Source organism: Phalacrocorax aristotelis, chromosome 7, assembly GCF_949628215.1.
Source record: "Phalacrocorax aristotelis chromosome 7, bGulAri2.1, whole genome shotgun sequence".
In the NCBI taxonomy this organism is placed as follows: Eukaryota; Metazoa; Chordata; class Aves; order Suliformes; family Phalacrocoracidae; genus Phalacrocorax; species Phalacrocorax aristotelis.
In genome coordinates this window covers 608,447-680,535 of record NC_134282.1, presented here as the reverse complement: position 1 = coordinate 680,535, position 72,089 = coordinate 608,447, and the positions used below count along the sequence as shown (strand labels likewise).

The window sequence follows — 72,089 nt, the reverse complement described above, 5'->3', positions numbered from 1 at the left end:
GCAGGCCGGTATAAAAGAATGAAACCTCCATACATAAATCAGTATGAAGGAACAAGAGCAGCCTGAACGCGCAGCTAGGGCCACAGTCTGGGTCCACTGAGAAAGCAGGTATACTGGCACCCAAAGTTCTGACTGTAGCTAATCAAAAGGGTTAAATAACAAGATTTTTCTCTCAAATTGAACTTTTCCAAAGTCAGGGAATGTCTGAAAGCAGGATTTTCACTCAAAGGGTCATCAGAAATGCTATATCGTACACCATGGTATGATTACAGTGAACAAGAATTAGGAGATCCTAAAACACGCTGACAGCCCCTAACATGCCTTATTGTGCTCCAGCGCTCCAGCTCATATGGTACGGTCAGGAGGACCACCCACAGCTCATAACAGCCATAATGGAAAATTGTACGGGCCGGTCTAGCTAGGCATAATTGGATGGGCAAGAAATTGAGTTTTCCAGCTTTCAGAGCTGTTTACTTGACCTGTTTTAATTTTAGTTGAGATGGAATAATAAGTTTCTCAAGGACATATTCAGGTGTTGTCACTTTTTAGACTAATAAATCTCATTTTCAGAAGTGTCTCTAAGACATTCACATTTCTAATAGCAAAGAATACAAACTCTTTTGACGTTATATATTAAATTCACGGTAGTTGTACAGCTAACAGCACTTACACTGAACCAATTGAACTGCTTGAAACTTTCATAGGAACCAACGTGGGTTTTTTTCACCGCATCATTTGACCTGCTCTCTTCCACTCTAACGGCCTGCAGTTTACTTCTTCTGAAATATCCTTAATGCAGGTCCTGGTGTGCTAGTGTCACCTTGAATTATGTTAATTTTTAAAGCTTGTGGACATCCCTGTTGGCCCCCCCCAGGGAAAAGCACTTTTGGACTGACTGCTGAGGACTGTTATTGGTGTGTATTTACTTTGCTCCAAGACCAGCAGCTCTTTGGGCTGAAACTTGAGAAGAGGCTACTGTGCAACTTCCTAGGCAACGTACCAGAGGCTGCAGAGCTCAGTGCTGCTCTGCTCGTTCAGGCAAGTATCCATTTATGGGACAGTGTAACGATAAGGATGGTTTGCCCCAGCACAGTTTGTTTTGGATAGGTTATTGTCCACGCTGCCATTGGGTTCTGACAGCACTTTAACGCTGCAGTTCGCCTGCATATTTCAGCTGAAATCTTATGCCGTACCGATTTTGGAGTGACTGAAAGAGCCATAAAAAGGTGTGAAACTCAATATCCTGACATACAGGCCGTGGCCCATGAGAAGCAGGTGTCCCCAGAGTGCACCAATGCTTTGGGTGTTCCTCATTGCCAGAATGAGCCTTGGACATCCTAGGTAGCATGGCACAGATTAAATCAGCCTTAGACTGTTCTCAGGTACACCTCGGTCATAATTCACTTATCCAGTCCCCAAAACAGGGTATTCTTTGGCCTTTCTAGTCCTGTGACAATCTGGCTTGAGGTTCTTTAAAGCCAAGCACCACTTTCCTAGCAGCACTCTTACAGTAAGGAAGTTGGAGCTGTTAAGTCTTTCAAACCATTCTTTTTGCAATGGCCAGTGTAGCAATAGTTTCATTTATCAAAACTTGGGACTGCAGTATAAAAGAAAGATCTCAGTAACTCACACAGTTGTCATAAACCAGGAAAATAATCCACTTTAAGGTAAATTGAAAACACTTCTAGAAATTGAGTCAGCACCAGAATCTCCTCTCCACTCCAGTCCCCTCTGCCTAGAGCCACACTTGTCTATTTGGACCTGAGGTGTGTTACCAGGACACTCTGGAAGAAAATCATCTGATCCTCCACACTGACAGGAGTTTCTCTGACTCAGTGGGAAATTTGCCTGTCTTCATGGCAACTGGATCAAACTTTCTGCAGCTAAATAAAGGATCCCATTTTTCGAGGCTTTTGCACAGTGCCTTTCAGCACTGCAAAACCTGTTCAGGTTATTAAAAATAATAAGTCATCAAACTTACTTTTATTCCTTTATATTCTGGCTTGAAAAATCAAACTGAGAAAAAAGCATAAACTCATTAAGCCTTAATCTAAAACAAAAGTTTGGAGCCAAACATCCATGTTCAGTCTTTTCGTTCCGTAAACACCACTGTCCTATTAGACAGAGGTAACACATAAGGGGCACAGATGACAAACAACACGTTCATAGGATCCGTATTCACTCTGAACAGAAGGGAAAAAGAAGTGTGTATTTACCGGTAATTAACATTTTAACTAGTGTTTGGTGAAATCCATAATGTGATTTAAAAAATAAAAATTCCTGGATTACAGGGAAGAGCAATTACCTAAATAAAAGCTACTGAAAAGTTATCCAGGGTAAATGATAATAATTAATAATAATAATAATAAAAGATCCCCCTCCCCAGTGGGAAATGATTACACCGTAATCCATGCCACTTAGTCAAATATCAGAAAAGGACCCCATAGACCCATAATTAGCAATGTAACAAGCAGAGCCTTGAGAAAACAAGCTGGTCCTCAAGACAATAATCTACATTGCTAGCACCCATCCAACAGGCTTCATCTCAAGGAGTGAATGAGGCAGGCAAGATAATAAAGGGACCTACAGAGCCAGCAGGAGAGTTCCCCATGTGCTACTTTGAGTGGCCTTCAAGGGGGTAAAAGGAGGAGAGGTAGGAGAGGGCAGAGAGGTGCTTCCCCCCCTCCCCGCCCAAAAAAAAGAATGAAAAAGAAAGGAAAAGAATCCAACTTGCTTCTGCAGAAGCTGCCTAGCGACACACAACCAATTACTATGACCGGTCCCCTGTTTGCAGATCTTGTTATCAGTAAAAATAATAATAAAATGAGCCCTAGCAGTCTGGATATCTGCAATTACAGTGTGAATTGCATGAGAGGATTATATGAAGTGCTCTTGGCGTGGAGGGTGGGGGACCAAGGCGCTTCAACTTGAGAGCAGTAAGCAGCTGCTTTGGGGCTTTGCACCTGCTGCTCACCAGGCTGTTTTCACCTCTAGACGAAAACAGGCTTCTCTCTCTCTCTTCCTCTGCCTTGCTTCTTGCCGTACAGCGCACCAACGTAAAAACAGAGAAGGATTTTTATTTTTAAAAAAATTTAAAAGAGAGAAAATGAAATCACGATCTTAAAGAAGTTTCTCTGAAGCAGCGTGAGAGGCGCCTTACGGCAACGAAGGGGAATCTGAAGCTGGAGCGTGGGGCCAAAGAATCGGGCAAGCCGGCTCCATTTTAATGCAGAGGCAGCAGACAGAGTGCGATCTAAGATTGGCAAAGTTTCAATGTAAATCCAGGGGGGCAAGGGGGATGGGGCTGGGATGAGAAGAAAGGACTCTTTTACTGTTTCATGCTTCTAAGTCCTGCCGATCAGCATAAGCTCAGCTCGACATTCTGGGAATAGCAATGAGGCACACACAACAATCAAAACACCCTAAATCTGTTTGATGATTCAGACACTTCGTGCATCTGCACCGACAAAATGGGACTTCAATTAAATAACTTGCAGATTTCCACAGAGGGGGGAAAAAGTCGGGGGAACATGAGGATTTTTAATTAGTAACTCCGAATACAAGCTGTTTTTTTAATTAGGTGTTTGCACTACCACTTTATTCTTAAAGGGAGATTTGTAAGCGCGTGGGATTGTTGTGAAAGAAGATCCCGGACAGTTTGTTCCTAACATTTTGTTGCAACCTGCATTTGCTCCTAAACAGCTTTTCTTTAGCAAATGAAACTCAGCTACAACTCCACGGAAGTTGTTCAAATTAAGGCTGAGATTTTTTTTAAAGCTGTAAGGGCATACACACATTCATAAATACATACACACGTATGTGTAGGCGCCAGGCCACGTTTTAAGGCCTTGTGAGAGTTTTCCTGCATTGCTATGGCTCAGATTATTCTTTGTGGCTAACCTAGTTATATATATATAACTGTACCGTACACGGGGTGCAAACAGAGATGGTAGAAGTTTGTTACAAAGTTGAATGCAATTCCCATATGACTTTACTGCACTGCAGCCTCCACTTTTAGCCAGCGCAAACCACTAATGATTGCAAGCTTCAGAGTCTGAAAAATGATGGGTGAAATCCCAGACCCTTTGAAGTCATTGAGTCCTTTTCATTGACTACTGGGGTCAGGATTCATGCTCAAAAATCTCCCGAGTGTGCTCTGGCATGGCACAGTGATGTACATGTCTCTCACACACACACATGCACTGTGAACCTGCAAAATCTCCCTGCGAAAAGGCCTCCTCCCTGTGGCAGGCCATGATTCTGGAGCCTTAGAAAACAGATCTGGTCTTTTTAGTAGCCTAACCACCTAGTGACTCTCGAATGAGGATGCTTCTGTGTTAACTTTAAAAATATGACCGCAGCGGAGCCTGTGGCATTAACATTTTTGCATCTTTATCTCTTGTTTCTTGGACAGTTTTTGCTTTGACAGAACATTTACAGTGATGTAGGAGGGAGATTAAAAATCAGATTTCTTTCCTCCTCCTCCTTTTCCTAACAGGGGTACAGCAAGGAGATCATATAAAGAGGGACCGTGATCATTTATCCAAATGCAAACAAACCTAAGCATGAGGATTTACCACAGACTGACTTTCTTTTTTTAAAATTTATTTCATGTGTTAATACAAAGACTATTTAGCAAAAGTAGAATGCCAGGATTTGCATATGAATAGGAACCTAAAGATCAACGAGATCAACTCATTAGGGCCTGAACATCTAAACATAGAAAGTCAAAGAGGCCAGAGCTCAAGAGCCCTGGCGGATGAGATTCCCAGTGACTAATCCAAGCTAAGCTGATAGTTTTAAACTTATTACTATTTTTCCTTCCTTAACAACAACAACAAAAAAAAATCCTTTACCTGAAATCAGAGCTCAGTCCAAGGAGAAAATAGCCTAGTGATTGTGTCTGGGACTCAATTTCTTCCTTTGCCACAGCCTTTCCCCACGGCACTGGGCAAGTAATTTATGAGGGGATGCATCTCACCTAGCAGTAGCTGTCTGGAAAGGAGGGATTTTAACTACCTTGTCATCCGGGCTCCCTTGGCAGTCAGCGTAAACAGGCACTTTCCAAAGGGCCGGTAGTTCTGACTGCAGTATCCCCTCCCAAGACAGTGTCTAAATCTCTGGCTGCAGGTGCTTATCTCATCCTCTTGCCTATGCCAAGAGTGTCTCAGAGTAGCTCAGACTGAAATGAGTATGGAGTCTGATGTGCCTCAGTTCATCATCTGTAAAATGGGATTAAGTGATTAATGCTACCTCTGTATCTCATGGGTGAGTTAGGAAGTAGAATATGTTATAAAGCATGAGATGTTCAGATATTAAAGTAGTGGGAGTGATATGGATGCTATAAAAAGATAAGGTCCTGATCCAGTATCTGTGGCAACCAAGGGAATCTCTCCTCTGGCCCTTTGTGGGTATTAGATCAATCAATCCCCAGTGACATTATCCATTCACTGCAGAGTAAGTGAAGGTATGGCCAGAATTTTTCCACCGGCAGAGAAGGGAGAGGGTATGGGAAAGCCCTGACCTTACTCTATGCTTGAATAGTAGGAAGAGGGAAAGCACAAACAGGCTTTCAAAGCTGCCTACAGGATTTGGACACATCAGCTTATTAATGTTAGCGGAAATTGGGCATCCACATCTCTGGAAATTTCAGCCTCTGCATTTACAACACAAAAAGAGTCCAACCACAGAGGAGATATTTCCCTAATCTTGGCACCACTGCAGATTTTTGTTTGAGCTTCCTTGGATTAGACCTTTAGCAAACGGCACCGCTTGGATTTTATGGGAAGGACACATTTACTCCTCACCCACCCCGAGGTGTAGCAGTCCAGTGTCAGGGCAGCATATTCTCATGGCAAGATCCTGAGCCTGCCATTAAATCCGTCTTTTGACCTTGGGCAAGTCACTTAACCTCAGTTTCCTCTGACTGTAAAATGTAGATAAAATATTCCCTGCCTCACGGCGGTGTTGGGAAGATTAACAGTTAGACATTGTTCTGAGAGCCCTGAATAAGAGCTGTGAGTGCATGCAGAGTACTGTTTCTATTGGATACTGCTTTCTCTTTCTACATACAGAAGGGCTGACTTTTAAACTGGCAAGAAGCCCAGGCCCGTGACTAGTGGTGTGCCCCATTTGAATGCACAATAACTACAGTTGCATGCACAAATTGGGTATCCGTGCATGGAAACTGGACACACAGTTGTTTACCGAACAGAAGAGTTTCTCTCTTGTGCTCACTTGGAAGACTAAAGGACTCCATTTATTAAGTAGAAAAAGCAATGTCACTGCCCGTGCAATATCAAACAGTTTCCAGGCAGCATTTTAAACAGGCTAATAAGGTATAATATCATTCCCTCCAGAGACTGTAAGGTGGGCATTTTATGTTGACCTGAGTTAAAATTTCATGCTCATTTTGCAGCTCTTGCAAGCTGTCTTGGCTTAAATGTGCCAGATTAGATCCTTTTGGAGAAGCTGAGAAGGGAAAAGAGCTGCAGGTATTTTGCTTGATGTTTGTAAATTGGGACTGAAATGAATGGCATAAGTGCAGTTTAACCTGAGATAAACTGGGCTTGGCTGAGGATCTGGCACTCTTTATACACAAACCCATAAACAAACCACAATCCGACAGCATACACATTGTGCGAAGCCTCGGGAGGGCTGCTTTGCCAGGGGCTGGGCTCTGCTACCCTCACTAAAGAGCCCTGGGAGGGTTGGGCAGACAGGGAGGGCATTCTGGGCTGGGCTGCGCTGGGTGGTGATGTGCTGGTGAGCGGTGGGGATCCCAGCAGCAGCAAGCTGTGGTGGGAGGAAGGGAGGCTGCATACTCCCTCTGTGCACAGCCTGATCTTCAGGCATTTTCCAGGATCATAACTCCAGGAGAAAAAAAAAAAGTCCCATTAATAATGTGGGGGTGAGAGGGGAAGGAAGAGGGAGCGAGGGCAGAGAGCCGCTGGCTAGGACTGTTATTTTTCTCACTCACACAGAACCCCTTTTGCTACAAAAGCTAAACCTTTAACCAGGAATATCTCATATCTCTGTATGCTCTGCTTTCTGCCTGGCTGCCATTGGAGGTCTCTAGAAGAGATGGCAGCAAGCTTTTCCATCTGCCTTCCTGCGCTGTACGGCTTCAGGGCCAGCCTTGCCCCAAGAGCATCCTGCTTACAGGTGCCTTCCCATGCCCCGGGCTCGATCTGTGCCATGGCCCCGTTAGCAGCAGGAGTCAGTGTTCCTCTCACACCTCAGCCCGCTGAAAGGAGGTGATATTCTGGGGTGGCATCAGGCCTTGTTGCCTTATTTATGGGGAAGAAACAGGCTGCATAGATCTCTCTTCAGGGTGGGTGAGCAGCATCAGCTTAGGATGTCCCCATCACTACAGCTTATCTGCTTTAAGCAGTAATACACTAATTTACTACTGTGGTAGAAATGATTGAAATATTTAGACATAATGGAGGAAGTTTAATAGGGTCTACTGAGAAACCCAGGTGTTTAGATCAGCTTAAAAATAATAACCTTCTCCCCTGCTGAGCACTTTCTTTTCACAATAAGCTCAGCTTTTATTCTTAACCATAAAGACTACCTCAGACAGGAAATTATTCACGTGATTGGTCTTTACAAGTAGCGGAGGGTTTAAACTCCGGGCTGGAGAGGTCATTAGTGGACAGCCATGTGATTAACCTTTGCTTGCCCGTTTCTTTTCACACTTTGTTAACAGCTCCCATTATTGCCCTTCTGTGTCTCAAGGAAGTAGTTTATTGACAGTATTAAAAATACATAGCTACAAATTCCAAAGAACCCATCCTTGTGTAAAACCTCCACTGATTTCTAGCCGGATGAAATACATGGGGCAGAGCCCCTCAATTTCTGGCAAGAGGGAATCCAGAAATAAATTCACCCATTAACACTGGATTTGAGTTAACATCTGTTTGTTTTACCCATTGCGGGACCTGTTCCCCAGCCTGCCTCAGGAAGTTTTATACCACAAAAAAAAGCTAAGGTTTAGTTAAACAGCAGTGTTAGTGCTTGTCTTAACGTACCACAGCTTAATTGGAGTCACACCAGATGCTCAGTATCTTTTTGCGTAGAGACGGGCATCCAAAGAACTTTGAAATCTTGATCAAAATTATGTAGTCTGTACTTCCAGTGCTGCCTGGTTTGATTTTGGGGTAATTCATGTGCCACTTACTTGTTTTCAGACCAGAAGATCAACCCTGCGCCTCTGCTCTGAACCGTGCCGACCGTGCCCCTGGAGCTCGCAGTGCGCTGGGTGATGTCGGCTGGAGAGCAGCGTGTGTTACCATGTCCTGCCTGCCCGTGACACGGTCCCTCCCTCCAGCTCAGGCAGACCCAGAGGGTCTCGTGCCCAGTAGGATCCCTTCCCACAGCCAGAGAAGCCAAGCCATGGAGGAAACAGCGTCAAGGCAAAAGTGAGGAGTCATGGAAGAGGAATAGGTGCTCTGTGAACATAATGCCAAGCGCAGTGTCCTGCACTTGCCTGGACTTTGCAAGTGCCTTGCCTAAAATTAATAGTGAAGATTGCAACAAAAAACCTACTGCAGCAAAGGCTCGGGGCAGGGGAGAGGGCGCCTCTTTTACTTATTTATTTTGCATTGTTGTTGCAGGGTAAGTTCAAGAGGGAGGTGAAAGGGGAGAGGTGTTCAATGGGGGCCTTTCCAAAGCAAAAGGGTCTTTTGGACAGAAAGGAGGGTGTCAAGGCATTTTGACAGAAAGTGGCTGAATGTGTCTTTTCTAGTTAACTTCTGTGAACTGTTGGGCATTTCCGCACACAAAGGGGCATTTTCTTGGCAGCTGAGGAGGGAGGGCAGAAGTCAGAGGGAGCAAAAGAGGAAGGCAAAGGGGAACATCAATTTATGAATGCAAAACTTACAGTAGAGGGTTTTTTTAAGTAGAACATGTACACACTGAAGAAAGCTCTTGGGCGGCCATAACTTCCTCAGCTGGTGTTTATTTGGCAGAAAACCCAAGCCTCAGTGAATTTACCATCCACCCACGACGTTGCTCAGCCTGAGCTCAGCCCAGCAGAGTGCGAAGCCCCTTCAATTCCTCTCGAAGTTGCTCGGTGCTGTGGTGCTCAGCACCTTGCAGGGATGAGGCCACAGCTCAGGCTGGCTACGGTCCTGGTTTGGACCTGCGCACCCCAGCGCGCGTTGTTGGACAAGGCGAAGGCGTGAAGCATGGAGATGAAATTCAGAGAAGATATGTACGTGATCATAGAGGAGCTCGGGTACCAGCCGCTCTGGTGTCTACATTGTTTGCAGCACCCAGGATAGATCATTTAATGCTGGCTCAGCTATCTCTACACTACATTACAGGTCAGATGTACCCTAAGAATTCAGCACTCCCTTTCTCCGTTAGTTACTCTATTTAGACTTCTGGCCTTTAAATAAAAAGGGGAAATTAAAGTCCTTGACAGAAGTGAAAACAAAAGATATTTTTAGGGATTATGAAAGCTTCCATAAAGATAAACAACAAGGAAAGCACCTTTTTTCTTTAGTGTTACCTACATCTGACTTTTTCTTAATCTCTAACCCAAGCCAGACTAGGTCTTCCTTTATGATGGTTATAGATCAGAAGCAAGGCAAGATTTGGAATTTACTATGAAGGAATTAGATAAAAGCTACTCTGGGGAAGGGTGAGATCAATCAGAGAGGTTTGTGCTGGCCTCTAGAAACAGCTGAGACAGAGCAGTAAGGAATGAAAAAGCTGTGCAAAAGCAGCAATAGCAGGAACATTTGCAATGAGAACCTCAGCAGCAGCTTCTAATTGCAGAGTACATAATTTCAGTTATTCATAGGGGGAAGCTCAAGGTAAGGCCCCAAGGCAGAGGCAGCTTACAGTCTAGTTGGATCCACAGACCCTCCCAGCATCGGCCATGTATGCGTAAACTGGTCAAGAGGTAGTTTTGTAGGAGAGTCACAGCCATATTTTTTGTGTTTTGCCTTTCCCCTCAGAAGGAAGAACTACAGTTTAACCAAACTTAATTAACTCCCATTACTATTTAAGAGCAAAGGGGAATGGAGGTACAAAAGCCAGATGAAGACTCGTTAGGATGTATTTACTTTTGAACCCTGTATTAGGAAGATGTATCCATTCAGCAGCGTAAAAGCATTTTATCAGCAACATAGCAGCGGTGTTAGTGATGTTTTAACAGTGAAGAGCCTCTAACCAACACATTTTAGTAATTGACCCATACCCAGTTACAACCCTCTAATTAAAGCTGTGTCAGAGCTTCCATGTATTCTCAGCTTTCTAGAGTTTATCACTTGACTTTAAAAATTATCCGTTGGCTAAAATTTGTCATACAAAGACTTACATAGGAGCATGTTTTAAATAATAATAATAAACCACTTTGACAGCTTTATAAGTTATTACAGTGCTTCAAACAAGAAATCTGTTGCTTTAGATTTTCTTAGGACCCCCTGGAAATAGTGCTGCCTGTTAAACAGCAGTCCCTAACGTCTGGGCATTGTTTATAAGCATTGGGAGTGAAGCCAGGTACCTCAGCTGAGGCATGTTTCCAAAAGAAGTTACTGCAGGTGTATTTTATTAACTTACCTCCCAAGGAATTTCTTCTGCATTTCAGGTCAGAAACTGCAAGACCTGAGTCTCCCTGATCTGCTCACGTTGTTTGGTTCTGACTGTAGTACGAAGGTAGGGTAATATTTGTACTAGGTCTTCTTGTGCTGTTGTTTTGGTTGGGCTTTTTGTGGTGTTTTATTTTTGCTTGTTTTGGGTTTTTTACAGCATGAAAAACTGCAACTTGGCTGAACTTGAGGTTCTTGAGAGCTCTCAGCTAGAGTTCTTCTGCTGTGCACTGCTCCTCCTTGTTCTTCCACTGCAGAGGTGTCAAGGTAGGAATATAGGTTGTACTTCCTTGCTCCAATGCTGTACCAAAGCTGTAGGTTAGAGTCATCCTAAATTTGACTTACCTTGGAGCAGGACTGATTTTTGCCTGTCCCTGTTCTGGGTGCGAGTCACCCTCTGGCCATCAGTCAATAGTAGTAGCAAAGTAAGAATTCACTCTCAGCACTGTTCTCTGAGCATAGCTTTTATGTGTGGCTGAATTTGGGACTCTTGGGTAGATCTTGTAGGACTCTATTCTGTGATAATTCCCAGCGGTGCTCTTTCCTTGGATGACCCCAGAGAGCTCCCTGGGAATCGAGTGGATTTTGGGGAAGCCTTGAGCATGCTGTGAATGAATGGCTTTGTCACGAGGTGAGACAAACAAGGGTTCTTTTAGTCACACAATTGTTTCAGCCCATAACCTACTGTACTTCAAACACTCTTTACCCTGCTGCTCCATGCCCTCTCCCCATAGATGTCATCCCCTCCCTTAGCAAAGAGACATCCATGCGCTGTTAGCAACAGAGGTGGTTCGCTCACCATTCCTAGACCACAGGCTTAACTTAACTGCAACACCCTGAAGGCAGCAACACCTCTTATTCTGAACCCTGAGGCTGCTCAGTGTCTCTGGTAGGCTTGGTATTCACTTGTGTGGTTTCCTTCTGTACTTTCACAGCCAGGAATCAGCACAGGTTTCAGCTACCGACAATATTCACTTCCTGAGCATGTTTTAGTTTAGCTATATAGCCAGGGCATGTCTAAGCAGGCATGAAAGGCTGTTCTTTTTCCTCGTGTTGGCTAATATGACTTGAAAATATCCTAGTTTGAGCAGGGTTTTGCAAGTGTACAGAGGTTTTGGGGAGGGGAAGGTCTTTTCAGACTGCAATCGAGGCACACCGCAGTGTGTTAAGTACACAGAGACCTCATTTAAAACCGTAGCAGTGAGCTCACAGCTGTACAAATCTGACCAGAGCAACCACAAGAAAAGGCTACTTTTCTGACACACCCTGGTGACTAAGCTTTCCCACTGTAAGGTTGGTTTTGTTGGTTTTTATTGTTTTTAAGTTCTGGTTTCTGTTACATTTGATACACCTTGCTATGACCTGGAAGGGTCGCTCAGGCTGGGGGGGCCCAAGCTGGTGTGACAGAGGAAGCCCCTTCAGCCACCTGTGTCTCCCTTATTCTTCCCCATTTAACTGAAAGCTTTTGGAAGGATGCCTTTCTTACTGCTTTGGTGGGGTGGCTTGTTTGGTTGGACTCCAGTTCTTGCTATGATGCCATCATTAAGTAATGATAAATGAGTGAGAGAACACTTCTTCCCACCCAGTATAAGGCTTACCATATCACAGTGCTGAGTATTTTTGGTGAGACGAGATAAATAAGGCCTTACACTTCTGCAAGGGGAATGGCCACAAAGGAGGGAGGAAGGACAAGAATAATTTTTTTGGTAGTGTTTTATTTCGAAATCCCAAGATAAGTGGTTTTATACTAACTTGCTAGCAAAGGGGAGAAGAGGGGCCAGTGATGTTTTAATATCACAGTGTTAACACAGTTTTAGGGTTTTTTTCCCCTCTCTATCGGTTTCTATCCTGGAAGTCATATTAACAAGTGTGTTCTGTGGCATCACTGGCTGATGTGTACATGAGATCTTTGTGCGTTTCTACCTAATGGTGAATTTTAATTCTGTTTCTCATACATCAGAAAAAACTTTCCTGTAACTGGAATGTCAAAATACCAAATCAAGCTGGGCAGGACCTCTGTGTTTCGTCTTGGGTGGCACATGCTTTGGGTTCAATGGGGCATCTCCTCTCCGAGCGCCGTCTACGCCAGTTGGCACCGCCTGACGCTTGGCTGCCTTTTCCACAGTGCTGTCTTAGGGTGCTCGGTACTCAGGCTGTCAGGACAAAAGCTGATTCAGACCAGCTTGATGCTCAGGTATACTGAGAACTAAACCAGGAGCCGATACCATCAGAACACATTTCGCTTATGACCTTTCACGGCCAATGAATTGGAGGGATTTTCCTTTGCTGTGGATCAAATTTAAAACTACTTCCCAGGAGTGAAAGGTCATCATGTGGCGTCATGATATCCAGTTAAATACAGCTAAATAGAACTTGTTAGCATCACAATGAATGGAGTTACATATTACCTGGTCTGGAGGATGGCTGAGTGGAGCAGAAGGAGGGGGGAGAGCAAAGGAATAGATCCCTCATCACCCTTAATAAAGAACCATAATAGCAGAGGAAAAGCACAAAGAGCAGTATTTGACTAAATCTGCCCTTTAAATCTGTTTCTTCTGGCCAGCAATACGAGTGGCCAGAAAAACATGGGAAGTATCACATAAAGGACATATTCTTCTCGTGCTGTGTTTGTGTTCTTGGGAGGTACAGATCCACCAAAGTGAGAATATATTATTATCAGCTCCTTGTGGGGCTTTGATCTCCAGATACAGTCTGTGCCGAGGAAAAAGGAAATCCAGTGATCTCGTGTCTGAAATCAGATTCCCTTGGAGGGGCACACTGTATCTCTAGACACCATCTGATTGGCAGAGGAACTCACATAACGTGGATCCATGACAACTTTTATCCTTCCAAGCCATCTGCCTTCTGGGGAGTATTTCTTGCTCCCAAGACCTTCCCTAATGACTGTTATTTCAGCCTTTCTGTTTCTGGTTATACTTCAGGAAGGCTATTTTCTTCAGTGTGAAGCTGCATGGCTCTTTTCTCGGCATTGGCAGTGGGTCAGGGTGTGAAATGATTGTGGGAGGCTTTGAGGATGGGGTTGGGATCTTTGGTAAAGAGGCTAACTACAAATGGAGAGGATCTACACACAAAACTCAGCACCATTGTCCTGTGAAGTGAATAGCTCAGAGTCAATCATTTACCTTGGTGATCTGGCCCTTTTTTCTTTTTTTTTTTTTTCTCCCCCCTGCACCCCCTACTTGGCGTGGTTGGGTCTTTGTATTCTGTTTCTCTGTTTTCTGGGGGAGGGAAGGGTGGATGAGATCAAAGAGAAGGATCAGCTCCTTTATTTTAAGTGAAGCACTAGCTGAATTCTCTCAACCTTTTCTTGCAAGCAGTTCCTTTGCTTATGTTGCTTTGACTTTTCTGTACATGTTCAAGGTTTAATATTCATAACAGCCAAGCAAGTAACTGTGATTAGTCGAACAGAGCTGGGCACCTACAGAGGTTCTGCTGTTTAATTCAGAAGGGATCATTGGTATCTCTGCTCTGGCTTCCAGCATAAACTGGACTCTGGGACTGCTGCACTTGCCAAACCTACTTCAGCTAGCGCATCCCTGAGGGCACGCGTCTCCTCTTGGTGTGCAGACTGCGAGCCATGCATGAGCTGCCATTTTGCTACAGTAGATGGTATTAGGTTTCTTCTCTGGCTGGTTAGGCAGGACCCAAGCTGGGGAAAATGTTAAAGAAATAAATCAGATTTTGAGCATCTCATGGCTACAATGCCCTGTTCCAAATCTCCCCCAGCTCCTGCTTCAGGCCATGTCCTCCTGCTCCCTTTCAACAATCTGCTGCACTTCAGGAACCGGGGCAGACATTGCTCTGAACAAAAACCATGTTTTTCCAAGTCAGCTGAGTGTGTCAGTAAGTTGGCAGCAGCTTTGCTCCCTGCTGAAACTACTGGGGATGCCATGGGTGTGACGCAGCACGCGGCGGTGCCTCTGCTGGCGGTTCGGGCAGCGTGGCTGCACTTGGAGCACCAGGGCAGAACCAGGCGGTTCCCAAGCTATAAAGTTGAGAAAAGCTGAGGACCCTCGTCCACCTCCAAGGGAAACTTTTGCATTTCTTGCCCCAGGTGTGATATACCTATCATACCTGCAAGCACTATGCCTGGCAGCCAAAAGCAAGCATGTAGGACGAATGGGAAGGAGCAATACAGAAAGGGGATCAGTAACAAAATTTACATTTCTACATGATAAACCAGGGATTAGCCATGGTGAGTGTAAATTATTTTGTTAATGTACCAAATAAACCAACACTCTGGACTAGCAGTCCCTATCTAAGCCTTTATGGTGATTCACTGAAGAGATCTTAATGGAGGATGGTCCTGGGAGAAGTCTGGAATATTTATACCACCCCTTTTTTTTTTTTTTTTTTTTAAGAATAAAGCTTGTGCTTTAATGACTTCCAATAAACCTGCCATCCATGTACTGGAAATACCTCAAAATTTCCACCCCTGCCTGAGGGCAAGCTCCACTGGAGTTAGGCAGTGCTGATTTACACCAGCTGAGGTGCTTGATTTTATTTTTATTGGTTTTTTTTTTTTGGTCCTTGGTTATAAAACTTTTACTAGCTGGAGGAGATCACATTCCATTCAGGAGCTCACTTTATGTTCTTCAGATAGGAAATCATCACCTTAGTGCAGACAAGTTTCAGCATTTCAGCATTGAGAAAAAGGGGGGGAAGGGGAGCAGATTTATACTTCCTAAACGAAGCGCTTCACGTGGATGGGGAAATGTCTCCAGCAGAAGCAGGCAGAGGGAGCCTGTTCTATAAGGAACATCTGGAAATAGGGGCATACGTATTGCTTTTCTTCATCCTTCCGGAGCTCCAGGGCAGTTCTGGCCCAGAAGACCACTGCCTGCTGTGACTTTGAGCTCTCCCCATCATCTACAGCCTCCTCCTTTCCCACAGGCTTAACCTGCCAAACACGGGCATTTCCCAGGCTAAGGCTACCTGAACGCATCACACGATACAGTGATCTGTCATCTTCAACAGGGTAATTGGCCGCCTCTCTCTACCCCCATTTTTTTAATGAGAAAATTATCTTCCTCCCCTGCTTTTAATGCAGTATATTTCTTTTGGATTTATAGAAATGCTGCGTACATCTGAGCCGCTGCTGAGTGATTCTATCAGTTGGGTTTATCTTGGAATTATTCTGCACTTTTGTGGTTTCTAAGGCAACCACGCTTTTTGAATGAACTGCAGAGTAAATGAAGGTATCCAAAATATGTGACAGTTCAGCCTACACGATGTGCCTCTGATATGCTAAATGCATGCATGTAGCAGTTCGGCTCTTAAAACATTTAAGGCTAAATCGTATCTTGAGCTCTTACAGAACCTGATTTACATCAGCCTCAAGTCTGATTCTTGCTGATATAGGACGTGGTGCTTGGTATGGCCAGGCAGGTGAGGACTGTGAAAGACAAAGCAGAGCCTTAAGGATAACAAGCTGGTCCTTAGAGAGTTCAGCAAGTTCAGGCAGTTTCCACGTGCAGAGAAGTAATAGGAGAAATCCAGGGAATTTTGTCATGATCTCTGCTATAAGTGTGATTAAGGGGATGAGAGTGCTTATTTCTCTACTTCCTAAATATTTAAATTCATCAGGAAAGAAGGTACTGGATTCTGAACTTTTCTGTCTCCTTTTCTTTATTTTCTAATGGTTTCCCCTCACTACAGAAACAGGGCTTTCTGTGTGTTTTAAAGACAAATTATTTTTCCAGTGCAGATCAGTTTGTAACTGCATAAATCTTATTTATTCTGAGGATAATATCACCACTAGCAAAAGTGGAAGTGATGCAGCAGCCAGAGGATTTCCCCTATATCTGGGAACATGTGAATGTGAAATAGCAGCCTGCGAGCTTCGAGAGGTATGGCTCTTGGTGTCAAGGTGCAGCTCAAGCCACCTCACCTGGACCCAGGCTTTTCTCTTGCAGAATTTACTAAATGCTTGGAAGGCTGGATGGTTTTGGGGACTTCTGAAATTGCTGCTCAGAAACTCCTACCCGTTACCCACTGCAGTCGTATATAGCTGGGGGTATTGGGGGTATTCTTCCAGGGAGAGGGCAACTGAGGGTGGCTGACAGCTCCCAGGGTGACTGATGGGAAGTGGATGGAGTGAAATGTGACTTTTGGTCTTCCGCCTTTCCCTACCCCGCTCCCCACCCCCAGCCATCGCCTTTGGACTGTGTGGGGGCGTATTTTGACATGTCCATATTAGCACAAACCTGAACCACATGCATCAGCTTTTGGATCAAATAGTTAAAGGATATTTTTTATAATGCCAGATCTACAGTACAACAATGCAGCATAATACATACTTTCAAGTGTTGTGCACACCTCTTTGGCAAGGAAAACTGGATGCAGGCTTTCATCTTGCTTTGTTTTTATGTGGTTTAGCCCCGGTGCTTCTAGATTCCTGTCCCTCCCCCCCAGAAGAAATATTTGTTTAATAGATTTTGCATTGCTCTTCCATTTCCATTTTTAGCACATGCAGATGTGCTTGCTCTGATGGAACCTTTCATTTTGCTAAATGGGGAGAAAGATTTTTGCACACACCAACTGAGCTGCAATTAGGATTCTTACAAGAAATAAATCCAAGGAAGGTTCCTGTGTAGGCTAGGTCTGAGGTTCCTTGGCAATAGATGGGGGGCGGGATGGAAATTGAAGACATTTGCTTCATAATACTATCTCTTCCTCATACGTAATCTCTTGCTGGGCCTCTTCTTCCCCCGAACCTCCTCCACCCCCCCAGTTTCTCTTCCCAGGAAAGAGGGTAGGTGTAACTGTAGGAATCTCCCAGAGCCTTCTCTTAATGCCATAATAACAGAATGGGACTGTTCAAAGATGTGTTTGAAATATGCAGTCACCAATTCCTCTCTGAGCAATCAAGCATTATTCTGCTGTTGTTCTTGATCTCAGCTACACAAAAATCAAGGCTATGCCCACCAAAACTTCAGCATTTAAGCTGTCTTCATTCTGCCTTTGCCATGGAGAGTTAAAACATAGAAAGGCATTTCAGTTTCCAAACCCAAGCATGTGTAACATTCGCTTTCCTTAATCTGAAGAAGTGAATTCAACAGCAATTTATGAACATATGCTGTGACATCCTTGCAGTGTTTTCATGAAAAGTCAGGTAACCCTCACTGAATGAGCCAGCCTGGGAAATTGCAGCAATTTCCTGCCGTGCCAGCATGGCACACGGTCGCCGGGCTGACCACAGCTTGGTGACTTCAATTGACATAATTTTCAGGTATCCAAAATGTCAGTGTCTCTGAAATGGAAGTGCAGAGAGTGATCTGTTGAATTCTGTCAGGCAGCCGCCAGGGTGAGAGCGGGCCTGGACCTCGAGTCTAGACTAGCGTAACCTGTGCGCTGGGGAGCCTGGGAGGGCACGTCGTTGCGGCGTTTGCTCCAAGCCGCCAGGGATGCGCCTCATGCAGGCTATGAAAATAATCCTTAACGAGTGGGCAGGAAGGGATCCATTTAACTCTTAGAACTTGAGGGAAAACATTTTTTGGTGGGAGGTTTACTTTAAAAGCTTCTGACCTGTTTTTCTAAGGGAGCAATCACCAGCTTTCCTAAAATGCTTGGACAGCCCAAGGACTGAAAGGTCTGAACAGCTGCTCTCTGCTGAGCAAACTCAAGAGATGACATTTCTTTATGCAAGTTTAACAGTGGACGGTAAACATGGAAGAATGTGTCTTCCCTCACACTGCAACATGATGCATCACGTATGGCTTGTCAGGAAGTAATGCTGGTTTATGTTTGCTGCCAGGTATTACTGCAGGAGGAACACTCGACCTGGGTTGGTGTTTGGTTTTTTTTCCAGGCAGTTAGTGGGTGGGGCTATCCACACCAGTGCAAGTATTTGGGGATTAGCTGCAAATCATTCAGCAAAGTTGGGGGCATCACTTAGCAGAAACTCAGAATAGTTACTGCTGTGTGCAGTACATGCTTCTGTGGCTTTTTTTTTTAAGGCAGTCATGCAAACTACCCCAAACGTCCCCTGAACCACTCTGACTTCTCTAGAAATGAAAGTAGATCCTCACATAGACAGTTAGAAAATAGAGTTAACTCCATATCTTGTTATAAAACAGGGTAATTTCTGAATCTAAGGCTTAGGATTGCTGTTCATTGAGATAGCTGAGAGGGGGAGGAAACTGGGAGCAGCACGGCCTTCACAGCCTGTTTTTATGTTGGAACATCAATGAAATATCTCCCCACGCTGCCTATATGTGCAGGCCTAGCACTATTATAAAGAGATTTGCACCATTAAAATAATTTCCCAGACAAAATTCCCTTTAGCTGATATATGTTACTGTATTTGCATATAGTTATATATACACCTGTAACTATGGACAGACTGGATCGGTTGGGATAAATTGAAATATAATACCAAAATGAATATAAAATGAATATAAAATTACTAATAATACTACAAGACATTCGTTCCTCTACAGCACTCAGTATTTTGCAGACCTGGCCTCCTTAGCAGTTAATACAAGGCTAGATGATAAAAGTTTGGGTATGATGGTGTGGTACCTTCTTTTGACAATCTTTCTCTGCAGTGAAATAAAATAGTTCTGCCATTATGTGGAGCCCAGGTAAAACTGATAGCACTTGCCAGTGTCTGTTCTCCTCAGGTGTAATGCCCTTCCAGGAGGTGCTGGTAGCACCATCTCCCCCAGAAACCCAGTAGGCTCTGCTGCGCTTGTGTGGCAGCGGATATTGCCAAAATGAATTCTGGGAGCAGGAGTTGCCTCTTCCCTCTGAGAACCTCTTCATTCAACACTTGCAAGGACCAAGCCTCCTCCCAAAATCCTCCTCAAACACCTGAATATACTGAGCTCCTTAGATCTTCCCCCATAAGTCTAGTTCTCCAGCTCCTGTATTTTTTCTGTGGTTACCATCTCAACTCTTTCTACGGTTTCCAGAGACGCAAGTGGGCCTCCAAACTAGACATAGTTTTGCTGTCATGATCTCCATGTTGCTCCCTACTAAGGCAGGATCATTTCCCCACCTCTAACTCGATACCACTTTTTTCGTACGCTAAGAAGGCACACTTGCCCTTTTGGCTGCGGCTTTGCATTGAGAGCTCATGTTTGAAGCTGTTATCTCCACTGACTTTTTCAGTCTCACTCAGGGTCATTTTTTTCCAAGACAGAATATTCCATCTTATAGCTGTAATCTGCCCTCCAGGTTCCCAGATGTATCACCTTGCATTTGGCTCTATTAAATGCAGCCAAACTGAATCACAGTCATCTGACCAGGAAATTCAGCTCACTCTGTAATAGTAACCACTCCTCATGATGTCTGCTGAAACTTTATCAGTAAGAATTGTATATCATCACCCAGGTTGTTGGTAAAAAAATCTTTACTGCCAGACGATAGGGGCATACTTTCTCATTTTTTTCCCATGCATGTCTCTAAAGGTATCCTGCCAATGGGTATTTCTCCCCTAAAAATTGCATCTGTCACAAAGATGGTTTCAAGAGATAGTAAGTATATGCTATGTGATTCCTTTTAACAGAAATTTTAACTCAAAGTTTCACTTATGGTAGAAAAGTTCAAGACCCCTATGTTAACAAACTGCCTTCATCAGCCTGCCCCATAATCCTCCCACCCTCCCCTTCCACCCCCAAAAATATCTCCCAGATAGGTTTTCTAATTCCTGACCTGTATCAAAAATACAGTAATGCATACAGTGGTGGAATTATGACCTTGGCACTAATTATCTGTTATTAAAATACTGAACAAACTGTTCCATTATTTTTCTGGGATCACTCTTGAGCTAGCCTCTGTAGAATGCCGTGTGTAAAGTCTGATTTCCAAAGGAAATTTTATTTAGTCAGATCTGAACGTCACTCATTCCTCTCCAGTAACAACTGAAGCTATTAGCCAATTTGAACTAAATTTCCTGGCACGACTAATGTTCCAGAGCTGCTAATTATTAGCAAGTTTTGTAAAAAAGTTCCAACAAAAAGTGGAAGAAGGAGGTTCAACACAATGCCCACTGCTCAGCCAAGCCTACTGGATCCCAGAGACTTCATCTAAGAGAAGGCCTTGGTTCCGTAAGGTCAGTGTAGTGGCACTGATGGAGGAGTATCTCAGCAGGCTGCTTGCCTCCTTGTCCCCACTGTTTTCTAATGTTAGGCTAAGTTTAACCACTTCTCAACCAGTTCCTGTAGTATGTGTCAGCGCATTGTATACAGCCCTTGTTGCAAAAAATGTATACTTTCGGTAGGCACCTTACAGGGACATGTCCGCATTTCTAGTTCAATGCCAGCACCCTATTAAGAAGGTGTTTTCCTCCTGTGCCCCACACACAAAACAGATGTAGCTGCAGACAGTTCCTGCCTCTTTTACTTATCTATTCATCACTTCTCTGGCTCAGGCTAGTAATGTTCATAGGTGCAACCTATAGTGTGTGTGTTCCTCATAAACTTTTCTTAAAAGGCTTATATTCAGCTCTTTAGACCACAGATATTTCAGGAATTCTGCTGGCTTCACTGAGTAGTCAACTACATATTTTAGCTTACAGCTTCTATTTTACCTTATCTTGTTTCCATCTGTTGTATACACGCTTTATATCACTGATTATGCCTCTACTTGCAGTATGTACAGCTGCAATATTGACACTAATGAGGGCTCCAAGATAGCATCTTTATTATAATAAACCATTAATATGGCCCTAAAAATGCTGCTGCTAGTTGTTCTGCTTCAGTATGAAGCAGCTGGAAGCTGTGTCGAATGTCATTCTGAATATATTAATACACAAGAAAATGCAAAGTTATTAATATGAAGCAATACACAGGGAGCAAACCAGGCAAACGGGCCTAGAGCTGCAGCTGACCCGGGCAGTAGCTTGCACAGAGTAGCAGCTCACGTACACTTGATGAAACAAGTGTAAGAGTTTTCCATTGTGGTTTGGATGGAGATTGAGGATATTAACTTTGCCTGGAATGTACAGTTGTCTCCACCATGGCACCCTACTCACCAAATTCTGCTTTGTTATGATCTTGAAAAATCTCAGTGTCTTTTACAAAAGTCACTAAAACTGCATAAGAGTCTAAAGAATGTAACAGGAAAATATTGCCCCTGTTTTGCAAGAAGAGGTTAATGAAAAGTAGCAGTAGCCAAGCATCTTGACTTCCAGGCCCTCATTGTAATTGCTAGACAACTTCGGCATCTCCAAAATGTGCTCTTCTGAGTGTAGCATCCTGCTGCAGATACGTCTGTGCCTGAAGGCCGCGTATTCAGTACTTATAACGCGTACTGCGTTATTACGATGCTGACCTGCGGCCTTAAGGTGCTATCAGGTAGAAAGCACAGAAATTGCAGGTGTACATGGGATGTTTGTTGTCTTCTCTACAACCTGGTAGTGGTGAGAGACTATCGATAGTGTAACTCGGACACTAACTTGCAGTCCACGAACGGCAGCAGTGTATGTTTCACAGAAATGTTGATTCTTGAGAGACTCCCATCTTCCCATCTCAGCCTAACAACCACCATCCACCGGCTGATGGTTTGGAAGAAAAATGAAGGTAAGAAATCAGAGCAAGAGGAATAGAGAGGGGTAATGCTGGAGATGATACGGGAGGGGAAAGCAACCCCTCCAGAGACTGCGTTTGCCCTCGCTATCCTCGTGAATGGTGACTAAGTCGAGGTTACGCAGAGATGTTAAAAAGATGAGACACAACACAAGAGGAAGCAGTGACAGGATGAAAGGTTTGCTGAGATCAAATGAGAGAAATGAGGACTTGAAGGGTCAGTCCTCCCTCTTATGATTGCAGGTTCAGGCATTGGCTGTGCAAGGAACCACAGTTGACAAAGCAGGATCTGCTGCACCACATAGGGATGAAGGGCCTGATTCTTCACTCTCTTACACTAGCTTTGCGTGCGTGATACCCCCAGTGACTTCAGTGCATAAAGCTGGGAGCAAAGGAGCAGCGAGTCCTCTGAACGAACTGTGTAGGGGTACTTAACCCCTACTGGGTGGGTCACAAACTACCCAAGGCCTAGGAACACTTTGGGAAGACTCTAAGAGCTCAGTGTTTGACCATTTATTTAGCTGCAAGGAAAAGAAATAAAAGATTCTATCTTTGCAAACCTTTCCTGATAAAATGTGAACACTCATGAGCGAGTTTTTATTCACTGCAAGCCCCGTGGAGTTCCAAAGGTCTTTCACTATCTGTCTGGGGAAAGCGAGGCAAAGCAGTAATAGCCAGAAATGCCCCAGGAAATATGTGGAAGCTGTGCAAAACTCCCACAGCGATAAGGGATGTAACCAATACTGCAAAAAGACTGTGTGCAAAGCTGCGTAGTGATTATGTATAACCATGTGGCATTAACTCCGTATCCTCCAGGAAATTCTTCTTTCTACAGACCCTGGTCTAAAGTGATCGTGGAGGACAGATAATGACTCTCAAAAGTGTAGCCACAACTTGGACTAGGAAGATTTTGGGGTTAAATGCCATTCTGAATTTGATGTGACTATCCTGCTCAGCTCTGCGCTCCATGTACATATTAGCCACAGAGCGGGCCCATTAGCAGTAGTCCCACCATTCCAGCAGCAAGGGAAGATGAATGTGTAAATATAAGTCATATTATCACTAAGTAACTTCACTATTAGCTGGAATATTTTTTTTCCTGGCCCAATAATATTTATAGCTTTTCTGCCCACTAAATATGGAAAAACAAATTCATTATTTGCTTACCCTGTGCAGCGCAACATGGTGCGGAAACTTTAGAGGTGGTTCTAACGAAAACCAGCAGCACAGGTCAGCACAGGGATGCAATGGGACTGATTAGCCGTACCGAGAGTCCAGGCTCATTCACACAACGTAACGCTGCACCGACATGGTCACAGCTTCTGGGCTCTGAACCGGTGTCGCGGCACACTCAGAGGAAACCGGCGGACACCTAAGACAGCCCAGGTTTGCACTGTGTGGACAGATGCTTTGAAGCAGATTCTGTAGGGTCTTGCTCCCATCGGTCATGGCAGTTAAAGATGCCAGTGGTCATGAAAAGTCCTTGTGTTCAGTGGGAAGGGAAGAGGAGGAGTCTTACAAGAAAAAGATGATCTTTTGGCAAATCTCTTTTTTTTTTTTAATGTACTGATGAAAACTATTTCGTTTCATGAAAATATACGGTGTATTAAGCCAGGCTGTTCACTGTGACTTCTCACAGATCTAGAAAAGTTGGTCTGCTCTGCTAAAGAGGGTTTTTTTCATCAAAATTATTTTAATTTGAAATGAAATGCACTTAAGAATAGATTTTGAGATTAAATATTGATCCTGTTGTCCACCATGCAGAAAGTACGTGTAAACACAATCTGTAGCACAGACGATATACTGTTAAAGAAGAAACTCTCTTAATTTGTTTTCACACGGTTTTCTGTTGCAACCACGCCCCTGTGGTCCAAAAACTCTGCCTGAGAACACCTCCAAAGCAACACTTAATGTGTGTGTATGTGCATTAATGAATTTCTGTTCTCAGTGAAAGAAGACTGCACGTCTCAGCACTCTGAATAAGAACAGAGCATTCAATCCCTCTCCATAGCAAATTCAGCCTTCAACAAGTTAGTTCTTCCAGGGATGGCAGTGATGCAAAACTGCTTTGCAAATGTTTTTCTGGGTTTTGTTGCTAGGTGATGACTTGGAAAACTTCGCTATTCCTGCTGAGAGGTTTAAAAAAACCAGGCCTCACATTAAAGAGTATAAAAAATAGGCCATCTTGCTCTGTAACTCCCATTTCCTAACTCCTGGAGTCTGCACCCTGTGTGCCTTCTACACTCTCACATGCCCCTCTCTCCCCCCTGCCTCGGATCAGCTTGCCAGAAATTGGAGGCCCAAAAAACCACTTCTACTGCAGTGTGAGGAAGGGAGAGAACATAAATCTTTCTATCCCTGACCAAAATAAACAATTCTGCAAGTGTGCGTTGATTTATACTGGCCTTTCCTTTCTGCTTACATTTTACTGCTTTTTAATTTTATTAATCCAAACCTGAATGAATGGATTAATTACTGATTAAATGATTGCAATCACTTTCATGTAGCAAGAAATAAGAAAGCTTTGGGGATGATCCTACTGCCATTTAATGAATCAAGTACCTGGGCTGGATGCAAAAATCCCTTGGCTGCTGGCATGTTGGTAACTGATGAGGAAAAGATCTCGAGGTGACACTATGAAATCAGGCTGGGAGCTCAAAGAGTTATTCCTTGGGCTGTTTCCAAACCAGGCCTGTTGGTGTGGGGAAATAAGGTGTATTTATTAAATTTGTTGTTCATCTTTGTGTCTGTTGGGGCTCTTCTCATATCTTACTACTCAAGTTTCCAGAGACATAACCTTGGATTAGTATATGGCTAAACACTGTACACTCAGAAGCAATTAGCCACTGCTGCTTTCCTAGAGAGCTATTTCTAAAATCAGGGATGAAAGTCTTGTATTATAAACTGCGTATAGGAACAAACTTTCTTTTTTTTTAAATTTGGTCTGGACCAAAATATTGATAATGGTTAAAAATTACCATCATCAGAAGCTAAAGCCAGAGGAGCAAACACCTATATTCACCAGCAGGAAAATAAGGATCTCTGACCTTTATAGCCTCAATTTGCAATCTGGCTCATTTGGAGCTTAATCCTGTTTCATCAGCTTGGCCACATAAGACGACCCTAAATCTCATCTCCAGCGAAGCTCTTGGCATTTGACAACGTTCAGTCTCTTAAAATGATAGCATTTCTTGCGTGTAACTGTGCTGTACAACTCCATTGAAAGACTTAAAGCCAAGAGGTTCAAGCCCTAATCCTGTAAATCCTTGCATTTTCTTTTAAAATCTATTCACGTGAAAAGCTGCCTTAGCTTCAGAGACACCAGTTGTGTTCATGACTTTATGTGCATGAGAGTTTCTGTATGATGAGGGTCTAAAACCAGGAGAACCAGCAAGCCTCAGTGTCTGACTCAAGTCTCCACCAGCCGGTCCTGGAAGGCTTTTGGCGGCTGTGGGTTTGGCTCTGCCACGAGACTTGTTTTCTCTCCCTGTGCAGCCTCCACAACAGACGCACAAGCGCTAGAGTTGCTTTAGCACTTCATTAGTTACGGTGTGATGGCAGAAGTTATACTCTCTCACATCATTAAGCAGCAACTTGGATGAGGGGTGGGAAAGAGGCACTTGCTTGTGGGTCTCAGGATGGGCAGTCCTTTCACAGGAGCGAGCGGCACGGATGTTTCCTAAGAGATTGCTGGATTTCTGGCTGCTTTGGGGTTTTTTTCATAAACTTAAGTAAGCAAGAATGTAGTATGTGACAGGTGAATTAGCTCCTCTCCAGCCTTCATTATACAGAGTGGATGGCAACTCTACTCTCAAAGATCCAGAGATGCGTTTATTATCTAATTATATATTCATCATCATGAGAAAAATTATTCATGGCAGCGTTGCTGTTCTGTGCAGAATACTGCAAGAGAAGGGGGGGAGCGGCATACCATGTAGGGAGGGGGGCTTTGTGGTTGGTGGTGTTTAATATCTACCCTCTTGTGAGCTTTATGTGTGGTTTATAAACGTCTTCAGCTAAGGCTAATGTTCTTCAAAGGTACCAGTTCAAAATTAACTGTTTACTGTCAGAACAGCTTAGAGCAGGTTTCCTCCACCTTGTAAGTCTTCTGGTCCTTCACTCTGCTGATGTCAAGGCAGCTTCTCGCCAGCGTTTGAACTTTTGCTTTCCTCTTGTCACCTGTCTGCAAGCAAAATGTTGTGGATCAGTCAATGGTTTTGTGATAGCACCGAATTATCCTTAGAAGCTTGCTCCAGTCTACTAGGTTAATACTGATGTGTTTTGAATGTGTTTTTTAAAATACATGTCTGTTTAATGGTCTGGAATCATTTGGGAAGGGTAACGTTAATCTTTTGGGTGCAAAAATTATCCAGTAGCTTAAAAGGAAGGCCAAACCAATGAACAGCTGCTTACTCAACGTTGTTCGATCTCCGGTACAAGAGTTTAGAGGAATTGGCTGCTGTGGAAGATGACTAGCAAGAATGCAGCAAGTGAATCTGTGTCATGTAAGCGGGAAGGGAAAGGGGATTCTAGCCTGCTTTCAGGTATTTTGAAACAATGGTGAAAAATATAATTTAATTTAGTCAGATGAAAGCAATTTGCAGTAGTGCAAATCCTCGTGGGAGCAGTTCACTCTCACACCAGCACTGCGAAAGACACTGTATAAATTAGAGGTGGGACAGGGAGGACTGTCCCCTGTGTCTGCGAGCACCCCTCTCCCAGGCTGGAGGAGGGTTTCTGCCAGGGTGAGGTGGCACAGTGGGAGCTGCAGTGCTCGGCACCGTGGTCTCTGCTCATCTGTTTTCCTGTGGGACCAAAGGCTTACGAAGATGTGCTGTCTGTATTCATCTGTGTGTCCCCTGTTGATGACTTTTGAACTCATTTGCTGATTTCATCTGAACTTGGCAAGAAGATAAAGGTCTCAAAGATCAGTAAGTTCCTACAGGTTTCAAGAGATTTCCAATTAGTCTTGAGGCAGGGGCCCAAACTGTAGAAAATCTATACAGGAGAGGAAAAAAAGCCCTACATATAAATGACCAATTATGTCAAATACTTCTGCTGGAACTTCATCCTCACACACCAAAGGCAATGATGAGAGGTAAATGTGTAGGAAACCAGGCTTCATTAGCTTCATTATCTTGCAGAACTGCTTGTTCCATTTTGGGTGGTTAAACAGCCACAGGAGAAGTTTGGTGGCTGAAAGGGCAGTAGGACCTGGGAAATGCGCGGGGACGGTGGATGCTGGCTCCAGCAGAGCTGTTACTAGACCAGACACATGCAGAAGTCTACGCAATGAGGTGTCCAAACCCAAATGACCTTATTGCCCTCAAATGGAGACAGTTATGGAGGAAGGTGCAATTGTCCAAATACTTGGAAATTTGGACCCTTGCAGCAAAAAAAAAAAAAAAAAAAAGTCTGGATAGCTGAGATAGCAGATGAGCTAATGATTGGTTTGGATTTCATTATGACTCGTATCTTTATATTAAATGCCAGGAACAGTCTGTGGGAACTCCCTTTAAAGATGGGTCTTGGATCAAACAAATGATTTGCAGCCAGTTAGTTTGCTGTGAACAAATTGTCCGGGGACAGATAGTGTAACAACGGCTACATGCAGCAGTAGTTTTCCAGGAATGGCTGAAACCTGTTTAAAGATCGAGCACTTTGCTGGGGATTTCAGCTGTGCGAGTTCATGTTAGTCTGCAGCAGAAACAGGATCTGTCCATTTTCCAAATCCACATTTTTGACAGGCAGCCAGTAGCAGAGAGGAGCCCCACAGTGGCATGAGTGAACCAGAAAACACCAGTAGAGGTGGAGGAGATGGTGAGTTGCCAGGATTTCCATTGGAAAGATCTGCTGCAGAGCTGTACCCATAGCTGGGGAGTGGCAAAATCGTCTCAGGAAGCCTGCAGCTTGGCCGCGGCAGTGATTCACCCATGCTCTGCGCCAGCCAGATCCAGGCGAGGAGCTTCGTTAGCGTGGCAGTAAGCAGCAAGCCATGGTGGGGAGCAAGGTGAATTAGTTCAAGCCATGATAGTGTGGATAAGCAGCTTCTGGCTCTGCCCTGGGCACCTGGAGCAGGACCCAAAGCAAAAACAACGTCAGAGAAATCAGCCCCGTAGTAAAATGCCGCTCAGTGCTACTGGAGAAGGCAACTGTGCAAATATTATAGAATGTGTTCAAAGGGTGGTGCCTGACTGCAGAAAAGCCTCCGTTTCCTTTACAGGAATTAGAACCCTGCCGAGGAGGTGCTGCTGGAAGTGGTCCTGGAGCGGTGGCGCTCATGCACAGGGAGCGTTGTTGCTGATACTCGTATTTGCGGTCAGGGTGCACTCTGCATCTATTTTCTTCTAGTAAATAGCTTCCTCATTCAAAAAATGAGGTTTCCATCACACTGAAGGTAATCACAGGTGGAAATCAAAATTTTCAAGCCATTTTTTCAAGTAGTTTCAGCAGAGGAAGGAATTGGAGTGAGATCGCTGATGCCTTTGGTGTGGGCTCTGTCACTGAGCTGGTAATTGAAGGAAGAGCCCATTGACAAGACACTTCAAGGATTATCCTTCATCCTTTGTTTTTCTTAGAACTATGAAGACAGAATTTTATTTTTATTTCATTTCAGGGCAGCAAGGAGCCAAATCGATCATATCTCTCTACATAAAGCACAAGTGTCTTTTTCCTTTTTTATTTTTTTTTCCTTTTTCCATTTTGTCAAGAAAGGAGGAACGCACCATTTTTGTTCTGCCATTTTCTAAGCAGATTTTGGTTCAGCAGCCAGAATGGTTACTGCTTGCCCAACCCTCGCCAGGAGAGCACACGTCTCCACTGTATGGCTCTCCATACTGGTGTACAAGGGGGGGGCTCGCAGCGGGGGCTGGCGCGAGCGTGGTGCTCCCGTCCCGCGGGGCCAGGCAGGCCTGAGCGCGTGCCAGCGGTGCTGCCCTGCGCAGGCTGCTTCGCTGGGAGGCTCACTGCAAACCTGCCGCAAAGGAGTGAGCAAAGAAACAGTTGCTCAGGGGAATAGATGTGCAGAAAGGAGGTGGGGGTTTCCCATTGCCCTGGGTTGTTAGACGTGAAAGCGTGCCTGGTTTTGCTGCAGATGGATGTGCACCGAAATGGCCTCCAGAGCTCCCTAGGGATTCCCAAAGCGGAGGCCCGGATATCTTCGTAACATGTGGTTGGAAATGGTTTGGTCACAGTGCTGAAAAATGTAAGTTTAAAGGTGATGTGTGTTTAGGGGATGGGGATAAATTAAAACATGCTGAGGGCAGCTATCAATGGGGAGAAGAAGATAGTGTTCAAAGGAAAAAGAAAATTATTTGTTGCTGTGGACATAGTGAAAGGGATCCCTGCCATGTGGCTGAGGGGAGACAGGAAAGGGGGAAAAAATCTGGAGAGATTTACATGGCATTACAATCGCTTTTGCATGTGACTGGCTAGGATGTGCTGCAGATCATGGCACTGCCTTAGGCTCCACAGAGGCAATGAGTAAAGCCGGGGTGGAAGTTTTGCGAGGGGTTGATTGACCCACAGCCCCAAGTTCGTTTTCTCATGATGCCATGAGCCCAAACAGCTCCCACCCACCGGCTCATCCTGGCTGCTCCCGCGTGTCCCCTTCCTGACTGGCAGAGCAGCCATCGTGGGACCATGTAGTGAGCTGGCCACGGCATCTGATCTTCCCGGAAAATAACCTGGCACAAATGGGAAATTGTTTTTTTTTGGCTGCATCAGCTCTGTGATCCACTTCACAGTGTTGTGGCAACACATCCAAGGTGGGGGTGGAGGCCGGAACGAGCAGCAGGGCGTGGGAATATCTTAGTTTGATATTGATATCAAAGGTAGGAGCCTGCCCTTGAACGTCACTGAAATTTAGAGAAAGTGAGCACCGCTTTTCTTACCAGGTCACTGTGAGAAACAGCGTAAGCTTCTTTCAGAAATCAGGTTAAAACAATCATGGCTTCCAACTCAAACCCACCAGCACTGAAAATGGGGTATCTGCAAGACCCACGGCAAAGCTGGGCTGTGGTGGGCATCTTTTGGTGGTGGCCAGGACACTGCAGGCAGCACCGAAGCGAAGGTTTTCAAATAGGCTTCAAAAAATAGGTAATTTGTCTGATTTTTTTCCTGTTTTCTGACTCATTAGGGATCACATTTTCTGCCTAAACAAGAACACTTGTTAAAAGGTAATCAAAATTACTCTGACGGTAGGGCTTTAAGTAAAATAGAAATGTATTGAGACTGACGCTAGAAGTGTGGGAGTTGATAACTCCAACTCGTTTACTTGTAACTACTGTCAGGATTTCAAAATTCAGTTGAGCTGAGAGGTTTCATGAGGCAGCTAGTTTAGAAACATTTGAAGTTGGGCAGTTGTGCCCCGGTCCTAATTGCAACAGAAAGAAAAGCGTGTTTAAAACAACAATCTCCTTTTTTTTGTCTGTGTCCCAGTGAGCAAAAGGGAGGCTTTAAAGAAGATTTTGTTGCAGAATTTCCACTCCCAGCACTGAAGGATTATAGCCTCACTTTTTTTTTTTTCTTTCTACTATGCAAGAAGGGCAAGTTCACTGTAAGTTGAAAAGCAAACAACCAGGCTAGGAATTTCTATGTACAAAGCAGATGGGCGCACATGGCCCTCTTTGAGATACTTGGGCAGGTCTCCTTAACCACAGCTTGTTTTGCATTGCATATCACTCCACACAGGCCATTGTTGCCACGCACCTGTCTGTAATTTTGGAGGTTCATCTACCTCCAGCAAACTATATTTAAAAACTCGGTGCTGATTAGAGGGGGAAAAAAAAGTTCAGGGGAAGGGATTTCCTAGTTCACAAATAAGAATGTGCAGTGGAGCACTCACTAAGTAAACAGAAAACATGGGCAGCTGAGAGAAATCAATTTAGCTGAACAAACAATGTTCCATGTAATGAACTACTAATTATCCTTTTATGCCATGTCAGTCTGAGTGATTACAGAGCTGTGCAGTTTAATTTGACGTTTGAGCATTGCCTTGCTCCATTAGCCTCATATAAAGCTACGACATGTTGAGAGGAATTAAAAAAAAAAATGGTGGTGGGTTGGGGGGGAAGGGGTCTGTATTTATCTAGAACCAAGTAAGCACCTGTAGCAGTCACAGGGAAAAGAGCTTCTTCATTTTTCCTTCTTTCGGTTTTTCAAATTCTTGATTATGGTGAAAGGGGCAGCACTTGGGAGACACGAAGGAGCTTGTCTGATGCTCATAGAAAACTCCTTCAGCATGTTGACAATGTCCCAGATCTTTAGAGCCTGCATTAAACTATCATCACGGGCTAGAATAAATAAACTGTGTGGATCAGAGACGCTTACAGATCAAGGGGAAAGCAGGTGGTAAACAATACTGTGTGGAAGCAAGTATCTTTTCCTGGATACTTTCTTTTTACTGGCGATTTGCACACAGTAGGTAAACCAAATCCCTGGGTGCTTGGGAAATCTCGTGGTTAATCCAGAACTGAAGGACATGTTTTATAAATGCTGCTTTATTATCATACTGTTTGTCCAACTACCTGTACTGATAACAGGATTAGAGGGAATTAACATATGGAGAAAGCTAAAGACAGTTTCTTGGGGTATATATTATGGCTATTAACTCTAAGAGTACCAGTGCAATACCTATAGTTTGATATAAAGCTACATATTTTGGACTAGATTTTGTTTCACAAAAGATAAGTCAAGCCCAACATCACTGAAGTTCTAGGGGAAATTTCCATGGGAAATGGGCAGATGTAGGGAGGACCACGCCCCATGCCTAGGTAATACATCAACATGTGAAACAGTGTCATGAGGGATAAGTATGACCCAAGTGTCCAATGATAACGATTATGGGGTTGCATTCATTTAAGCACAAATTGAAAAGCAAATATTTAAAAACCATTTGGTGTAGCTAGCTGACATTTCTGATATGCACACCACTGAAGTATGTGCCATGACCCCCTCCAGGCTCGCTCTTCTCACAGCGTGAGCATAGGTGAGAACTCCCAAGTTGGGGTAATATTTAAAGAAATGCCTTTTCAAAATATCCATTTAAATTTTATTTTATTTCTCGAAGAGAATGAGGAGCAACTTGAATGGAAAAAGAAAGATGAAAAAGGAAAGTAAAAACCTTCCCAAAACCTGGGAAACTCAGAAATCCAGTCGGCTATCTTGGCTCAGAAGTACCTCATGCGAGGCCAGATCCTTGGCAGGGCAAGCTGATTTCAGTGGAGAAGCCCTCTTTTGTCAGCTAAGGATGGGGCCCGAACACGCACGTGGAGGACGCGGTGGCCCCTCTCTTGCGCTTGCTGGTGACACGCGGCCTGCCTGCTTTGGCCGTCCTCTAGGCTGTCCTCAGGGCCTCCATCCTGCCCCCCTCTCTTCAGGTTGGGTTGGGGGTTTGGGTTTGTTTTCAGTTCTGTTGAGAAATATTGCTCTGACAACCCTAAAGCGTGGGGGCTCTTTAGCCACCACAGAAGTGGAAATCTTCCAGGCGCTGCGTTGCCAAAAGGCTGCAGCCCCGATGCCGGCCAGCGCTGGCACGTGCTAGTGTCTGGGCACCTCTCTGCTGCCCATGCCCATGCCTTCAGCCCACCTGTCTGGGGGTTTTACACAGGACTCAGCACCTACCAGATTATACCGGTATTTGGTTTGGGGTTTTCTTTTTTGTGTGTGTGGGTGATTATCCCATCGGGCTGGATCGAAGCTGAGTTGAATTTCAGCTTCGCTGCGAGGCATGACCGAGCTGCAGGCTCTTACTGCAGGGCTGAACTGGCCCCTCTGTTCCTTCCTAATGCGCGTTAGGCACATTGGGGCCTTTCTCCACTGTGCATTTGTAACTCCCATTGATGCTAATGGGTGTGACATGTGTCTATCCAGTGGAGAATAGACCGCATTGACTACAGCAGCTCCCCGGCCTTGAGTGATGCTCGTCACTTGATTAAGCCAAACTAATGAGGCACGACCGGGGCCAATGGGAATGTGTGGGACTCAGGCATCACAAAAGCTGGTGGAAACCTGCAGCTTTCACTGGGGGCTGGGTTTTGTTTTGCCAGGCAAGATGCAGGATGCCGCAAGATGGGGTGCACGGCAATGGGTGCTGTCACAGAAATAAGCAGTGGGGAGAGGGTTCACCATCACTGAAGACAGCACCCTGAATTGCCCTCTTCTAGGGGTAATTGCATGTGGGAGTGTCTGGTGTGCTCGGCACAGTTTGAAGCTAGGTTTGGTCCTGGCTCTTGCTCAGTGTGTTTCGACACCAGATCCTGAAGTTGGCCCTGTGGCTCTTTCTGTGGGGCATATGTACGGGTGTATTTCTGGCTCTTTAGCAGGCAGCCCACAGGTGGCTAAGGCAGGCAGCGTCCTTTTCAGCAACATTAAACAGCATCACTTTGGGGAATGGGAAAGGTGGGGAAAAGCAGAGACCCTGCAGTGAGTGTTTCTTGCAGGTTGCCTGCTCTGCAGGAAGAGTCGTCAGAGGCAAAGTGCTTTTGCTGTGTGCTTGCCCTCCAGAGCATTGCTGGCCACCACCTGTGCCCAAATCACCCACAGGCTGGGCCAGTGCAAGAAAAGAAACTTAAGGTACGTACCTGGCATCTCAGCCTAAGTCTGAGTGTGACTGTGCTTGTGGAGAAGCAGGCCGGGAGGAAAATCAGGACTTAGGAAGAGGTTGACACCTAACAAACGGAGAGCATGGACGTGGCCTCTGAGAACAGGCACATACCCCACACGAGCACGAGATGCTGCTTGCCGAACCGAGGCCGGGAACCCTGGCCTTCCTGTGAAACACAGCATCATCCAGAACCACGCTGGTAATGCAAGGGCACCAGCTCATAGTCCAGGGCCAGACTACAAAGGCAGATGGGTCAGATGTAGGTCTCGGGGGAAACAGTGTTAAAAAAATCTAAGTTCTATTTTAAGACTTGCTGTTTTTGGAGACCCTGGCTGAGAAGTCGCCTGTACCTTCCCCTGTACTTTACCTGCTGGTACATTCAAGGTCAGAGGAGGTTTGTATTTTTGTCATATTGCAATAGTTGCCTTTATGTAAGTGCTGCTAAGAATAAAATTAGCAGTGGGAGAAAAACATCGGTTTGATGTCTAAATTTGGAAAACTTGATGAATAAATCTGTTAACTTCATTGTGGAGAAAGAAAAGAATAGCAACCCTTTGTTTAAAGAAAAGATAAAATAAATATAAGAGCTGATAGCCCCCTCTGGTTTTCTGAGGTGGGTTTTTTTGTAATGTTCTCTTGTCCCCTTCAGAGGGTAACTATTAATTGACTCTGACTTGTGGGACTGTGGCTTGAGAAGGCATGGTCAGTTGGATCTGAGGGGCTTTGCCATGATTATCAAGTGCTTTCAGCACCTGTAAAGGGAGAGAGCAAAGGGGGGAGGGGGTTCATCTGCTCGAGCAGGTGTCCCTCCAGAAAGCAGGCTCCTGCCAGGTGTTCAGCATCACCTCTGTCCTCGCTAGCACTGTCTCTGTGGGTTGTCCCCTGTCCTAGGACACTAATTAATCAGCAGGGAGGCCATGACAGAAAGCAGGACGGGGCTCTCCAAGGTTTGGCAGAGAGACTCCAAGCTTCAAACTGCCCCAAGCACCTCCAGTCTCCTCCTGACCCTGCATCGCAGGCTGCGTGGGCCAATGTGCTGCAGCCAAACCCCATGGTGATCAGCATACACATGAGCCTTCTGGCTTTGTCCAGAGCTGTAGAGGACACTGCCATCTGCACCTTGTAAGGCAGGCGCCTCCTCTGCCTGCCCCAAAGTACAAGGTAGTAAAGTCCCTGTCACAGACCGTGGCATTTTATGGCAAGCACCACCTTCTCTGCCCAGCATCTCTGGCAGTTGCACCCACCACTTTTCTTTGCATATCCAGAACAGGTCACTCTTACCTTTACTGGTAAATTATACCTTTAGTGATAAATCAGAGATCATTAAGCATTTGAGGTTGAAAACAAGAGGTTAGAGATGAAAAAATGTATGTCAGACAGTAGACTAGTATAGTCCTGGTCTATCTTAAGAAGTGGATAACTTCCTGGTCGTCTCATCTGTTTTTCTCTTGAGGTCCCTTATTTTTGTTCCAGCTGTTAGAATTGCAAGTTCAGCATTCAAGTCCTGCAGAAATGCTGCCTTCAACCTGTTCCTTCTTTCCTCTCATCCTAATAGTCCCCGCTAAATCTTTCTGGATTAAGAAGCTGGCATAGAAATGTGAATGTCCTGTTTAGTTCTTCTGCCCAAGTGGCAGCCTTGGGTGCTTAATGACCACTTCCCTCTCCTGTTTCGTACCAAATTGGCTGGGCATGGAGGAGAGGCAGTGCATAAACTAAGCAAATGCTGTTTATGTTCTTCCTGTAGCTGCCCTTTGGACACCTACGGGTCATTAATTCCTTTGTTCCCAGCCAACCTGCCAGCTGGCAGCTCTCCTGCCCAGTCTGAGCCGTTCCCTTCGTGTGGGCTGCTGATCTGTTCCCACTGAGCCACACTACAGGATGTGTTTGGGAGGGATCGGGACTCTTAGGATGTTACTAAGTCCCTGCTGAAACTAGAAGTGATACAGGTGATACAGTCATAATACAGACAACCAGGAGCTCGGTCTCTTTTCCCACTCTACCCTCCACATACTGGCAGTGTTAAATGAAAGAGCAATATTATTACTTCGGTGGGGGCATCAGGCCACGCTAGCAGGTGGATGCCACTGCTGAAGAGAGGCTAAGAGCTAAGCTGTGACTATAGATCCATCACACAAAAGCCCAAAGCTGTTACCGCAGCCTCCAAGAAACAGCCTCTGATGATGGAAAGAAAATCAGCATCATCTCATGACACCGCCGTTCCTGTAGGTTGTGTATCTAAAAGAAGGCAGGCTGAGGAACAGAGCATGGAAATCCCTGCTGATCAGGAGCAAGACTATTTTTCTCCTATGAGAACATTTGCTCAGCTTTTTGATTTCCAGTGTTTCCAGTTGCCATATCAACCAGAGAAATTTGCCTAGCAATTGACAGCGTATTTTGCAACAGAAGATTTAAAAGTTTAGTTGCATCAGCTCCAGCATCTGATTGCTTGATTTCACTTAATCTTATTTTATTTTACTCCTAGTATTTGCTTTCCAAGCCACATCAGCAGATGACCAAGGATGCCCATGCTCCCTTTGACGCGGCGCACCTTGGGTTCAGCAGCCCCTGTGTAGAAGTTAGGCGACAAGCCAGACTGCAGCAGACATCAGTAGCAAGGATAAAGCCTGCGGGACACATCCTTCTTGGGTGGTAGGCTGGGAAAGACCACAAGCATCGACAGAAACAGTCTGGCTTAAGCTGTGTGGCAATGTCAGCTTTTACATTGCTCTGAAGGGCAGGTGCAGGAGGCACAGTGATGGGCAGGGAAGTTGCTCCTGGCTTTGCTGTTGGACAGTGTGTTGGTTTTTCTGGAGCCTGCATCCACCCCTGTCTCCCTCCCAGCACCGTTGGGTGGGGAGGGAGCCTGCATCCGTTCCTGATGGTAGTCCAGGGCCTCCATGTCCCCCCATCCATCCATCCATCCATCCATCCATCCATCCAGGTCCTCTCGCCAGCCCCTCCCTGGCCATTCATGGGTCACTGGTGTAAATGGGACCTGAATCCACCCCAGTGCAGATGAATCTGTGGGGACTTAACAGTGGTGAATATATCGTTTGGTTTGTTGTGGGTTTTTTTTTTCTTTAAAAAGAATAAGAGTGGAAACCAAGAAAATCAAAAAGCCCCAAATGTTTACATTTTGAAGTGGAGACACCGCCACAGCAGGACATAATGGCTCTCTAGTGGTGGTTTGCCTGAGACCCTGGAGGTTTATGTAACAAGAAACACAATTCCTGCAAAGAACATTGTTAAATCTTTTCAAAATTTCGCTCATAAGCCATTTTATTGCTAATAATATGGCTAGATTCTCCTTTTGAAGAATCTGGGAATGTTTGACAAGAGGGGAAAATGGAGAGGACTTGAGGCACCATAATCTGTATTTTCCATTTACCTTGCTTGAAGCTTGAACAACACATGTGCCACAAATGATTTGTTTATTCCCAAGTGCCCCCAAGGAGCCCAGTCTCCATTCTCAGGCATATAATGGCTATTCAAGCGAAAGCTTTAATAGATTGTTGCAGATCTGATATCAATGCAGCAAGAGAAAGTGATATGCAAATATTCAAAACTAAAAAAACTACCTCCTGCCCTTTGCCTTTGGAGGTGCAGTGTCAAATCTGGGTGGTGTCACCAATGCAATGAGTTTGTTAGACTCAGCTCTCCAGAGAACTAGTTCCTCTTTTTCTTTTTTTTTTTTTTTCTTTTTTCTGCTTTGCCTCACAAAACTGCCTCATTGGTTGAGATAGTTTCTGTCCGTAGCACTCATGAGTAAGGAGAGCCCAACTGGGGCTGAAAGCCACGATGTGTTCTGATTTGAGGCTGAGGAACATTGGTAGGAGAAGCTCCTGCTGTGCTGGTTTGCTCCCCGTCTTCTTCAGCCAAGGCTCTTACCCTCAATGCCTTCCCCTGGGCATTTTCTTGTGTGGTAGAAACAGTTTTGGAAGAGTGACACAGCCAAAACTTGAAGAGCGTGGAGCTGTAGTTCAGTTTGGGGCTACAGTCTGAACAAAACTTGGTTCTGTCCACACCGCAAGACAAATTAGGGGCTTTGCTAGTTCTTGACACAGCCCGTCTTCCTCTTTCTCTCCGTATAATGTGTGTGGGAGCTGGGCCCAAAACCCACTTCAAAAATGTAAAAATAACATGTCATCCACCTAACCATTGAAACTGTGCCAGCAGCTACTGTGTGCATTGAACAGCAGGGAAAAATAGTAATTTTACATCAAAAACACCATAAAAGTTTTCAGTGTCTTCTAGGCCCTTGTAAAACTGCTATTATCTTGTCCAACCCCCAAGGCTTTTCACACAATTATCAATTATGCTGTGTGGATTTCAAAAAAGGCAGCGTCTGAAGCACGGACCACGTGGCAGATTGCACAAACAGCAGCGGCGGCGCGGCTGTGCCCGGTCGGCAGGAGGTCCCCGTGCACCTCAGCTCTGACGCAGGCTCCCGCCTCAGGGGCAGAAACCCTCAGAGCATCCCCTGTTGCCCTCCTACCTTCTGCGCTCTGATCACAGGAGCTTTGAAGCAAGCCTTGCCTCTTGCTCCATTGTTACTGCTGATCAGCCAAATGTTCCCAAGGAGTGTGGGAAGGTGGGTTTGCATCTCAGAGACTTGATGCTCCGCTTCGTTAACGCCAGCCAAGGCTGGGCACCTTAGGGTCTGGTGGGCTCTAATGAGGGCAGATAAGGAAGAGGGCTTCAGAAAATAAACTTTCAACTTTAATTTAGCTAGTCGCTTGTTTCAGCACTAAGGAGGGAAATGCCCAATAGCCCAAATGATAGGGAAAAGATATTCCCACACAAGCGTGACCAGTATCATACAGAAAATTTCCTCAAAGCTGTACTTTGTGAGAGTGCTTGGAGCCATAGCCAAATCCCATATCTGACTCTGGCTAGGCAGTTGGTTTCTATTTTGAATTAAAGGTGATCTCTGAAAACCACGGCCATGTTTAAACATGAACTGGGCCGTAAGCTTCTTATGGGCTGTGGTTACCAAAAAAAAAAAAAAGCTGATTCACACTGGGAAAGGATTGGGTTGGAAGGTTCCCATGCAATCCTCCCCACCTTCCCGAGGTGCCCAGCCTGTTCCTAGAGATCGGGGACACCCAGCACTCCCCTGTGCTTCTCTTGGCCCATGCCGGTCATCACTATTTCTGAAAGACCAACCTAAGGTCATCAGATGAGAGGTGTTTCTTCTGGCCTGTCAGTAGCACAAATGAGAGGAAAGAAAATGGACTTCAAAGCTTCAAATCTTTTCCAAAATGCGTGCCTAATTCAGACAGCTTCGTCCAGTTTCCTTGCAAGTGTGAGTTCCAGATCATAGTTAAGTCTGGCACAAGCTGCCCTAATACCATTGCCAACCACATCATTTCTGCATTGAGCCCTTGATAAGCAGTGTACAGAAGCAGATTTGTATAGGAATTTTCCAATTAATCATTTTTCTAATTCAGAAATATTAATTAAAACCCGATGCATCTTGTGGGAACCTCTTGGTTTTGGCATATCTCATTTTCAGTTTAAAACTTTTTTACTTGGTCAGCATTTCATAATGAAAGATCTTCTCTTTCAAACAGAAACACATGATTCTACAGGAAAAATGTATTAAGGAAAAAATAATATTTAAGCATGGAATAATGCCGAAAGGTTTCATTAAGAGTCAAGCAGCACCTAACTGGTTTTTGTTTCTTTCAGACTACCAGCTTGCAGAAATTGAGATTGCCATTTCTGGTCCTATTTTAGGCCGGGGAGAAAATGTGAAATTCTGAAATCTTTGCAACACTGGAAAACAGTTTTCCACCAAACTGTCCTCAGGTGAGATTGCAGAAATTCTTGTTTTCTCCTTCCTCCCTGGCTCTGTTACCATGCAATTCTGCTCACACTCTTCTCCAAGCCAAAACTCTGAGCTAGGCTGAGATTTGTGCTGATGGTGAGCGCCTGCCTGCCTTTTTTATTTTTTTCTGTCTTTAAATAAAACAATTTCCTAAGGCAATGAAATGGGGCTGATAAAAAGCAGCTTTTAAAATTCATTTTAGTAAATAATTTGAAACCAGACCATAAAGTCTCATAACTGTAGGTTTGTCCTTAATTGTACCTCACTGACAGCCCATTTTCCTTCTCCTCTGCAACCAGTCTCCTTTTTCTTTAAGAGCAAAACATTGTATGCTACCTTAGAAAGGTTTGTGGGATTTCGCACAAATTGAACAAGATCTGTAGGTAAACAGTGTCACCTAGTGGATAAACGGCACAAATTTTCCCAAAATGTGAAGAAGTTTGGCCGTGTGGGTTTTCCATTTTGTCCTAGAAAAAAATATTATTTCAGATTGGAAAGAGCCCTGTACTGAGAAGTGGGATTAGGTCCAAATCGCTGCAGAACTAAAGGTGTATAATGCGGTGGCCAGCACTGAGCTGGAATATATGTCATGTGCATGGGCACAGAGCCAGTCACATCAGCAGATACAAAGGGGAGAAGCGATTCTCCAGCTCAGCGCCTGAAGAGTGGAAAGTTAAAGCAGCACAACGTGAAATACTTATTTCATGGATATGTAAAGGTGTACAGGGCTCCACGTCATCTCCTGCACCATCAGCTGCCCCTCTCCAGGCGCAGAAAACGAGGATGTCAGTAGGTGCCTTTGCCGTGTGATCAGCTGAGGCTGCTGAACAGCAAAAGTAAAAAAAGTGTGAAGTACTTGGGGCGAGAGATTTGGCAGAGAGCATCTCAATGCTGGAGAAAGTGTATAAGCTTCATGGAAAAACCTCTCATCCTGAGAGGGCGGGATGATGAATTTGGGAGTGTAGTGGTAGGTCTCTATGAGAAAAGCTGCCTAGAGCGAGCAGGAGATATGATAAGGCTTGAAGAGCCTTCAGAGTTGGAAGTGACAGGTTGGAAATTCAGGGCACGATAGCCTCAGTCGGGTGAAATGCTCCAGAAGGAAGGATGTGCTCATGAAAACTAAACTGAGGCTGCATATCCTGAAGAACACTTAGAGTACGTACTTTCTGACTAACTTGCTGTCAGGATCCCCTGAAGTCAGGCTGAATTTGAATTTGAACCAAAGCACTGGAGGAAGAACTTTTAATATAAAAAGAGCTGAGCCAAGAATTATGTGGAAAACTGTTCTTCAGGCTCTTAGAAACAGGGGGGGGAGGATAATTCAAGCAACAAAGGTAAGAAGTCAGGTACCTTGGTTTCTAAACAAAAGAAATATAGGCGTTCATCTGACTTTGTGCAGGTTGGGTGGGAAAGGGGTGGTTTTGTGATCCCCTCTCCCCAGCCCCCCTTCTTCCTCCTCCTGTAAAGCCATCACTGCGGTCTCTGAGCAGATCCTGGGAGCAGGGTTGGACATAACTCTATTGTTAAAATTACATTTTTTTAAAAAAAAAAATTCCTCTAACATCCTACTCTTTTCCTCACACCTTAATGTAGCTGCTTCCCCAACAGACCCCCTTGATGGGGCAGTGAGGGCACAGCTCCTAGGGGCAGGGAAGACAGAGAGGACCCTGCCAGTGGGAGCAGGGAGCCGATCATGCCTCATGTGTTTGGGCAGGGTGGTTCTCTGCTGTTATCACCCAGTCCAGGCAGATACCGTCCCTTGGCTGCTGCTGGGTGATGGGATCATAAGGTAATTTGGGTGGGAAAGGACTTGGGGACATTTCCAGTCCAACCTCCTGCTCAAAGCAGGGTCATCTCAGGCTATGGCATGCTGTTCAGCACAAACCTTAGATGATGGAGAGAAATAGCACAACCCCTCTGGGCAACCTGTTCCAAAGCTTGGCTGTCCTCATGGTGATATAGTTTTTCCTTATATCTAGTCAGAACCACCCTTCTTCCAGTTTATATCTGTTGTCTCTTATCCATGTCCACCATGTGCATGTCTACCGTGCACCCCAGGCTGATTTCTCTTGCTGAAATCTGTGGGTTTGCTGTCTCAGTCAACTACTCTGCCTAAAATTAAAGCAAGCCCTGCCAAGAGCTCTCTCATCGGTTGCATGGGCCTGACACATGCAAAACCATGATTTCACTGGTTTCATTCATGACTTGTGTAAGAGTCTCTGAGATCAGAAGGCGGGGGGGGGGGCTGCATGTTCCCTATGGAAAATTCTCAGCGTGCTGGATCTTATTGAAAAATGCATTTGTGCAGGGATAGAGCATGGAGGCTTCAGTCACAGACCTGCTGTGGTCTGCAAAACCAAGCCCTGGCATGCACCTTGTTCAGGGGGCTGACAGGAGATCACACAGGACACAGAAAGGGGGAGAAGCAAAAGCAAAATGCTGATCGATTTTTATGGCAGGTTGCTCTGCTAAGTTTGTGTTTGGCCTCTGTTTTTTTAATTTTTGTCTTCTATCAAATGGATGGCCTGTCATTCTTCTCCAAAAGGGTGAAAGTGAGTATTGTGAAAAGCCCAGGGAGCTAAAATATCCTACAAGTTGGGACACTTTCTCACCTAAAATGCACTCTGTTTCCAGACCAGACACTGGCATAACTGTATTTACTCTGTTTGGTACAGTCTTCCTTCAAACTATTTCATTTTTCTTTTTTGTCCTAGTCGCCTTGGACCAGTTCCCACTGATCGAATCAGTGGAAGGCACCATCTTCTACTGGTCCTCACTGTGGGCATCAGCTGTCACTGGCTTGGTCACATCACTTTGATTACTCCGTGCCTCAATTTACTCCTCCATTAAGGTAAGCTCTACGCTGACTTTCCTCAGTGCTTTTATTCCTGGGAACTCAGAGCTCTTCCCTTAGCTATCCTCTCTCAGATAGTCAAATCATTACTAAATCACATGCTTTTCATTTTTCCCTTCTCAAAGAAGAGGTGATACTCATTCTTTTGCTCATTTAAGTGTCTATGGGGGGCAGAATCCTGTTTCGGTCAGTGATACTATGAGATGTAAAAGCAGTGTCTTCCTCACAAGGTGGGAGAATCTTCCCACATGAGTTACAAGTGCAAAAAAAACAGTGAGCAAAAATGCCTGAATGGATCAAGGATCCCACTCCTGGGAACAGTAGAAGGAAGTAATAGAGGTAGCACCTGGAAAAAGCTGCTCTCATCAGGAAAGGCCTCCTCCCCTGTAAATATCTGCTAATTCTAATATTAAACAAATAGAAATTCACCGATTCTGTGGAATCCTCTTTTGCTTCTTTACAGAGACACTTGTAGTAAAGCCTGGGTTGTTTCTTTTTTTAACAATAATTTTAAAAAGAAACTCTTGTTCCATCAGGAAATCATTTTTTCAGCCCAGCCATCTAGTCTGAAGTCTGAGGAGAGCTGGCATATCTCCATAACAGTGTGTAATGTCAGCCCAAACATCTTAACATTCTCAGCCTGGCTCCATCCCTGCTGTCGGTAAACCTATTGGATGCTCTGGCTCGGCCTCCTGGCTGCGTATGCTCCCGCGTCCGCGTGCTCTGACGGCACCACGCCGAGCCCAGGGTGGGCTGCCAGGACTCCAGGGACAGAGGTACTGCGTAAAGAGGGGTTTTGCCCGGCAGCCTGCCTAAAGCTGAGAGCTCTGTCGCCTGCGTGCAAAATTCCCCTCCGCGCTAGGAGCGCACACGAGTGCTCCTAACCCCCGTTTGGACCTGCTTGTACACACGTGCCAAGCGGTGGGAGACGACGACTGCGCCGGCAAAAAGGCAAACTGCATCACCCGGGTAGATGAGGAACCTCTGGCAGCCAGGAAAGGATATAAAAATATTACCACATTAACATCCATCCCTTGGGCTGTCTGCGCAAATGAAGATCGAGGGCAAGCAGCAAGCGTGTGTGTGTGTGCACAAACACCACAGCTGGTTTGGAAACTTTCCGTTCCTGTTCTTTTTTAATGTGAAATCGGGCTTCAGAGTTAATGGTCTTTTTTATTTACAACACAACATTTCTAGACAACATATTCTATACCTGAGTTGCAAAGAAAGGTTAGAAAAATCTTCACTTGCTTGTTTTTAAGCATGTCCTTGTTTTAAAAGGTTAAACTCTCCCACTTCTTTGATTTGCTGTTTTCAGTATCCATTGGCTCTCTTCAGTAGTTCCACTCTCATATTCTGAGGGAAAATAAGCCTTTTCTAACCAGCTCTATGAATGTGGTCTACAGAGGACATCTGTTGACTCCAGCTCCAGTAACGTGGCCCATGACATAGTGGGAAGGAAAAGGCACAACACAATATATCAGCTTGAAGAAGAAGGGGTGGAGGGAAAGCATGTGTGTATCCTCTGCCTGAATATGAAAAATGCAGCAGCTAGTGCTGTAATAAGGGAGGCCATCTTTTATCCATTTAAATCATCAGCACGCAAGAAAAGTGAAGCACAAGGCTTACAAGCTGTCTGTATCCTGTCCTTCAAGGTGGCCCCATCCACTAGTCACATTGCTGAGTGCTGGGGAAATTTGAGGAGCAAATAGCTTCCTCTGACTCAAAAGCAGAACAGCAAAGCAAAAACAAACCAAAAACCAGCCAGTGTGTTTCTGAAGCTCCCTGTTTAAATCTGCTCCTCGGTGTGCATAGGATTTGTTTATATTATAAGCTATTTCCCAGGGTGATTCAGCTGAGGGCATCAGGGGTGTGAGGCTTGAGGACTTCAACAACTTTGAAAGGAGAGCCTGGAGGAACTATGAAAGACTTCACGTTTCCTCAGCTTCCCTCCCAGCTGCACATTCATATTTTCCAGGACTGCTATGAAATAAGCTTTTTATCTCCATCACCAGGTCACATCCAGTCCTGGAGGAGGTTGTGCCTTCCCATAAGAAAACCTCTGGGAGCTTTGGGAGCTGGCTCTGAGCTATGGGCCGTTCAGTGGCATCTCCAAAACGTCAGCAGATCTCAGGTCATTTCCGCATGAAACAGCCATGTGAAAACCCACCCTTGTTCCTGGCTTTTCTGGTCTAAGGCTGACTGGCTGTAGACCCTGATTTGCCCTCTTGTCCCTTGGGGTGGGCCTCCAGGGTAGGACATTAACGAGCCAACGAGGAGGCAGTGATACCACTTCTGTACATGTAGGACTTCAGCCTTCGATGGTTTCATTCCAGCACCTTTCCCCCCAGTAAATGCAGAGTTGATTCTTGTTCGTGTTCTAAAAGCAGCATTAAATGGGATGTTTTAAGCTGAGAACATTTTCCCAGCTCCTGGAAAGGGTTAGACACACAGCCCTGAGGTGGGCCAAGTGTGTGATTGCCATCAAACTAAGCAGCCGCGTTCTGCTTGTCTTGGATTTCTTAATATGAGACGGGATGATTCATAAAAGGAAATGCAGAGGCCACACAGGTTGTCAAGTCTCTAGTCTAACCAGGTGTAATGACTGAGGTTTTGCAGGCGAGCTGCAGTTAAGGCAAAAAATAACAGATCATGGGTCAAATCCATCCCTGCTGCAACTCTGCCATCTTCAGTGAGTTACCGCTGTGTGAATCTGGCTCCGTGATCCTCACTCATAAAATAAAGCAAGATCCCTCCTGCAGCAGAATCGGTTGGAACAGGAGGAAGGAAAAAAATGCTTCTTTCTAACTCACATTAAAAATAATCACTTTTTCCTTGCACAATGTGGCAGACAAAACCAGTTCTGATAGACACCAGAGTACAATTTCCTCACAGGGAGGAAAAAAATTGGCGTAACCAAGAGGCCTCTTTCATCTCTGCTCAATTCTAGCCGATACAGGGAAGAGGGGACAGCACGTCTGTGTATCTGTATTAGACACATATATATGCAGAGATACAGATACATAGATACGTAGATGTGCTGCCCCCTTTCCCTGTATTTATGTCTATAAATCTGTATCTAGATATATATCTATAGATAACTATATATCTATATAGCTAGATATATTTGTGCTTCCTGGGTTGATTGTCACCAGCATGAGATCTGGAGGTATTTAGGAGGAATTTTGCGCAAACACAGAGTGAGTTAGAAAAAAATGATTATACTTCTGTTGGTTAGACCTGTTGTTTAAAATTAGTGAAGTATATGTGTTTTAAATGCCTGCTAGGGTATTCACTGCTGTGTTGTGTTTTTTGTCTCAGCTTTTTCTTCCTGTTTGGCAGGTCTGTTGTGTATGTCAGCTCTACGGGAATGCAGAAAAGCCACCTGAGAGAGAAAATTGCTAATCACTAAAAATTACTAATCATTCTTTCACACTAAACAAATCCCACTGAGAGGTTTTTAGTTACACAAAGGTGGATTTTTTTTTCTTTCCCCTTTTCCCTCTTTCCTCCAGCTAATGATACAGAGGTGCAAAATGCAGGATGTCACATCCTACCATGCATTAGCTGCAGTATTTTTGCATGATGAGATCTAGGTCTGAGTCCAAAATAAAAGCACAGTAGCCTGAAAATCTTCTAATGCACACCGCTAGCACTTCACAACCAAAACAGCAGGAAAAGCAATTCAGACAGTCGTAGAATAATCTTTCTGAAGTTATTTGTATTCCAGCAGCGGTGAGGTCCCCTTCCTGAGAGGGTGCCCCCGTGCACTTGCCACCTAAAAGAGTTTACAGCATTGGCAGATGAGGCATTTGATCTGGAATTCTTACAGCTAGGAAATGCTGAGAGTAAGTGCTCTTCTCAAGGTTGTTTGGGGCCTCTGTAGTGGAACTAGAGGCTAGACACACTTCTGAGTCCCAGAGTCCGAACCACAGGAGCCTGCTGCCCCTCAGCGCGACGCGCTTGCTCTTAGAAGGACCTTCAGTGACGCATCCCGGGAATGCGGAGCTGTTGTTCTTCCCATTATACTTCAACAAATCCATTCACACCTAAAATTTCTCCTTTGTCTTTGCTAACGATGCTCAAAACCTTTCACTGGCTGAAGTTCATCTTGCTTGGCATGAGGCACCGGGCAGCAGTGAGCACATGGCAGGCAACGAGCTCGGGTGCTGGTGTACGGCTCCTACTGCACAAGGGCGTCCCCCTCCTGCAGCCCCAAGCCGTGGCCTCCCTTGTGCGACCTGTTCCGCCGAGTGAGCTATTCAGAAACTGCAACAGCTGGCAGCAGCGATTTCTGGGGAGTTTCCAGAGAAATAGCCTTTCTGGGCTAATAACTGGGAAACGGTCTCAAACTGAGGGGCAAGGAGTTCACCGTAAAGGAAAAAAAAATCAGTGGCAGCCCAGCTTGTATTTAGTTATGCCATTAATGTATATTTTTAAAAGAGTAAAAACCAGCCTGTATATCTTTGCACTGCCTATTCCACTTCAGGCCCCAGAGCACAGCTACGCACCTTCTGCTGACAAGAACGCGGCACATTTTGTCATTCCTTCAGCCTCTTTGGAAAATGCTTCAAGCCTTGGATTTCCCAGCCCATACGGGGCAGCTGAGGTTTCCTCAGGCTCAGCCGCTACACCACAGCCCTGCAGCGTTCCTGTTTCCTGCCTGAACGGGTAGAAAACGAAGGTGACAAAATTACCTTGTTTTGAGTCCATCATCAACAATTTTGTTGTGACATGGTTACAGATGCTCCCTCACTGAAGAGGGCCTGTTTAATCTATGTTTACACATTGTCGTTTGATTCTCTGGACCAAGTTTAGGCCTGCTGTAAGTGAGCTGATCCCAGGTACATAATACTTGGAACAGACTTTTCTTTCCACCCCGTTACCCTCGGGTTTTTTCCTATATCCATGAACACAGATGATGTCATCTAAACCAAACCAAACAGAAGTGCAATATGTTTTCTACCACTGCTGTGAAGTACTCTGAAACTCACCTTTCTGTGTCAGCTGTGCCCATTCAGGTTACAAAGCACGAGACCCTCTACAGAGTGTTGTTCCTACACCCACAGAGAAATAATGGAAATCCAAGAATGGCTCCCAGGGAAAGGCTGCTGTGAGGTGTAAGCAATGTCTAGCTACAGGTCCACATCTAATCTCTTCCCTGGACAGAACAAAGGCGGACAGTGCACTTAAAATACATCTATTTTCTAACCAGCCCAGCTGCTGCTTTGCTGTGCTGATGAGCAGTGACATTTAAATGCTGTTGCTGAACGTTAGGGTTAACACCTTGTGGGAAACACCTGCAAGGAGCTGGCACGGCTCAGCTCTGCAGCTGCCCGGGGAGCGCTGCCACTCTCTGTTCCTGCGGGTTGCCATGGCTTGTGGTTTCTAAATCCCTAAGTACTTCGCCTTGAAATATTTTGTGTATAGAGAAGACACACTGGAATTCTCTGAAGTAGAACATGACATTACATAAATTTGATGTTTTGACACACTGATATTTTTTAAGCTTGCATAATTTGCTGAATTCCACCCAAATTTGCAGTTTCAATACTTCAGAAACGTAATTTGTTGGTCAATTTTAGGCTTCCTGAGAAAGACTTATTTTTTCCATTGCTCCGTTCCCCAGGGGTCCCAGCAGGCTCCAGTAGAGCCTCCATGGAGCATCCTTTGCGTGAGAGGCTGGTGATGACAACAGGCTTTCTCCAAAGTAAGTGTAAGGACTGTGCTGTAAAGCTCCTGTTTTGTGGCCAGAACGTGCCCAGCCTTTATCAACCAGCGATAGCTACTGGCATTTGTAGACCACAGTGTTGCTGTGAGGTGGGTTAGTACTAATTACAAGGTGTTTATTCAGTCTAAGTAAAATACATGGCATTTTACTCATTAGCACCCAAAATGGCACATTTATCTGGAACAATATATTAATACAAACAGGGGATTACAGCTGAGCAGGGTGCTTAACTGTCTACAGTTAATTTATAGCTAACTGAAGTGCTCGTTTACCCTGGTTAGAGTATACATCCACACAGCAACTTTGTGAGCGAAGGATTTCATCACACTTCAGAGAAGCGTACTCTCATGTTATCTGACCTTACTGGCATTAACGTGCTTGCAATAGGAAAATGTACCTTTGCCCAGGTAAGGTTAAAATGGCCTTTGTCAACACAGCTTTTCTTCAACTGACCATCTAATAACTAAAGCACAGCAAAAATTTAGTCTATTTTCTTGTGTCTTGTATTTACTAACCTTTCCTATGTCCCTAATCAGGGCTGATTCTCAACTAGTTCCTACGAGATTTATTATGAGATCATAGGCTGGTTTCATAAAACTCACACAGAAGTTTATATGGACACTTTTATGACTGATAAAGCTTAAAATGATTAAGAATGGGTCTCAGCTCAACCCAGAACAGTTATTATAATCCAAGACAAAAATGTTTTCTATGGGATTTGTGTTGATTGAAGTTCACGCGTACATTCATCTGGTGGTTCCTTGCTAGGTATTTCACCATGCTACCTGCAAATCAGATGAAGAACATCTTGAGCTGGTTGAGCCTTTTAATTGCTCCATTGAAAACAACTGAGGAAGAAGCAGACCGATGGAAAAAGAGGGTGTTGGTCTTGTTAACCCAGAGGTGAGGTAACTTTCTGCTTTTTGGCGAGGCTATAAAAGGAGGAAAAGAAGAAGGAGGTGTTTTTGTCAGGAGTAAGCATGTAGGAGTAATTTGGGACAAAAAAAGAACTTAGGTAAGAATTATTGTATGGGATGATTCAATTCACTAGGCCTGCAGTTAAAAATGTAGTTGCTATGTGAATTCTAATTTGTTCTTCCTTTTTTGACAATGTTTTTACTTCTGTTGGTTTCAGGCAAATTTCTGGGGTGAAGCCTTTCTAGAGATCTGTGGATGTTTGTTTTGCTCTTTATCAGGTAGGAGGCAATGCTCTTCTGGTGGATAACTTTGGCTGTCTACTAGATGCCCATCAAGCTGCTTTCTTGCTTTTCTTCCTTAACAGGGCAGGGGGAGAAAATGATATATAAAAGCTTATGTGTTGAGATAAAGACAGGGAGACTGATTAACGATCAGCATCACTAACAAAACAGAAAAAATTAATTTTGGGGGAAAATTACTTTAATTTAATACCAATTTAAAAATAGAGGAGGGTAATGAGAAATAAAAACACCTTCCCCACCCCTTCTTCCCAGGCTCAACTTCACTCCCTTGTTCCTGACTCTTCCACCCCCTTCCCCCACGAGTGGCACAAGAGATTTGGGGGGCTTGTGGTCAGTTTGTAACACTTTGTCCCTGCCACCCCTTCCCTGCACTTTTCACCTGCTGCAGCACAGAGTCCCTTCCACAGGACACAGTCCTTCAGAAACTGCTCCAGTGCAGGTCCTTTCCCACGGGCTGCACCTCTTCAAGAGCTGCATGTCCCGGCGTGTCCCTGGGGCATTGGCTGCTCCAGCATGGGTCCCCCTTGGGCCACAGGTCCTGCTGAAACGCCCGCTCCTGCGTGGGCTCTCCATGGGCTGTATCTTCCTTGAGGGCACATCCACCCGCTGCAGGGAGGGGTGTCTGCGCCAGTGTGGCCCTACGTGGGCTGCAGAGCAACAACCTGCTTCACCATGGTTTTGTGAAGGGGGGAGCCAGCCCTGAAACCTTGTACGTACCTGTTCAGTATTTGTGCTTGACTGTGCTTGTTGTGCACTCTCTGTAAGCGCATTTTATCGGCTGCGTTTTTCTTATTAGGTGTTCATCCTAACAGGGATTGCTACCCAGTGAAATCTTGTCAGTGTTCTGGGTTTTTTATATCACTGGTCACTCTGCCCTAACCCTAGATGTGTGCGCTGAATAACCACATTGTTCGTTTATAATGTCTTTGGCTTTTTCTATAGCCTTGTCCCTATGATATTACTTGTGGACACAGTGGGCTGGATTGAAGATGGTGAAGTTAAAAGTGGTGATGTATGCAGCTATGTAACTGTGAGAAGAAATCTATTGATCCCGCACACTTCCTTTTCTAACCTGCTGTAAGGTGTTTCATCATGCAGGATGTCACGGAGATCTTATATTTGTTACTTAACATACATTGAAAGGTCTGACTTCTGTTTCTTGCTGGCTTTCTGAATGGAGAAAGCTGTTGTTAACATATCTTGCGTGTCAGAGATCAGGCTGTCGTGATACCTTATGAAGCTTTGAATGTATGTACTAATACGAGAGGAACGGCAAACTGTTATATTAATGTAGCTGAAGCACAAAAAGTGGAACTATTGACCTTGCTAGCTCTGCATTTGGGGCAAATGTTACTGCAGTGAATAGAGTAACTTAGGCATTAAACAGAAATTGTTTTGCAGATATTTTTTGTATGTGTGTTTCGCTCTGGTATAGATAAATGAATGCCTGAGAAGGGCTGGGCAAACTGCTAGAGATAGTTGCAATTTTGCAAAGGTCAGGAATTTTTTTGGTGAAAACTTTACTTTTGATCAAAGCGGCCAATAATGAAATAGAAGCAAAAAAATATTTCTGTGGGTTTGTAAGTCACTGAAAAAGCCTCTGTTACTCAACTTCCTTATCTGACATACTGCCCTTTTAAACCAACCAAACAAAAAGCCTTTACTATTGTCCTTGCCTGGCACGGCACTGGTATTCCCTGAGCGGGACCAGCAGGTATCCAGTCTGCGATGCAGCACAGCTCGTGAGCATCCTCCGACAAAAGGCCCGATGAGCTACACCGGCTGGTTCCTGGGGTACACAAAAGACACTGCAAAACCATATGGCAAGAGATAGTAATAAGTGTGTGCTGAAAGGTTCGTAGAAGCTAGAGGGAAAAGCAGAGTGCTCAGCTGCTTTCTGTTCCCTTCACCCAAATCCAGTATCAAAATCAGCCTTGCAGGGCACGTGTGGGAAGATACAGCTTATCTGTGGGCTGTTTCCAGGCTTGGTGGTGTTATGTGCCTGCCCAAGGCCCTTATGCCATGGAAGTGATTCCTGCCTCACAGTTCATTTACGCAGCCTTGGTCTTTCGGCTGCATGTGCATCGCATTTGCTTACGCAGCTGCTGCCCCAGCGGGGGATAAAGAAGCTGGGGCAGAGGCACCAACCCACCCTGCCCAGCCAGCCGTGGGGTTGCGTGGCTTGCATCACCCAGCGCAGCCGAGAAAAACTGCCCTCTGCCCTTTCCACAAAGGAAAGCCCATACATTCGAGCCCAGCGCCTTTTCCCAGTCTCTCTTGAAGTGGCCTCCTTTCACCCCGCTGGCGCGCAGCTGCCTCGGGGCGCCGCAGCACGGGGAGCTTTCTGGGGAAGCCCGTGCTGTGGCCATTAGCGCTGCACCGACAGCAGCCTCTGTGGATAACGAGAAGCCCTTCTGCCTTGCTGCTATTAAACTGCTGCCTTTTCACGAGAGGAATCCTGAATTCTTCCTCAAACCTAAACAAAAAAGTGAGCCTTTTATTCGTTTCATCATTATCTAGGGCTGCCACATTCAAATGATTCTCCAGCAGTCCCTTCATTTCCGAGTGCACACGTCGAGAAGGGATCGGAAGCCTTTTGATTAAGAATAAGAGGTGATGACACTACAACCAGTGCAGGGTTGTCATCATTACCGTGTACCTGCACTTCCACAGAGCTCTCGCTCTGGGTTGCCTCTGATATAAAGCTGCTGTACTCTGTGCCCTAATTGAATGGAACTATTTTATAAACACGCATTCCCTGAATCCCAGAAAAGATCCTTTTAGAGGGGAAGATATGGGGAGGGTGGTGGGGAGGTGGGGAGCTAGATGGGCTCAGTTCCTGGCAGACCAATTTTGTCTGAGAGAGATTTCTTTGTTCCCTGCAAAACTGCTTGTCGTCTGTGAGCAGATATCGTGGGGTTTTTTTCCCCTGCAACTCAAATGATCTGACCACCCACTTTCAATCCTGCGATTTTCTGCTTTTGGCCTGGATTACAAGTCAACTATGTCCACCTTTAGCTCATAGCAGGCTGCAAGTTTACACAAGACACCTAAAGGAAAACGTCCTTTCTTCCCTGGCCCTGTTTGTTGACTGTTTGTGTCTGATAATTTAACTGTCTGACTTGGCTACAGTGATGACCCTTTAGCAGCAACCCAGGGAAGAAACCTGCCATCTGCCCCCCAGGATGCTCTTGTCTGTCTCATGAGATTGTGTTCATGTGTGCATCCTAAGCCCGCACCACTTACTGTGGGAGCGACACTCTGCAGATGACTTGTTAAGCAGCGTCCCTCTTTCCAAGCACGCTCTGCTCCTGCTCTGCAATCCCCACCGGTGATATACTGTTTTCCAGGTTAACTTTTAAGTGCTGATTTTGACCCATATTCCTGTCCTGGCTATTTTGCTGTTCCCATGCAATATAACTGCAGCTGTAGCAGATAGAAGTGCTGTGCCTAAGCCCTGAAGGACGCAGGATTGGTGCTGGGCCAGTGCCTTCTTGGAAACTGGTGCCCTAGTTGCAGTTCAATAGTTAAACTAATCCTCTGCTACCTGTGTGTTTAAAGGTGAAAGGCTTTTATTGTTAAACAAGCTTTCCCCGGAGCCGACATTTTAGTAAGAACACTCTAAAACTGCTATATGAAATTGTACTAATAGACAACAAAATTACAGCCAATTCCTGGTGATATTTCAATAGCTATGTATGAAATTTACTGCATAAGGGATGTTGAGTTAAAAGTGGCCAGAGGAGTTACTTTTATCTTGGCTTACATATAGCATTACATTTACACCTGAACGCAGGGTGAATTATCATCCAGAGGAGTTGAGAAGGAATCTCTTTTCTCCAGGAATGGCAATTATATTTGATTAGGTACATGGGAGCTTTTTCCTCTCCTGGCCAAGGAGCTGAGGGCAATGCTTTGAAGACACCCAGCCTCATGATCAAGGTGTAAAGCATAATGACAAATGTGAAGTTCCTGCAGGGTCAGAGTCAGCTACAATGGTTCAGGGGAGAGGGCATCGGACTGGGGCTTAAGAGGCTTGACTTGACTGCCCTGTTCCTCCACTGGGCTGCAGGACAAATCACTTCCTTTCTGTGCCACAGTTTCCTTATCTGTGAAACGGTAGTAATGAGCCTTTCTTCTTCGTTTCTCTTTGTAATCGCTCCAAGAGCTGCAGGTAAAACATGCTATACAAGCACTTGGTATTGCTGTGTTTGATTTGTGGGATTTTAATGTGTGATAGCCTAATGCAAGGAGTTGTTTCAGATTTGCACACATAAGCTCAAGGACCGTGGTGTTTGTCATCCTGCTGTTAACAGCTCTTCCCTGAAATCATTTGGATGTACAGGCAGTACTCTGGTTTTGTTTTTGTTAGGATATCTGCAGCCTGCAATCTTAGTGCAACAGGATTTGCTAGTCAAGCATAGCCCTCAAACAAAAGCACCCAGAGGATGTGCCTTTTTAGTTCCTCTCCTTTGCACAACGAACCCCCTATCCTTTTGCCTCTGGTCTCTGCTGGTCCCCTGTTGAGAGGCCTCCATGCCTGTGGTCGTCAACAGTTTGCCAACATGATGATGAGGGGGAGGAGGAAAAAAAACCCTTTGACATGTGTAGTAACCCAAGCCTCATTCCAAACGTGTTTGCTTAAGCATTGTAAAGGGTTCCCTCCTTCCCATCCCCCATCACTTCTCCCCTCAACCTGTCTTTGTCTCAGGATGGGAGGAGGCTGTTGGAGGGCTGTGGGGGTTCTGGGGGGGGTGCCTGCTGCGATCTGGGCACTCCTTGACAACGTGTGCAGAGTCCTGGTCACCGGCTCCTCTTGCTAATGAAATGCATTGGGTTGAAGAGTCCTAATTGTGAGGTGATACCCCACTGAGTGTCAGAGCAGGCGGGGTGTGCACGATGCTCTTTAGTTTGGGTCATTGGAAGTGATAGATGCGGGAGGATGGTAGATTAGGTCCTGCTGAAACATGAGAAGCTGCCTGTGTTGGTGAATGTCACCCAGTGCTCTGCAAATGCATTCAGATGAAATCGCTGCAGTCTTGGGTTTCAGGCCTAAGTGACCGCTACAGGCACCAGTAGTTCCTGCCTGGGGAATAAACATTTGCTGAACACGCTTCAGCATAATAACACTTGGTGCAGCAAGTGGTCACTCGCCACCCTCTGCTTCTTCTCGCTGTTGTGATTATCCAAATGCCACACAGACCACAACTATGTCAATCTCGCCTAGAAGCGTTTTTCCAATAGGCTGCTGAACTTCACTTCCCTTGACCAGAAGTCAGGGTGCAATATTTGCTCATTGAATATATTTGAGTTTATTGTGCTGGTTTTCCCCATCTGCTCCCTGGAGCTGGAGAGCAGGGCTCTAATGGGAGATGCCGGACACGCTGCCTTTCCACTAGTGTAATACGCAGATAGAGCTTGGTGCTATGGGTCACCTGAAATATAAAATTACTTGTCCAAGGCCATAAGCTTCCCCCCCTTCTCCAACCCTCCAGCTCATGTGCTGAACACCATTAGCATTTTGGGATAGGAGCTGTACAGTGCAGATCAGATCATTTATTCGGTGCTGTGGGATGTGAGATCTCACTAATATAATAAGGTGGATTTTTTTTAGTGGTAGATCAGTTTCCAGGAGGTCCAATGGGTGTACCTTCTCGTGACAAAACCATGACTTGCAGAGTGAGGACATGAGTCAGGTTTCTGGACTCCTGGCCCAGTATGTCATCTGCAATGGGATCTTGTTCTGGAGTTGGAGCTCCACGATGCTACTATGGATTTATACAAGAGACCTACTTGCAGTAAGAGATGAAGGGGTCTGCTTAGTAAAAATTAAACTGTACCTGGAAAACCCTTGTAACAATGTGTGAGAAATGGACAATATTATGAGTTCTAGATCATGAAGATTACAAAAATGGAGAAGTGCTTCTCTTGCGTTTCATCAGGCCTTTCTGAAGTATTTAACTCTGGAATAAAATTTCTCCTCCTGTTTTCAAAATTTATAGAGCCAACGATGAAATTAAGGATGTCAACTGGAAATAAGGAAGCATTTGACTTTGACACTAAAATTAATTAAACTGTTATTACATTGATCTCTACAGCATCTGTTCCACTTGTACGCAGAAATGCTAGTGTGCGCTACGGGGCCATTTCATACTGGTGGAATTGGATGCTGTGATCAGCCATATGCTGATAAAATTATTCTTTTGTCAGCAGGTCTGCCTGAAATTGCTCCGGGAGCTGGAAACATTCAAAGCAACAATGCTCAGTGCTGAGTGCTTAAGATTGCTGGTATGAAAAGGACTTTTGGTCTAGTTCCATACCCCACATACACTTCATACCTCACATGCAGGTTGGCAAGCATGTTCCTGTGTAAGCATCAAAAACTGGACGGTTAGAGCACTTGTGTTTTGAGACCAAACTTTGTTTCCTGAGTGCTTTATCACTTGTTTGTAAAGCTCCACCCAACTCTAGTCCGCTTGAATCCAGTAGTTCTGTTGCCACTTTGGGGGGACTGGGTCAGACCCTGGGGAAGTCAGGGTAGCAGAAAGCTGATATACAAACCCTGCTGACTGAGCGTGTCAGCTGGAAGGTATACGTAATTAGGTTGGCTTGCTAGATGGGCCTTGGTGACCCGTCTGTGTTATACTTGTGCAGCTTAGAGCTAGATCAGTCACAGGCACCAAATTCCATCAGAATCTAAAAGGGTCGTGTGGCAAATGACAGAGCCGCATTCATGCTTTGCCTTCCTCTACGGTTTGCATGCAGAATTTGCAATGAGCTCCTGTTTCATGACCCACAGAGAATGTGAGATTTGTCAGGTGCTGGGAGGGGAACTGGGAAGAAGAGAAACAAGTCGGCCATTGCAGTAGCTTGTAGAGTAATGACAGAGGAGCTGTCTCAGTCGAGTGGTTGTCTGCACTCCTCCCAGTGTGGTCATCATTTCACGTGCAGCCCTGCAGGGATCAAAAAAAAAAAAACATGACATGGGCCAAATCCATCCATGGCTAAAGATACCCTGATGATGAGCAGAGCATCATCTGATTGTCTGGGTACTGTCCGTATCTGTAATTAGACCCTAAATATGCACCTGAAACACAGCTGTTAGAAGCTTTTTTTGGGAAAAGCGGCTATTTAAAATGGGTATTGTGTCAGAGAATTTTCTTTTCAGTAGTTTCTGTTTACAGTTGAAAGCAATTCTTTTCAAGCCTTGAAAAGGATGTAATTATTTGCTTTTACAATTAAAGCCATAAAAGCTGCTAGCTGTTGTTGTATGTTCCTTGAAAACACGCTATCGCTTTTGATGACTGTGATATTATTAATCAGTTAATTATCATCACTGGATTAAAATAAAAATGCCCAAGTAAACACAAACGCCTTCTCCTTAAGGATTTCATCTGAATGCTTCTGAGTTTGCACGTGTGCTGCAGAGGCCTTGTTACGGCTGTGCCGTACCTCCGTGCACAGCCGCCACGCGCTCACAACGCGCGCAGGCACAACCCGCAGCTCTGGAAGCATGCGAGCCCCGGAAAGGTTGGTGCTTTAACAGCTCCATCAGATGTCACTGCAAGGTATCCGTCTGTCAGCAGTGGCTAGCTAAGCGATTAGCTGACACAGCCGCTCACTGTATGGGTCGCTGGCAAAACAGACAGGTTCAAAAATTCAAGACATTTGTTCCAACTCCTCCCGAATGTCTTGCCGGCTTTGTTCAGCCATCAGCTCAGTTGTCTTGTGCAGGCAAAATAACCCATGTTGGCACTTAAAACAAGCTGTTTAAAAATAGGCAGTTGACCCATAGTGGGCATAAATACTGACTTTTGTTTGTCTGGACGGGAATTTTTTTGGCCTTCCTAGGGCTCTTTGCCGCCTCTGGTAGAGTAGAAAGGAAAGGCAGCCCCATCTTCCATGCTGAGCATTGTGTGTGTTTTGCATGCACACTTTTACCTGTCCTACCTGGTAACCACATTAAGGTTCTTAACTCTGGCTTCAATTTTGTCCTGTTTTCACAGTCCTAGAAAAATCCACATCAGCCCATGAAGCTGGTTTTAAGAGACACATGTAGCTTTTCTGCCTCCAGACATGCAGGTATCTGAATCCACACTGAAGTGGGAAATCTCGTTTCATCACATTGCATTTCAGACTTGTCCCTCCCATCGCCTTTATTCAAGCAGGATTTGTGTGAGCTATAACCAAGGGAGAGTTTGGTGGCTTAAAAATTAGTGGTAATGTCCTAGCCCTGTAGATAAACGTAAATGAGTTTTATGATTGCGAGCTTTAACAAGCCACAAAAACTAATGTCCGAAGACAGTAATAAGTATCAAAGATCTATGGTGGAGATGACGGCTTAAGCAATGGACAGTCCATTCTTAAGGCACACAGAAAAAGCTTTTCTTCATTAAAGCTTCATTTAGCACTTAGTCAGGAGGTTGAAAGTTGCTTTCTGTTTAACATTTAACTTCTTTGAGAATTACCCTAATGATGTTACATCAAAGTTTTGTAAGTGCCTGCTTTCTTGAATTGCCTCCTCTGCATTCATGCATGTGATCTCTCTTGAAGTGGTAATGGCTGGTGATGAAAGCTAAGGGATGGGTGCAAGGTGATCTTGCTGGCCAAAAAAGTTGCACAGATGGAGGAAACTAAAGAGCAGTTTTCATGAAATATAAAAGAGGCAAGTGTGATTGAAAGTTGGAGGATATATTTAGATAGAGCAGGATCATGTCCTGTGTCTAGTTTCCATGGTGTCCAAATCTTAGCTAAATCCTCATATCATAAAAATAAAAGTAGACAGAAATGTACTGTTTTAAATTTCGATTATGTGTCAGAGGGGCAGTAGGATTTGAAGATCTTGTCAACAGACAAAACAGAGGAGTATTATTCTTTTGTAGGGTTCAGCACACAAAAGATACTACTATGTTGACCACAAAGACAAATGTTGAGAGATACAAGCCAAAGAACGTTTTGTACCATGTGTGTAAAGGACTTTATGTAACTTACACTGGGCTTGAAGCACCCCAAAAAAAGGCCCATGTTCTCCTAGTATTAAGGTTTTGACTTCAAGCTGAGAGAGAAAAGCTATTCAGATCCTGAAAGCAAAATGTTCTGCTATGTCAGTTGTCTGTAAAAGTCATGCAGCATCCCACTGAGAGGCACGGCAGAGGGAAATGAATCTACCATTCCTCTGTCCACCCCTCCAGCCCTCAATTTAACACACTTTTTTTCAGAAATCTTATCAAAATCAGTGGGTGTATTTCAATGTACCTTTCTTATTTCTTCGCACAAAATATGGCAAAACCATGAAACCCATTGTCCTGGTTTCAGCTGGGATAGAGTTAATTTTCTTCACGGTAGCTAGTATTGGGCTGTGTTTTGGATTTGTGCTAAAAACAGGGCTGATAATGCGGAGATGTTTTAGTTGTTGCTGAGCAGTGCTTACGCTGGTCAAGGACCTTTCAGCTCCCCGTGCTCTGCCGGCTGCACAAGAAGCTGACCCCAACTGACCCAAGGGATATTCCATAGCATGTGACGTCATGCTCAGTATATAAAGCTGGGGGAAGAAGGAGGAAGGGGGGACGTTGGGAGTGATGGCGTTTGCCTTCCCAAATCGCCGTTGGGTGTGATGGAGCCCTGCTCTCCTGGGGATGGCTGAGCACCTCCTGCCCGTGGGAAGGAGGGAATGAGTTCCTTGTTTTGCTTTGCTCATATGCGGCTTTTGCTTTCCCTGTTAAACGGTCTTTATCTCAACCCAGGAGCTTTCTCTGCTTTTCTGATTCTCTCCCCCATCCCAGCTGGGGGCGGGGGAGGCAGAGTGAGCGAGTGGCTGCGTGGTGCTTAGTTGCCAACTGGGGCTAAACCAAAATGCCCTTTTCTCCCTTCTCCTTAAAACCTGAAGAGGAGGAAATTTGTCGGAAGACACAGCACTACTTTCATGTGTTTGTGAGCACTGAAAGCAAAGATGGCCTTATTTTGATGAAGCTCCTGTATTCCCCACTGGGGTATTTTAGCAGTCCTGTCCTCAAGACTACAGAGACTCCCTGAAGTTACACAAGTCTACAGATGCCAGCAACTCGGTAAGAACAATCCATGGCTCTGCACTCAGGCTAATTACTGCTGAAGTCAAAGGGAGCCGGATTTTTTCATGCCAGAAAGTGCTTGAGCTGCCCCAGAATGAATTCTGTGTGCAGAACCATTTGCGTGAGTTTTATCATTTTCCATGCTGAATGCTAAAATTGAGGCAGAACAGAAATTAAGCAATTTGCCAGAGGCTGAACAGAGAGATGCAGACTTTAAGGGGGGAAAAAGGAGGGGCTGGTGACTCCCAAGATATATTAATCAGTTGGCAGGTTGCTCTGTCCTACCAGCATGCATTGCAAGGAAAATTAACTACCTAAATGGCGTGATTTTGAAATGATTTTGACTTCTAGCATCTCCCTCAGCTGTTTTTTTTGGTAGAGGAAAATGTGGTTGTTAGCCAAAACTATGTATTCCTGTATTGGCCAGGTATTATTCAAGCACCAGTACTAAGAGCAGGACTTGGGCCTGTATGTTTGTCCTATGCTCGTTGCTCTATGCTACTTGATGCTGGGTCAGGGATTACTCCTCACTGTTCAAAAACCAGTAGAGGTACGTTCACGTGAGAAGCCCTAAAATTCACTGAATTGATTGTTAATTAGGAAGGGGCAGAGGACAGAGCCCTGTCTCTAACTCCCTTGCTGAATTCTTGCAAGAAAAAGTCCAGCCTCAAGTACATTTAAATTTTTACTGCCGAGTTAAATCCTTGCACGAAAAAAAAATAAATCTTACAATGGAAATGCTGACAGGTCCTTAACTATAGTAGCAGTAGCAGTCTCTGCAATAAAGATATTGCATGTTATCAATAATCCTCTTTTTGCCTGAATCCCTGTCTTTCTATCGAGAAAAGGCTTACTGACTGGGCAAATCTATTTATAAATTTTGTCTTGGCACAAGAGGAACGCATGGACAATGCAGTGGAGATCTGGGGAGGCAGCCGTCTGACGGCACGCATGCAGCAAGCTGAGTGTCAAAGCAGGGCACTTAAATTTTCTCTCATTCCTCTAAAAGAGGGAATGGGGGGAATTAAGGAGGAGAAAAAGAAAAAGCTTTGCTTTGAACAAGGCAGAATCAGAGGAGTTACAAAAGATCGAGTAAACTGCCACACTTGGCTCGCTGAAGAGCTCTGAAGGGCTTTCACATACTGCTCACCATCGGACAGAGTCACCTGAATTGGGAACCGGGGTGTCTGTGTATTTATACCGTGCAGAGGCATGGGCACCACGATAGCCCCAGGTGATAAGGATAGCTCTTCCTGGGGTTTGGTGATACCTTGCTTTGAATAAAATGATGGAAGGGTAAAGCTGGAAGGAAAAGCAATAAGATCTCAAGGAGGACACTCACTCTTTTTCCCCTCCATGCCATTTTTTAAACAATGTTTTTCTTTGAATATGCTGTGGTGGATTTCACACCTGTTCACTTCTAAGCAAAGTCTTACAAGGATGATGTTGGATTTATTTCATCAGCAGTGTAAACTGGCAAAAAAGTGGAAGTCCTGTAATTTACCTTCTTTTCACATTAGTGATATTCCAGTAGAAAGTGGCCTTTTTAATTTCAAATGGTAAGAAATAGAAATGATAACATTTCTTAATCTTTCTGTGTACCTGCAGCTGAGCAGTACCAAGTAATTGTCATATTTCCCCAGGTCCTTGGTCCATTTCTAACCAGTGTGATAGAGAATAAAGCCACCTGGATATTTATAGTGACCATGTTCCTGTGAGTACCAGGGCTTGCTTCCTCCTTTCTGTAGTTACTTTTCACGAGTCATTGTATGCATAGCATCAACACTGCACACGTACAGACACTGAGCTGCTGTGTGCTACAAGTTACCACCCAACTCTGCCTGCAGGCTTTCGTTACAACTCTTCACAACCCTTCTGTACGTAGTCGTCTTCTGGAAACACCGAGCAGTTGATAAGGGAAGCATTTCACTCTTATTGATGGGGTTGACAAAATGGAGTGGTAATGGCATATGTGTGGAGCTAAAGGGTGCACTGAGATGGTGCGCAGTGGGAGCGATACAGCTCTGGTAATGGTAAGACGGGTGTTTGGACAGAGGTGAGGATGTGTGCTCCTAGCTTTGCTTCTCGTTTTCTGGCAGCTGTGTTGCTTTGCAAAGCCCACAAGTGCTTCCCAACAAAGCACTTTATGAATCAGTATACCTTGGGCAGGATTTCTTTTTTCTTTAAGAGCTCACTGTTGTGCTAGCAATGTTTGATGTCAGGCCAGGGATTTTGAAAATCCCACTCTGAAAGTATATGGCTATCCTCTATTACATGGATGTCAAATTTTCCTCCTTTTTTACCCAAAGGCTAAAGTTTACTCAAAGCAAAACAGCAAGGATCACATTGCTCTCGTCAAACTAGCTTACAATGCGCAACCAATAAGTAGGTCATTTATCTGAATGGGATACTGTATAAGTAGCATGTTTGCCACAAGAGACTTATGAGCGAGTCCCCTATGGTGTGTATACAATAGTCTGCCGGTCTGATTCAATACCCACTGATGTTTAAACCAGACCTTGGTTTAAATGGAGATGGATCAAGGGGTATGCATCATGTATGAACTATGGATGTGTCTTTTTCCACAAGGGCTTACTGAAGTAACTGGGGATGTCACAAAAGGCCAAAATTGATTGTATAGGTTCACTTTCAATCTTCACAAGCCATTTGAATGATCCAGACATATTTGTCCAGAAAATGCAGGGTATGCAGGGGAGGAGAATAATGCATGTGGCGGCATTAGCTCGGGACATAGATGAACTGTTCAAATCTTGCAGGTGACCCGACTCTGACCCTTTTAGCAACTAAAGAGATGTTTTTCTTTTACGATTCTGTTTTCATTCTCGGCTGGCTTTGGCAGAGCAGCTCAAAGTTATCAGGAAGATGATTGTCATGGTTTTAGACAGGATGGAGTTCACTTTCTTCACTGTAGCTGGAACAGTGCTGTGTTTTAGATTTAGTATGAGAATAATGTTGATGTTTTCAGTTGTTGCTGGGTAGTGCTTACACTATCAAGGACTTTTCCAGCTTCCCATGCTCTGCCAGGTGCACGAGAAACTGGGAGGGGAAGGGGCACAGCTGGGACAGTTGATCCAAACTGGCCAAAGGGATATTCCATATTATATGACATCATGCACAGTGTATTAACTGGGGGGAGCTGCTCTGGGGAAGCAGCGATCGCGGCTCAGGGACCGGCGGCGTTGGTTGGTGGGTGGTGAGCGGTTGTATCACTTCTTGTTGTTGTTTGGTTGGTTTTTTCCTCCCCCCAAGGTTTTGCCTCTTTCTCTCTCATTATTTTCCTTTTAATTATATTATTGTTGTTGTTATTACTATTACTGGTTTATTTTCATTATTAAACCATCCTTATCTCAACTGACGAGTTTTCTTACTTTTGCTCTTCCAATTCTCTCCCCATCCCACTGGGTTGGGGGGACTGAGCGAGTGGCTGCATGGCACTTGGTTGCTGACTGCGGCTAAGCCACAACAATGATAAAGACAAAATTCCCAACTAAAGCAAAGAAATACTGAAAATCTTGCTGGAGAGGCTGTAATTTGGGCAATTGTCTGCTGACTGCTTTTGCTAATGGAGCGCATCACATCCGACAGCCCTAGCTTGGGAAAGCAGTCACGATTCGGAGCCTGGGAGCTGTTAAGCTTCCCTTCCAGCACTGTGCGTTTCAGCAGCACTAGAAAAAAATCTCCCTCCCTCTGCAGTGAAATTCCATCTAGGGAAGAGCATGACCCAACATGTTTAAGTTTAAACTGTGACACGGCTTACGTGAAGGATAACCTTTGACAGCAAGGACTCAGGAAAGCGCTCACCACAGGAGTCATCCAGCTGAAATCCCAGTGCCGAGTTTGCTTCCCTCTGAGTTTTGAAGACTCTGACTATAATTAGGAGGTGCCTTTGATGGATTCCACCAACACCTCTTCTCCCAGAGGACAGAAGTCAAAGACTGTGGGTAGTGGGAGATCAACTGTGAAAGCCAAGACTCCAAGTGTATTGTACTGGAAAACCATAAAGAAGGGGACAGCATGATCATTAATTTAAAAATATTTACAGTGCTGATAACATGACACAGAAAAAGGATTGGCACTGAGAAAGGATTGTTCTGCAGAGGCAAGTTCTTCTACAGTCCTCATTACAGGAATTGCCTTGCTCTGGAGAACTGTTATTCAACAGTACAGCATTTTCCAGCGATTTAAAAAAACCAAACACCAGAGAAAACAGCCCTCTGCCCTTTGTGTAATTGCTCAAAGTCTGGTTGGTCAATCTAGGGTAGAAAGGTTGAGCACCGAAGAGCTGAGTAAGACCAGACTGCCTGGCTGTACGCTCTCTGCAACTATCTTTTTTTTTTTTTTTTAAGGGACAGGAGGTGCATGTGGATTTATTCCCCTGGGTATCCGGGGTTATTTGATTTCAACCAACATAACAAGAAAGAAAATTATGTGCCTTATTAGAGGTTCTGTATATACCTCCCTGGCTGAGTCCTCATGCCCCACCTTGTTGTAGCTCTACCTACTAGCAGCACAGGTTTCATGCAGGTCTACCTTTTGCCTTTGGTCTTTGCACAAAATTTTAGTGCTGAGAAAAATGCACTTAAACCAACTCTTCTGGTTAAGGTGTAAAATTAATTGTGGTTTTGTTTCTCTTGCCTATATTAAGAGACTTCACTTCAAGGAGCACCCTTTAAATCTGTGTACAGGAACCCTGGGTGCCATCACCACAAATACTGTGTATATGGTGTGCTACAGAGCAGGAATGGGTGACCAGGGCCTTCATTAGACAGCAGATTCCCGCATTAAGATGAACATTAGCAATTTTGGCCTCAAAAACACTTCTGAAAACAGTTAAAAGGCACTGACAGCAATAAAATATTAATAATTGGCAGTTTTAAGAAGGTAAAAGCACTTCCCAAGGGGCATCTTGTGGTGCTACAGCCTTGCCTTATGCACAGTTTCCTACCTCTCACTTCCTTCCTCATTAGGTTAGCATTGGGATAAAAGAGCAGAATGGGTCAGGAGGTCCCGTTCCAAGTAATTAGAGAGTTGCTTCTTTTATCTAAGTGTACCTTGTTAAAGTATATCAGTGTCAGCCAGGTTAATTGGAACTTTAATACATAATTGATGCTAATTTATGGCCCTTTTTGTTCCAGGATGCTCATGCGGACCCCAAAGTCAGGATACAGTTTTCTTGTTATTAATTATATACTGAAAACCAATATCCCGTTGGGAGGAGACCCACAACTTATTATAGTTGCATAGCTTTTCTGCCCCTAAACCCCTCGGTTCACTAGCATTTCATGTTTTTTTAAAAGCTCCTGCTTAGCCTCAGCATAAAATAAATGTAAACGTTGATTTCTGCTTTCACCAGCCAGCTTCCCTCAGCTCAGTGGAAATGTTCCTCGGTTGCACTGCTGTGAGAAGGGTAGGGCTCCAACGCTGTAGCTGACACTGTTGTTCCCACAAAATGCTTTTCCTCCCCAAATTGGCAAAATACCCATGAAGAGAGAAGTAAAGGCTATCGTCGTCTTTCAGTGACTTTAAAGGGCGAAGTCAGGGCTGCGCACTGCTTTTCCGGGTCGACACTGCTGAGCAGGAAACTCCCTGCAAAGGCCAACACGGGCCGAGTGCTCCGGTTTTGCCCTGGGGGCGATGGTTTCCCCCCAAACAGGAGCATTTGGCACAGTTGCAGAGCCGAGCTTCTCCTGGTGACGTTTCATCTGAGGCACCTGGGAGCCTGGGATGTTCTCCTCCATCCCGCGGCGACCAGGAAGGGCGCAGAGGAGGCCTGCGGTACCCATGTGAGAAGGAGCTGCCCAAGGGAATCGCAGCAGGTTCAGGACAGCCCGTTCGCTTGTTTTCCTTGTGGTCTGCACACCTCGGTCTCAATGTCTATGGGCTCCCAGTGCTTGTGCAGGCAAAATGTGAAGAATACTTCTCCCTCTTGTCAGTTTAGCTGAGATTTTAGTCAGGTTTTTTCTCAAAGGTGTTATTCTAGCACCTAAGTGCAGCAGGGGTTGCACAGATAATGTGTTACCGGATGCCGCCCCTGCTTAGACGCGTCCCAGTTAACGGTGGTCCTACAAGTACACTGGACGCTCACCTGCTCCTGTATGTTGCCAGGTATTTGCACTGGTTAGACCCAATATGTGTACAACCGGTTGCTCCTTTAATTTGCTCCTCAGTGGTTCTTGTTCTCTGGAAACCAGATGTGGCACAACACGATAACGTACCTGTAGTGGGTTGTGCTGGAATACGACACAACGTGTCAAGTTTCTTCTGAACCTTTCTGAGATCAGGTATCAGGCAAAAGGAGGTCATTTTAATTATCAATGATTAATTAGTTAGATGATTGTTGGACAGATGAATCCAAAGATTATATAGCGTGCTCTATCAGTATCTGTAACAGAGAAGAAAAATGAAGATTTTTAGGTTGAATGAATGGAAAGAGTGGTGCTCAAAATTTCACATTTTGAAATGTGACATTTGTGTAGCATTTCAGAGTTGAAGGTGATGAGGTGAAGTTGCATCTATCAGTGCAACCTCACGGACAGTGACAAATAATTAGGGATCACCCTGCATTTTAGAAATTACTTCTTGATTTAAATATATTCCTATGGCTTTTTGGTTCTGGTTTCTAGATGTCCAAATGGAACTATTTGTATTCTTACTGGTATTTTGGGATTTGAGCGCTGCACACAGCTGGTCTGCGCCAGCAGTGCTTGCCCAGTTATCCCACATGGCTTCTCCTGCTGATGCTGCTGGCCAGTTTGGCTGGGGACCTGTAGGACAGAGTGATCCTGTCCAAATCGAAGGCAACACTGATCACAGAAGGCAAGGCACAGACATTGGGACGGGATGTTTTGGCAGCAGAAAACCCCTTGTGGTCAGATCTGTTGTTTTTAATGATGCCTTGTGTGTTTTATGGCTCTGTATATGCCCGGGCCCCGAGGGCACCAATGGTCCTTGCTGGCCCTGAGCCCCGCTGCAGCCAGTGCTGCGGACACAGCTCGAGCGCTCGGGTGCCCAATACTGCACATAACCTGAAGTGATGCCAAACGTCAATATAAGCTCAGTGCCCTGTGCCCTAGACCAGACAGCCTTTTGGAGACCAGTTTACCCAGAGGGGAGCTAAGGGGATGCTAACGCTTTGCTCTCTTAGGTGTTTTAGCAGCGTTTGCTTTTGCATCGTGTGAAATGTTCACATTAGACCAAGGCCCACCACTGCCCCAGGTATGGTGCAGGGAGCCTGGAGGACAGTCTGCGGCTCCCATTGGGAACAGAGAAATACAGAGCTGCCAGTGAGCTCCAGCCGCTGCAAAGCGATGCGGGGTTTGGGCCTTTCGGTAACAAAGCTGCTTTTGTGACTGCCCACTCAACAGAAATGGTGTCGGCCACTGTGGCAAAGAGGAAAGAGGGTTTGGCAAGTTGATTAGGCGCATTGTTGCCTGGATGGCTCAATCGGCCAGCGTTTAATGCTTCAATCTCCATTTGACTATAACCACTTGAACTAGCTTAGCTTCCTTGCACTCGATGCTTTTTGGGTGCCAGGCTACACAAGGCGAATCTCTTCTCATGAAGTTTTGGGAGGTGTAGGTAAGCCAGCATCTTGAGTGGTTCTGATAACTGACGTGACGTTGCACTTTACCTTGCTATATAGTGTTTTAAATGTGGCACAGACTGGGTGCTCTTGACAAATTAAAGGCGCAGTTCAGTGTTCAGGGTTTTTTATTTAAGGAATAACATGAATACCTAGAAGCATGCTTTCCAAGGAAGGTGAGACTGAGACAAATACCACTAAAAACTGAAGAAATCTTCAAGCTATAAAGATTGCATGAAAATCTCCCTTGGCTTTTTCTTTCCTTATTCTTTCCTGTTTGAGGATTTCATGAGAGAGGACTGAGTGGAATCGATTAACCTCACAGAAGCTCCAGCAAGACTTAATATTCTCAAAGGAAGGTCACCAGGTTTCGGTTTGTGCCAGCACTCACTGTCCTTAGGTATTGAAGGCTGGGGAGCTGGAAGTGAACCTTGGTCTCCAGCAAAGGAACTAGAGAAATCTGCCGAGCAATTTGAATAGAAATTGATGTAGCAGTGATTTTTTTTCTTTTTTTTTTTTTTTTTTTTTTTGGAAGTTGCTCGTGTTTTCAGGACCGTGCTCACCTCAGAAAGGAGGCTGGGGAATAATGCTTCACACGGCTGATTGTTACAGCTTTGGTGGCACAAAATAAACAGAATGGGAAGGCAGTGAGTGCATTAGGGCAGGGGAAATAAAGAAGCATTTCTAACCTCTCGCAGCAATAGGCAGCAGGGCACATAATGAGCTCTGCTGCACTAGTGTGAACTAAAGGAGCTTTTTCTTTCCCCACCTCCCTCCTGATGCTGCCTCTACCTGTGCCCCGTGGAGAGCAGTCAGCCAGGGTTAGCAGCAGATAACCCTGTCTTATTAAGTGCAGGATCTGATTTTAGGGGTTTTTAATTAGATTTGATTGGAGTATTTTCTTCTCCCTAAAGGGTGGCTGAGAAGCCTGCAGGCCATCAACTTGGATGGAGTTGGCTGGGATTTTTTCAAAGTTGGGCCAGAAACTGTCTGTTATCTCCATCGTAGCTGCAGCAAGGCTCCTCAGATGAGGAGCCAGTGCTGGAGTAAACAGCCCTTAAGAAAAACAAAGCCCCTCTTTTCCTGTAAATGTCTGCAGTAATTAAAAACAAGTGAATCGTGGGTTGCCTGACATACCCACAGCCTTTGCGTCTCTGCAGGCACAGGCTTGGCATGACAGGCTGGTGGTGGGAATTTCCTTCCTCTCAGACGTTTCTCACTCTTGCTGAGACTGCCTGCTTGTCCCTACTGCTCTCCGCACCATAGGTACTGCTTTGAATTAAAAGAATAATGAGAATACTATCAACTCATGAGCCTCTTTAAGACAAAGAATGTGCAAAAAGTACCTTAAGGTCGCCTATTCCTAACCAGCCCCCCAAAGAAGCCCAAGGACTTTTTTTTATTATTATTTTTAGGAAGAGAACGTAGAAAACAGGGGGCTTCACTTATTAATAAACAGTTTACTCCAGCAGTGACTGAACAAAACTGGCTAATCAGAGCTCCCTCAGGAGGGCCAGCAAAATTGGGAAGGGTACCACTGCTCATACCAGGAAAGTAGCTCCTTCTATAGCTCCATCACTTGCTAGAAACACTTAAACAAAATGAGAACTACTCTCCCGCCTGGTCCCCAGCCCCAGGAGCAGCCCTTCCCAACTGTGACTCTGCCTATGGAGGTCCTTTCTGGCTGTTATACAGGTTTTGATTTTTTTTTACCTCAGGGATGCTTAAATTACGAGGCTGTGCTTGCCACACATAGCAGATGCTGCTCCCTGGGGTTTTTAGCTGCTTGTTTTTTAAATCACGCTGCTGTTGCAAACCAATTAGGTCTCTTTTTGTGTGTGTTGTTTTCCTGGCCAGAAGAGTCCAGTGGATGTTTCTGCTCGAACTGTTCTGCTTACCTGTTGCCATGTTTTTGCACTAACGGGCCCTGATTGCACTGATGATGCTGTAGGTGTCCCAAACTGCCCTGTGCTTTCGTGCGAAAGGGTAACGCGCCACTCAGCAGATGCCAGCTCTAACTCAAAAATATTCAGGCGTTATACATCACCCCTTCAAAGCGGTTCACGTTAAATCAGTAGCGATGTAGTTCATTTCAGACTCAAGTTTCTGTTGTAATCATCAGTGTACTTGTTGCATAGCAGTGTTTTTAAAATCTTAGACTTCAAAAAGAGAGGAATGGGGTTGGGGTTTTATTGAGTCTATGTTGACAAGCTTAGGCTACAAGCACTTTCTAACACCTATGACTGTTTGGCTCCAAAATAAAATGTGTCTGGAAGATGTTCCCAGGAAACGCTATGTTAAGTGCATGATGCCGTATAAGCCTCACGCTTCCTCCAGGTGTGGGAAGCTCCCCGAGGAGTTTGTAGCCGCCCTATTGCAAGCCCAAAGTTAAGGAGCGGATTCACGCTTCACAGCTGTCCCCCTGCACGCGCCAGCCCCGCGCACCCGGGCGGCGCGCGCGCGGGCGGGCGGCGGCGGCGAGCCCCGAGCCTGGAGCTCCCTTCAGCGGCCCGGGGCCGCAGCGCACCGCGGCGCCGGGCTGGGCGGGCCCCGGCGGCCGCAGTCCCGGTGCTCAGCGGTGTTGACTCGAAGCGTAAAACGACGTCTCTGTTACAGGTGGGGACAGATGCCAGCTCGCCCAGCTCCCACCTGCTGCCGAAAGTCCCGTCTCTCCATTTGCAGTAGTGTGCTTAGCAAAAACCCGGGCTCCTTTGTTGGGTGTACGTCTGGACTCGAGACCCCCAGCTGAGCTGCCTCTCCTTGGAGTGGAAGGCAAGTGCCTCTTTAATGCTAAGCTCATAGGGCTGGGACTGCCTTAACGTGAAACAGCGCTCTCCTGCCTGGCTCAAGTGGGTTACAAAACCAAATGTGTTCGGTCACTGTGTGCCTCCAGCCCAGGACAGTGGGAGGCCTCACGACCCAAGTATTTATCTGCAGGCAGTAAAAGAGGCCGCCTGAGGAGGTGACGGGCAGAAGGGAATGAATTGTCCCCTCTCTCCACTGGGTGTGAGCTACCCTGCCACTACAAGGACACACCAAGGGCCTCCCACATCTCAAGGGCCGAGCGCAGGATTTGCTTGTTTCACCTTCCCTCTCCCACTTACCGCGGTGGCTGCGTCTCGGGCATTTGGAGCAGCGTATCGTATGGCCTCGCTCCCCGTCCTTGGCCCCACGGGCAGACTGTGCTGACCCCTCTGGAAAGGTAGGACACGGCGTAGGACAGTGATGCCAACGACGAGCCCTCGGGAGCAGATGGGCACGCTCTCGCACGCGACCTGTGCTTACCTGGGCCCGTGCTTCGGGAGTGGGTGCTAACACACGCCGCTGCTGCGGCTGTCGGCAAAGTGAGGGGGGGCGCACAGCAGGTTTGTTCTCCAGCCTGTTCTCAGGAACTCATGTACCTCGTTGTCGAGTCCCTGAGTTGATGATGTAGTGTGCTTTTGTTTGTATGTTTGGATATGGGGGGAAAATTGTTACAAGCCTGATCCTTTGCAACTTAAATGTTGCCTGCTGAGGGCACTGGGAAGCTCTGAAGTAGCTACCTGCTGCTGCAAAGCCTCAGTGTACAACTTACAAACCATGACACGATTCTAGAATTAAAGGTGCTGGTTACGAGCTATGTGAATGGCCAGAGCAACTGTGACTGGAAACATGGACAATGAAAACCTGGTTGAGTTATGTTTCTGCAGATAAACAGCTGGAATTTTTATTCAAGCTATGAGGAAAACCTTTGCTGTGCGGGTGCCAGAGCAGGGGCACAGGCTGCCCAGAGAGGCTGTGGGGTCCCTTCCCTGGAGACATTCACACCCCGCCTGGACGCGGCCCTGTGCCCCTGCTCTGGGTGTGCCTGCTCCAGCAGGGGGTGGGACGGGGTGAGCTCCAGGGGTCCCTTCCAGCCCCCGCCAGTCTGGGATTCTGTGAACTTCAAAATCTTGTATTGGCTTTTTCAGGTTGTGACAAAAAGCATCCTTCTAAGATTTCTTTCCCCCATAGATCCCATGCAAATTTTAGATTTGCATCCGTTATTCATGGGAACTATTTTATTGTTGGTTCTTTGTTTTTTTTTCCCTCTGTGAGTGAAGTAATCTTTATATAAGAGCTAGTATTTGGCCTGAACTGCCAGGTGATGACTGTTACTTACATGCCTGACTTACACTTGTTTGTTTGACAAAGAGTTTATTCTTATTTTTACACAACTGTTTCCAATCCCTTACCTCGAGTCTAGCACGCCAAAAGTGCTTGCCTTGCAGAAGTTCAGACCCCATTAACCACTAAAATTCACACTGCAATGTATGGCATCATAGATTTTTAAGGAAGTAATCTATACCACTGATAATAAATAGTCAAAGGGCACTGATAAAAGTGTCTCTTGCCTGAAAGTATGTCTTGATAGGGCGAATGTGAGTCTAGCCTCCATATCCACTCTGCATGGATAAATGCAAACCAGTGGACCGAGTTGCTGGCAGCCTACACTGACTTTGGCCTGATGGCCTGTATGCAAAATGTCTGATTTCAGTATGAACTAGTTCAGCTGACAGGTCCCCAAGGGCTTTTCTTTAACATCCTTCAGTGTGGTGTGATGGAAAAATGCTGATAACATGCAGGTATATTAGCGTAAATATGTGAATTTGAACCCCCCATATTATAGAATTTGTTGCATTTTAAAAGAAGATAAAGAAGGAACGGCTGCTCTGGGAGCAGGAGCCAGTGCCTGGCTTTGGATGAGAATCTAAATTTCCTCAGTCACAGGAGTGGCCAGGTCTTGTGTTGGAGCGCTTTGGGGAAGGCGAGTTGCGTGTGGCTGCGCATTCAACAAATGAGCAGAAAATGAGTAGCAAGTCTACTTGGTGACTGCGAAGGATGGGGGACCTGGCAGGAGAGAGCAGGGGATAAGATCTTGACAATGCTGCAACTTCCCATGAGCTTGTTTTGTTTAAGTCCATGGTTTTGAACATCTGGTCTATCAACTCCTCACAAGCATTTAAATTCCATTTCCTAGTGGCACCGAGGGATACGTTATTAACGC

The 72,089-nt window shown here is 45.2% G+C and overlaps 1 long non-coding RNA gene across 1 annotated transcript; it reads left to right on the top strand.

The window, feature by feature from the left end:
- The first annotated feature begins 48,327 nt into the window (after positions 1–48,327).
- Positions 48,328–70,194, top strand: LOC142059481 (uncharacterized). The gene is made up of 4 exons (XR_012661374.1): positions 48,328–48,580; positions 48,942–49,188; positions 49,309–49,369; positions 69,680–70,194. It is a non-coding gene; the product is annotated as an uncharacterized LOC142059481 (long non-coding RNA).
- Positions 70,195–72,089: the final 1,895 nt, after the last annotated feature.